Source organism: Citrus clementina, unplaced genomic scaffold (assembly GCF_000493195.1).
Source record: "Citrus clementina cultivar Clemenules unplaced genomic scaffold, Citrus_clementina_v1.0 scaffold_3, whole genome shotgun sequence".
In the NCBI taxonomy this organism is placed as follows: domain Eukaryota; kingdom Viridiplantae; phylum Streptophyta; class Magnoliopsida; order Sapindales; family Rutaceae; genus Citrus; species Citrus x clementina.
In genome coordinates, this window is record NW_006262339.1 from 29364349 (window position 1) to 29433182 (window position 68834).

Below are 68834 nucleotides of genomic sequence, written 5' to 3' on the forward strand. Positions count from 1 at the left end.
ATCTCAGTGGACCAAAGTCAACTGTTTTCCATCAAATTGTTGCTTGGAAAATGCAGAGATTTATCCTGATGCCAAATAGACCCAAAAGACTAAAGGAAACATCAAACTTTTTTAATAATTTCTCTTCTTGTTTTTCTTCCTCAGAAAGGTAGTAAGTATTAATGATGCAAGGATGTTAGGTAGCTAGGGTAAAAGAATATCACATTTTTCACCATATGAATTTAGAATAGAACAGTTATGCACAAATAATGTAATGAGAATATCCCATGGATGCCAATCCAATCAGAGAAACATAGGGACGCCTGGCAATTTCTGCTCACGACCACTTACTCTCCCCCCCCCCCCCCTTCCTCCTCTTAAGAACTCCTGATGCTGCTTGCTTCTTTTGATCATGTTTTTGTGGGGCATGCTTTGTTTATTGGTTGAATTGTGCAAAAGTTGGTAAGGATTCCTCTTTGCTCAAATGTGTTATTGATTCAATGAACTTCTTTTTGTGAGTAGTTCTACGTAGAATGTGCAAGAAGATAGGTTCGGTTAGTATAACCCATTTGTGTGTTTAATTAAATTTTGAGATCAACCCAAAAAAAAAAAAAAACACTCCCAATCTTATTCTTTTATTAGCATGTGTGGCGTCTGGAAATTTTAGTGTCACTATCGTCTCTTTACTAGCTGTTTCATCTGATATTGAGTCCATCATATATATATATTTCGACCAATTTTACATTGTATAAATGAAAAGTAAACTCAATCTTATATCCTACTCTAATAAATTTACACATATTCCAACAGTTTGTACTAATCTAAAAGATTTTATTTCTTTTTATTGCCAATGTGAAAACTTTACCTAATATCAACAAGATTATATGTTGACCGATTATTGACATAGCATGGGCAAAAGAGATATGAACAAGTAGACATGCATTTGGATTTGAAAAACGTGTGACCACGCCATTGGTAGCTTGACTAGATCTTTGGCTCGTACAAATATATATGTTTGTATATATCCTAAGATTACATTATCATCCTATACACATGATTAACATGTTCAACATAACATTCCTACAATTCTACAAATTACAATAAATTGTCGGTCGTCAAGCATCATTTCCTTTTTTTTTCAAAAAAAAAAAAATTAAAACATAAATTCCAACCACCAAATCTTACTTTAATTATACTCTTTTAATCTTTTTAACTAAATTTGCGTTGACTCATTAGCCTTTCATGTTGATATTGCTTTCTCTAGAATCCTATCTTAAGTTCTTGTTTAATTTATATAATTTTATTCCCAAAAAAAAAAGAAAGGATCATGGTATGTACGCGCAAACTTTAGTCACCATATAATTGTCGGTTCATTCACAAACAAATAATTTCTAATTCCTTTTCCAAAAAAAAAAATATCGAATTCAACATTCTATACATTGAATTAAAAGATGAAAACCCAATAAATAATTTTATATACAGCGCACGAAAATCACAAGCTATTGGATTATATTGATTAATCAAGGTGATCTAAGATGTTACCTAAGCACAAGGATTAAATAAAAGTACCATACCTAACGCTAACGACTACATCACGATATACACCAACACGAACTAACATTTTTTAAATTAGTTTAATTATTTAAGCTTAGCTTATTACTTTAGAAATGGATTAAGATAAAGAAGAAATGGTTTATGACTATAAAAGAAATGGAATATGATATAAACTAAGACCGATAAAGTCGATAAAAAGTATCCTCAAGCTGAAACTTTAGGCGCAATCGAATAATGGAGCCCATTTTGTGTAAAAAATTCAAGTTTTGTGCTCTTTGAGTCTTTCGTACAATTAAAAAATTACACGCAGTAGAACGTGATAATAGCTTCGAGAAACAGAGGCAGGTATTGCCGTGTGGCTATTTCCTTAATTAACTACCGGCACCAACCTCCCATTAATTTTTTGTGGGAGCCTCTTTATGTATGTACAAGCTAATAAAGTAACAATTGTAAGCGGGGAATCAGGATTTTGATTTGACGGAAATCATAACCTAAAAATTTTAAATTTGATTGGATTATAGCATAGAACTCATAAACTAAAGAGGCCAATAGTGGAATCTATAATAGATAAACCATAAAATTTAATTAGCTATAATAAAATTGTGTAAAAGATTAAGCAGAGGGGGTCAAACATACAGTCAACACATAAAAATGGTAAATTTTTAATTCAATTTTTTAAAATTTTTGGGACTTTCTTTTATCTCAGGGTGCCCAATGTAGTTCCCTCATGATAATCAAAAGTGAATAAGATAATAATTTTTTGTACAACTGACTTTCAAGGGGCGTTTCTTGTTTGACTGTATGATATTTAACTTAATTAACCTACTTTATTATTTGTTTTCCATATCTACCAACTAATATAAATTCTTCTTTTTTTTTTTTTTTTTTGCCTACTGACATCCCTCCTCATTTTGCTAAGTTGAATTTTAATTTTAAGTTTTAATTTGTGATTTTGGGAGTTTAGACCTTAATTTAAGTTAAACCTGAGCCTACTAGGCAACACTTGTGCTCTCAAGATGGGTTCAAGTTCAAGCAATTGTTAAGAAGGACTATAACTGTACTGATTCGAGTCTCCATAGGCTCAACCTCTCTCAATTAAACAAAAAAATATGTAAAGTTAATTTGTAAATTTTTCTCTCTTGCGAAATATGAGTGGAGTAGAAACATTCCTTATCTGTGAGGGTCATATGTCTGGGCATGTGTTTCATAGAATTAATGTAATAATATAAGTTTCAAGTTATATATTTGATTGTAAATATCAATATAATATCTGTTCTAATAACAATTATAAATATGTGTATAATACAGTAATCTGATGTGTAATCAGTATTAAAAAAAATCCAAGCAATTGTTGAACTCATTTTCTTTTCCAATTTAATCAGAGAATGGTACACATCTCCCCTACTAATATAGATGGATAGAATGTCTATCTAATATTAAGTGATCCTAGAATTTAGATTGTATTATAATAAAACTCGATCTAATTAAGTAGTCCTAGTAAATTTTTCTTATTGTAAAAAAACACACTAAACCATGCATAAAGAGAATAAAAAGCCCAGTATATATAATATATAATCATCACATTCTTAAGGATAATTAAAATTTATTCTTAGGCCTCCTCTTAGCGCTGCTGATTTTGATCGATGACAATTCTTAATGTATTTTTTAATATAAAAGTATGTTCAATCAATTTCTCGTTTGTTTAAAGCACAAGAAAAAGAAAGAACATGGTCAGTATGGCTGTCAATTTCATTGCTTCATGATTGATTGGATTGGATAGGATAATGAGATTAGCACGATCTGATTTAGGTAATAATAATAGTATTAGCGACCAATAATAATCAACAAAAGGACGAATTAAGATTTCTCCTTTCCAACGCATGCAACGGCTAAAAACTGCCGCCAAAACGATTAGGCCTTTAATTTCACGACACGATTATCGTTACGTGCGGATTCCCCGACAACTGAATTTACGTGTCTCCGCCGCCCACCCGTCTCTCGACGCGTGTAAAACGAGACCACGTAAGTAACTAACTTTTGAAATTATTATAACAGTCAAAAAAGCAAACCGACCCACGATCGCTTCAGTCTCGGCTTTGTTGTATCCTCTACGTTTTTGAGATTTGAGATGCTGACATTTCAACACGAAGAACAAATTTATTGGTGCAGATTTGTTTTTTTTTTTTTTTTTTGTCTATTTGGGTGCTTACCTACCTTGACCAATTTGATTTTGAGTTCTTTGTTTAAGAGGGACAAATTTTTTGCGGAAAGTTCTAAGAACCATCGTAAGAAGAAGAAAGAAGTGTAGGATTGTTATTCAGGTTGCAAAAACAAAGAAGAACAATGAAATGTTTTTTTTTTTTTTAATTTTAGAAAAAGAGAAAACTCTCCATTCCTTAAAATTAGGAGAGAAAAAAAAAAAAAAGAAACCAAAGTCAAAAATCATATCATTCTAAAGCACTTGATGTAAACTTAACGTGTGGAAAAACTTATCTTAGAACGTTCGATGAGGAGTTGAATTTTTAGAGTAACCAAATATTTGCTTGACTATTTTCATTTATTGGAGATTAATTAATTGACTTCCCACCCCTTTACTTCGATCGTTCAATGAATGTTACTTATTTGATAAAGAATTAGAATTGTGATATATACGACACTTTTAACTTCTTTTTTTTCTTTTTTGCGTGTTGTTTGGGTGCTTACCTAACTTGACCAATTTGATTTTTTTTTCTTTATTTGTGAGATATTATAAATGCTATCATAAAAAGAAAAAAAAAAAAACTTAGGGTCCATTTGGAATTGCATTTGGGAAAGTCAAAAGTGATTTTAAAAAGCTAAAAGCCAATTTTAGTGTTTAATAATTTTTTTTTAGAAATGACTTGTGGCAAAATAACTCCATCTTACAGTAGATTCTGAAAAGTATGGAAGAAATATCTTTTCAAAATCTTATTTTGAGAATCAGTTTTATATTTAATACAATTTTATATATATTATAAAAATTCAAAATTATTCTTGTTAATTGGGAAATAAAATAATTAACTTTAAAAATATTATTATTATTATTATTTCCAATTCTATTGAGCTAACAAAATAAAAAATAAAATTAATCATATAAAATATTATTTTAGTTATTAATTATTATATATGCACAATTAAACAAAATTTTATATACATGTTTACAAATGTGTAAATAAATTTCATTTAACATTATGTCTAATTCAATCATTTAAATTCTTATAGTAATTTAATAGTATAATTTACTAAACACATATAATTATTTTTAAAACTCACAGTACTTTTAAAATAAATTTTACCAAACATTTAACTGATTCATTTCATATCTAATTACTTTTACAAATAAGCTAACAATAATTATTTTAAAAGTTACAGTATTACTAAATTGGCCCATAGTCATTAATTGATTTCGAATACTATTTGATTGTTTTCATTTATTAGAGATTGATTGATTTTGAACAATTTACTTCAATTTTTCAATGAACTATTTAGTAAGGGACTAGAGTCTTGCCATACTGGATGTTAACTTATGTTATATACAATATTAAAATTTTATAAATCAATTAGATTACTAACATAGAACTTCTTAATATTCGAGTAGGTAAATGTTTATCTAACATTCTGCTTGTTTTATATTAATCATTTTTTATCTTTGGTATATTTCACCTTTCAGTTTCTTTTTTTCCTTTTTATCCAATTTTCTTCTCTTTGCATATTGTATGATCAGAAAGTCTTTGGATGTTATTTTTTACCATTCAATTTCGAAGAATTACCTTGGAAATATCAAAAGATAAATAAAGGGTTTTGTCTATTATGTCCGAAACAAGAGGGGAACGGGCATTTGTTTGAGTTGGCTTCCTACACACACACCAATCATAGCAAAATTTTGCTCGCTAACATTTGTGAAAAGCTTGCTGGAAAAAATATATATATATATATATATATCTTTATGTATAGTTGGTTAATGGTTACTTATCTAAGGTCCATATTTGTCATTTGTCAATATGCAATTGCTAGGGTAGCACACAGATTTTGCTAATTGTTGTCACATAATCGATGTGTAAAGGGTTTGAGCCTTGCTCCCCCAACATGGGCCTAAGCCCAATTTCAACATTATGGTCTCTAAAGAAGATAGAGTTTTGGGTTATTAAAATGGTGGTTCTAAGTACAAACCAACTTATTGCTAGTACTCTCTTTCAGTAACCAGTTGAAGTTTCAGAAATTTCAAAATTTTAAATTTACTTCTACTTGAAATTTAACTAACGACATATTTCGAGTAGCAGTTCGGTTTTTATTCAAATAATATTCTAAGAAAATTATAATTGTTTATAATATGTACATTGTGAATCTAATTGAGAAGTATCTAAATTATGCATACAAATAACAAAAAGAATTGAAAGTTAAGGGAATAGAATAATAATAAGCAAGTCAATAAGAGAATTGGCAGCAAAGCTCTTTTCTATTCAAATATGGCAGCAAAACTCTTTTGTATTCAATTATCTATCTCTAAATTCTCATATTTCATTTGCAAGCAGCTATTGAGCGGTGGAAGAGTTTATATGTGTGTGCTACACTATACAAATCTCAAGAGGCGAATAGACATAATCCGATAATGTTATTGAGAAAATATGCTCTTTAAAAGCATATATGTTTATTTAATTGTAATAAATAATTTTTTTGATTAATAAAATAAATGAGGTATTTTATTCAAATATTTTAATTGCATTAATATTTTGATTAAAGTCCATTTAATCATATTATATGTATTTATGTGATCACCATGTAGATTCATAAAAGACATAAATACAAGTTATCTTATGATTAAATAAATTTAGTTCGCAGTTGATAAATAAAGTTAGACACTTTATTTAGGTATAGGTTGTAATGAATTCATTGAATGGTTTGTCTTAATTATGTATGAATTTATTGATGTAGTACGACAACATTGAACATGATCACATATGAGATTTAATTAACTTTGTAATAATTGTCAGATTTATTAAATCTCATAGGCATTGATTTTACTGTAATCTTAATCTTGAGTTAATTATGATTTCATGATTATAATTGTTATTCCAATTGAGTTACCAATGTGCACGACACATACTTATAGTCAAGATTACTCGGTATCTTGGTGGGAGCAATTATGAGTATTGGAGTTATAGATTAACAATATAGAATTTGTACAACACATCTCTTGATAGGTTTTCGGCACATTATAGAATTCTCTGGCCAGAGTGTGTCAACATATTTATTATGTTGAAAATGATCATTAGAGAAAACCATTAAGTATCAATGAATAAGATGTAATTAAATTGATTTGACAGTTGATATATCGATTTAATTAATGATGTGGCACAAAAGATTGTGCAGTAAAGAAATCAATATGGCTTGGGACGAATTATTATTCGAGCATACAATTATAGAGGTCAGTTCCAATCTTTGAGTAGAGTTGATTTGGAATTAAATAATTGAGTTAATTTAATTACATGCCTAATTATTATTAGAGCTGGCAAAATTTGACACGACCCGATTACCCGACACGAATACGACACCAATAAATGGGTATGGGTCGTCGAATTTAACACGATTATTAAATGGGTCGGGTCCGGGTCAACACGATTTTTTTCCGTGTCGGGTTAGGGTTAAAATTCTTGACTCATTTACCCGATTAATGACCCGATTATATTTTCTATTTTAAAATAATTTATAGATTCTTGTCATCAAAACTCAAATATTAGGATGATTTTTTTATTCTTTAAAAGGATGAATATAGACATATATTTTATTTATAAAATTTTAAATACATTTAGAGTTTTAATAGTATAAATGTATAAAATATTGGTAGACATGTATATTTTATAATATTGATATATAATATTATTTACATATATATAATTAAAACCTCAATAGTGTGTGTAATATTTTAGTAGATATGTATATTTTATAATATTGATAAATTATGTATGTATGTATGGATGTATGTATGTATGTGCATACATATGTATGACAAACTGTAAATATTTGATGTAACTTTTGTTTAATATATAGATATTAAGCGGGTTATTGGGTAACCCGATTATTTTTCCGTGTCGGGTTTGGGTCTCAATATTTTGACACAATTATTAAATGGGTCGGGTTTGGGTCGACCTAAATTTGACACGACACGAACACGACCTGATGACCCGTTTTGCTAGCTCTAATTATTATAGCCACTATTGTATGTTCCCAAATGATCACCGGGTTAGCTCATTTAATTGACTGCGCCACTACTGGATTAATAAGCAAGATAACTAGCTATTTGGGTTAAAAGCCTAAATATATTATTTAGTGGGAAGCTCTATATAATGTACTTGTGTCTAAGGGATTTTATGTTATTTTACAAGGTGAGCCCTTATGACAAGAACAAAGTAAGTTACTTTTGGTTTAGTATTTTTAATTTAACTCAAACTTGATTTAATAGAATTAAATAATATAAAAAAAATGGAGCTTATGGTTTCCACTAAATAGAGATATAAAAGGACTTATTTTCTCTCAAAAGAAAGGAGCAGTCACTTTATACAGATTAGAGAAAAATATTTTTCTCTCTAATTTTGAGAGAAAATTTTTCTCGTGCTAGTTACTTTAGCAGTGATAAAGGCGCCCACACGTCAAATGCAGATCAAACCTAAGTCATAACATGAAAGATCATTGGTGACAATTCGTGATCTAACAAACGTAGTGGTGACAGATCGTGATCTAACAGGCGTGATGGTGACGAATCGTGATCTGGAAGCTTAGTTTCATTTCTATGGAAAAGCCAAATTAGATTATCAAGGTACGATTTCTATATTACAAATTTTTATATATTGTATGAGAGCGATCATAATAATTTTTTATAAAAATTTGAAAACTAATTTTTTTCCAACAAATGCCCCCTCCTAGATATTCACCACTTGATGATAATTGTATTCATCTTTTACTTGGAAAAAAAAAATCCATGCGATAAAAAAACCCAAGCAAAAGAAATACAATTCAACAAATCATAAAGTGATAGTGGACATACTGTAAATCTGTCCCGCTAAAAGCTTTTGCCATTAAAACTTAGTGAGACCAAAACTTGGTCAAGGGAAAAAGAGTACAACACTTATTTGTCCAGATTATTCACATAATTTCTTTTGAGAAAGATTATGCTCTCCCTGATCAGTGCTCTTGTTGAGTGCTCGGTGCTTCCTTGATAATATTATGTACCAAATTGATAATCTGTTCAATTGGTATGTCAATACCATATATTATCACATTTGTTAATAGTCCTGCAAAACTATTAACGAAATATATCTCATCCACACATGAATTGTATATGATTCATAAAATAACTTATATATGTATCATCAACAAAATCTGAAATTTTTGTTAGTTCACGAGATAAAATAATCATAATAACAAACTATATTTTAACAGTTACTTGTGAACACAAAAATCATCAATGATTGCATTCTTTATGATTCCACACTTTCATGTCTAAGCGAAGATATTTCATCATTTTCAGCATGGCCTTGCTCTCATCAAAGACAAAAAGACCTTTCAAAAAATTACCCAGAGTCAATAGAAATGTCATTTTTCTAGACGCATGTGCCTTATTAATACTTTGTACTTCATAAGAGATATTATTCCATCAAGGCATCTAGTATTTTATCAAAGACTGTTTGCTCTTTTGGAGCCTCATTTTAGTAAAACCTAGACTAAGAACCTTCTTCTTTCAAAGACCCCTCGAACCAAGTAGTCTATCAAGCTTCAAGTGTTCGTGGATAATTCCTCAATTACTCAGAAATTGTCTGTAAAGAAAGACCAGGTACATAACAATTGACTTGATTACATTTACTGCATATGTAGATGCATTTTCCATTTGCTGCAAGTGAATTACCTTTCACACTTTACACTTATAGAGATGCAAAGATATAGATGAGACATGGTTGACACTTTCTCTCAAAAAAGTCACGCCTTACCCCAAGAGGTGTTTTTCTATTCTCCTAATGGAGGAAAAGTTGTCTCGTCGAAATGATAGTATGCAAAACATACGGTGAACATATCACTTGTTAGGGGTCTAAGATACTTCATAATTGTTGGTGAGATAAAACCAAAGACAATCGTCATTGTTCTTTTCAGAATTAATACAATTTATGCTTAAACTTCATGTATCTATAAATGAAAAAAATAAAATTAAATAGGTATCATTTAATTGATGAAGACACTTCCAATTTCAATTTGATAATTGATCCTCTATTCATCTTTAATTTTTTGTCTTCAAATTTTGCTGGCAATGTTAGTAGAAAATAAACACAGAAATATTTTGGTTGTCTTCATTTTTTGATGTGGAAGGTCTAATTTAATGGCAACCACAGAGCATACTTGTGAGGATAGTTTTATTAAATAAATAGATAAAATAAAGAGCGTAACGGAATAGGATACTTCCTATAATAGAGCATTGTCATGTTGATAATGTATTGTAAAATTAATTGGGAAGTATCCAGATTATTCATACAAATAATATAAAAGAATTGCGAAGTTAAAGGAGTAGAGTGATAATAAGCAAGTCAATAAGAGAATGGCTAGCAAAGCTCTTTTGTATTCAATTATCCGTCTCCATATTCTCGTTTCACTTACAAGCATATATAGGGATGGGTAAAATTGAATTCGGATTGCTAAAATAGTCACAGAATGCAATCTAAACTTAAATTCAACCTGAATACGTTCAGATCATATTCAAATTAGATGAATAATTCGGATTACATTTAGATTCAAATCGATAATATATGAATATATGTTCGAATAAATAAGATGAATCCATATCACTTTCAAGTTGCAATATAAAATTGAAATCACACAAATAAAAAAAAAAATACAGCAAGCCAGCAAATGGAAAAAAGAAAAAAAGAAGATTCATTTTAACATCAATTATTTAGTTGAGATCTTCAGTAACAATTGCATCCCAAAAGCAAGAAAACTAAATCAAACAATTTAACTTTACGATTACCAAAAAGACTAGGAGAATGATATACTGGCAAATCGAAAACAGATTGATAAGTAATTCAAAAGACCTAAATTTATGCAAGTTTTTCAAAGTCAAAGTATTCATTCTTATAACCTCTGCACCTCACAAGCTTTTTGGATCTGACTCCATTCGAACTTGCAATAAACAAATAAATGCAACGGTTGGGTTTAGGACTTCAGTTTGCATGCGGCTTTGACCGGTAACGTGGCAACGGGCAGTTCAAAGGCTCAGCAGCTGCTGGTTGCAACGTCGTAGGCGTGGAGCTAGGGAGTCGACGCTTGATAGCTAGTCGGATTTTTCCCAAAGAGATTGGCTAGGTTCATTGATATCTGTATGATGCTGCTGCTTCTTTCATTCTTTGTATCTGATTTGGAATTTTAAGGATTTAAGGGTTTCTTTTAATCTATATTTATATTTTTTTTAATTAATTTTTTTAATAACAAGTGCAATTCGATTGGATTTGTCGGATTGATCCGGATCTGATCTGATCCGATCCGAATTAATTCCAATCAATTCAATTCGAATAAGAATAAATCAATTCTGATCAGATTGGATTGATCCAAATCTGATCTGATGCCCACCCAATACAAGCAATATTGGCTGCTATTCATAGCTTTTTAATCAAGCATCTATTGAGCGGTGGGAACAGTTCGCCGCATGTACCACACTTTCTAAATTTGATTGTGTGAAGTACAAAACACAAAGACAGATGTTTATTTTACAACTTAGGGTGCTGTAGGTAACACACCTTCTAATTTACAAAACACCTTCTAATTGGCTGCTCCCACGTGCCCCTAGCATAAGGAGTTCAAGTGCTCCAAAGTGACGAGGGCAAAGACTCGAAGCGCTTTAGTTCTCAAAGTGCAAACACTAGTCAGGACCTTACTAAGTTACATAATAGTATAACTTATATTAGTTTCAAGTGTTGTATCAAACAAGTATAGTTTACTTGTCAATTTTAATTTTTTTATTAACCTTTTGCCATCGAGATTAATGGAGCAATAGTATCCACAAGAGGCTGTGATGAAGAAATGATTTTCTTATTCGTGGAGCTGAATGCACTTTACTTAAAGAGTCGTGTGTTCTTCCCTCATTGCCTATCATACGAGGTGTTCCTAATTTAGGAATCAATTTACACTAATTGGTTCGTGCTGATCAATAAGGGATGATTATTACATCGTCAATTGATTTGGATATCTTTTAAGGAAAAAAAATTATTCATTTTTGGTGAGTACTTGGAAGACGCATTTGGAAATCTTTTTGAAATGAGCATGTAACCTTTCCCTTGTGCCGACCAATAAATATAAAGTTCGATGATTGTCAAAGGGACTTTGGCGAAAAATCAGCAACGAAGGAGGACTTTATTGATTGGTTATCTACAAACTATTAGTTCCTTCCCAATTTTAAATAAAAATGAGGAGTTATCTGTAAATTAGCACAAAACAGCAAAGTTAAAATAGTAAGGAAAAAGTACTCAGACCAAAGTAAAAGCAGATAAGAATCAGTTGTCTTGTTTTCAAAACAAAATGATCTCACGAGTCGGCAGCTCGCACCGTCTTTTAATCAATAATCATTTCTGATCTCCCCTAAATTCATGAAACATCACTACTCCTGGGGTCCCACTTCAAACAAACTTCGATTCAACGGTGATCTCATGAGTTGTGACCAGACAAAAGTCACAGCTGCGTGATGTGCAAAAGCCGCCTGTTATTTCAAGTTCCTACTGAAGCAGCGAACTTAACCTCACATTGAAGGATTAAAAAGGATGAAAATAGACCCTCGAATTGTAAAGCAGATCGTCAAAGTGGTTCTCATGAATTACTCACGGGCCTAAGAAGGGGGGAAAAATTAAAAAAAATCTAACGCCATCTTCATTTTTCAAAGCTAATTACATTTTTAAGCAAAAGGTAATTACTTTCATTTGATTCTGCTTCTTCTGCTGCTTTTTTTGTTTTATAATTTTTGTGTAGAAAGTTTCAATTTTGGTAAGAAATTGGAGTCCTTTGACTTGAGTCCTCAAATGGGTTCATCTTTTTTTTTTTTTTTTTCTGGCTACTTGATGTATAATTTTTAATTTTATTGACTTCTGGGTTTCTTATAATTTTATTTCTATATTTTTTGTCATGTTGCAGCTGAAAAAATTTAGTACTGTTATATGTGCTGATTTGCCGGAGATGATGGCTGTAAAAGCGCAACAGTTATCTGATTTATTTGTTATGGTTGATTAAAGGGGGTTAAAAAAAGGATAGAAGGTAGAAGATAGGATCAGAGTATCGAATAAATTTATTAGTTTTTTGTGTTTTCTCATTCCAATTTAGTATATCTTTACTTTTTTGTATGTTGGTTTCCAAAAGAGGAATTACACACACACACACACACACACATAATATTGTCGTGTTGATTTGTTTTAGAAGCAGAATTGTACCTTGCTCGAGGTTCTTCTTTTGCTCCAATCGTTTAATCTTCTTATGTAAGATTTTTGAATCATTTCAGCAGAGCTAGCATGAGTCTTCTTGTTCTTTATCTTTTGTGGTTTGGTTCCTTTTCCTTTCGGTTGTTATAGTACCAGCCTCTCAATTTTACCAATTAAAGCTATTTGAAACAGTAGATTAGGGTAAATGCGATTACTGTTTCAGTTTTTACTTTTCCAGTAGTTGTTCTTGATTGACGTTGAGCTTCCGCTATCTCAGTAGAGTTATCATTTACACACACATTCATACATATATTTTAGTTACCTTGCACCTCACTCCTCCATGGCCCCAAATTAAACATATCTCATTGGACTCCAACCCATGAAAAAGTTATCATTTTGACAATATGACCCATTTAAAGTTGGAATTTTGGTTCCAGTTTATGGTCAGGCAGTGTGATTCATTTCATCTGTCAGATGCTTGCGTGATCAATAAATGTGATTGTTTAATTGCACTATGTTCTGTTGCAGGTATGTAAAGGAGGGAGAATTGGCTAAGGTGGTTCAATCAAAATGGAGTCTTGCAATTGCATTGAGCCACAATGGCCAGCTGATGAACTGTTGATGAAATATCAATATATTTCAGATTTCTTCATTGCACTTGCTTATTTTTCCATTCCTCTAGAACTGATCTACTTTGTTAAGAAATCTGCCGTGTTTCCATATAGATGGGTCCTTGTGCAGTTTGGTGCTTTCATTGTTCTGTGTGGGGCAACGCATCTGATTAATTTGTGGACGTTTAACATGCATTCAAGGACTGTGGCTATCGTAATGACCACTGCAAAGGTTTTGACTGCTGTGGTCTCATGTGCAACTGCCCTAATGCTCGTGCATATTATACCTGACTTGTTGAGTGTTAAAACTAGAGAACTGTTTTTGAAGAACAAGGCTGCTGAGCTCGATAGAGAAATGGGGCTGATCCGTACACAAGAAGAAACAGGTAGACACGTTAGGATGTTGACTCATGAGATCAGAAGCACTCTTGATAGGCACACCATATTGAAGACTACTCTCGTTGAATTGGGTAGAACTTTGGCACTGGAAGAGTGTGCTTTGTGGATGCCAACTCGTACTGGTTTGGAACTTCAACTATCGTATACACTTCGTCAGCAGAATCCTGTTGGATATACTGTACCCATCCAGCTTCCTGTTATCAATCAAGTATTCAGTTCCAATCATGCGGTAAAAATATCACCAAATTGTCCAGTAGCAAGATTAAGGCCTCTTGCAGGAAAATACATGCCAGGGGAGGTGGTTGCTGTTCGTGTCCCTTTGCTGCATCTCTCAAATTTTCAAATTAATGACTGGCCAGAGCTTTCAACGAAACGCTATGCTTTGATGGTTTTGATGCTTCCCTCTGATAGTGCAAGGCAGTGGCATGTCCACGAGTTGGAGCTTGTTGAAGTGGTCGCTGATCAGGTTTGAGACTTGTTTCCCTTCTTGATTTGATCCTTGTATTACCAATTTCTTCTAGTTCGATCTGAGATGTTGTTGAAGACTTCACGAAATGTTTCCTCCTGAGCCATTAGCAATCCCATTTCTTTCTCTATGTCAGTAGTGGGCATTATATTTTCTTGAATTCTGTAGCATATTCTATTCTGTAAAAATTATATGTTTATAAATTTCTGTAGATAATTCATGTTTAGTGATATAAAAACACACATACATCAATTCTTCCCCATGCCTTGTTGTCCTGTCAAAAGCTTATATTCTCCATACCCCATACTTTTCTGACATCCTGGAGGTATGTATGTTCAGATACATATTGTTTCCAAGCATGGTTATGTTTTCAAATATCATATTTGTGAGTGCATTTTATGATATGGGACCAAAATCTGAAGTGATTCCCATTTATTATAATGTTGTTTTGTGTGATTTTCATCTAGAACTACATTGAAACATTGCCATTTGATGCATCGATGTGTATCCTATCTTAGTTATACCTGAAGTAGTTTGAATATTTCAATGCAGTTAACATCATTTGTTTTTATTTCAGCAAATAGTGTAATGTTTGATGCTACTTTATTAAAAACTATATATTGTTTTCATCATTTTGTTCATTGTTTTATGTTCTAATAGTATTGAATTGTATGATTATAGAACATTTGTACACTTTTCTTTTTCCTTTTTGAGGAGGAAGTCTATAATGATTGTTGTATGAGCTGCAAAATGGGCAAGGAATGCATAGATCTAATGAAATGGATTGATCATGTCGATCTGCACACTAGTCCAGCTTGCGTTGTTTTATAAATTTAATTAGTCGGATGGTAGGAATTGATCACAAGACCTTCTAGTCAACCTTGCTTTGATATCCATGTTCAGTGACCATTTATCCCAAAAGCTCAAACTTACAGAAAAGGACCTAAAATAGCATACGAGTTATAGCAATGAATATAAACAGAGGATTTGCATTGCCGTAGAAATACTAACATCTTACTGTGGCTTGAGAATGCTAAGTTTAGAGACATTGGTCATGTAGATAGCTATTTTGGTTTTCTTTTTTCTGGATTCTGATTAACAATGGGAGCATTATGTCTTAGATTGATTTTGAAAAATTGATCTTTGAGTTTTAGTCTTTGGAAAATTGCTGTTCATTGCTTGGTCTACCCAAGTTAAATTTCAAAAGAAACGTGGAATTTTAAGTCTGAGAATATGTCTAACAAAAGAGAGTTAATGTCTGCTTGGAGGGTCTGTTGATTATTTGATGTCTAATGTCTCACGTTGCCTAGCGTGAATGCCAGGTTTGAGTCTTGAGATTGGTGTTGGCTTGCTTTGTGTATGGATGGGTGAAAATATTTTCAGTGTTTCAGTTGCAAGAGACTATTCTTTTTTATTTTTGCTTTGGGATTGATCCTTGATTGTAATGTATGATAGTTTTAAGGGTAACTTATTTGTTGAACTTCATGGTTGATACAGGTGGCTGTTGCTCTGTCACATGCTGCAATCTTAGAAGAGTCAATGAGGGCGAGAGATCTTCTCATGCAGCAGAATATTGCACTTGACTCGGCCAGGAGAGAAGCGGAAACAGCCATTCGTGCTCGTAATGATTTCCTGGCTGTTATGAATCATGAGATGAGAACTCCGATGCATGCAATTATTGCCCTTTCTTCTTTGCTGCAAGAGACTGAATTGACACCCGAGCAGCGACTCATGGTCGAAACAATTCTAAAGAGCAGCAATCTCTTAGCTACTTTAATAAATGATGTACTAGATCTGTCAAGGCTTGAAGATGGTAGCCTGCAGCTTCAAATTGGAACTTTTAACCTCCATGCTGTATTCAGGGAGGTAGGTTCATCCATTCTTGCTGCTTACATATTGTCTATGATTGCGTTGTGGATACAAGGTATTTTGTAGAATTTCTTAACTTCAGACGGATGTTTGTTGCAATGGTAATTTGATCACTTGTCATTGCAGGTCCTTAACCTAATCAAGCCTATCGCATCAGTTAAGAAGTTGCTCGTCGCGTTGAATTTGGCTCCAGATCTGCCGGAGTATGCAGTTGGTGATGAGAAGCGCCTTATGCAAACTCTTTTAAATGTTGTTGGTAATGCTGTGAAGTTTACCAAAGAAGGCAACATCTCAATCACTGGTTTTGTAGCAAAATCAGAATCTTTACGAGACTCTCGAGCTCCTGAGTTTTTTCCGGTACCGAGTGAAAATCATTTTTATTTACGTGTACAGGTTCGTTTCTGTTAAATTGGATCCTTCTTAGTGTTGCTTAATCTCTTAGAGCTTGAAGTTAATAGTGGATAACTTTCTTTTCTGGTGTAGGTCAAAGATTCTGGATCTGGTATTAGCCCTCAAGATATTCCAAATTTATTTACAAAATTTGCACAAAATCAAGCAATTGCACTAAGAAATTCTAGTGGCAGTGGACTTGGCCTGGCAATTTGTAAGAGGTATTATATTTATTATCTCAGGTCTCATGGCAGTAAATCAGCTTAATAGCTGTTACGGTTGAAGAGTTGATTTACGTTGATTTACTGGTTAACATATGCATCTGAGCTTTTTCCCAACTTTGTATCATGTGACCAGGTTTGTGAATCTTAGGGAGGGACATATCTGGATTGAAAGTGAAGGTCTTGGAAAGGGTTGTACTGCCATCTTCATTGTAAAACTTGGGATTCCGGAGCACTCAAATGATTCTAACCTCTCCTTTATTCCAAAAATGCCGGTACACGGACAGACCAATTTTCCAGGGCTTAAAGTACTTGTCATGGATGAAAATGGGTCAGTTATATGGCAATTCTTTTATAGGTTGTTTCATTTTAGAGTTTATTATCAGTCTGTCGGGTTTTATTCCATAATATTGTGGGACTGAAAGACCTGGTAGTCATGAATCAGGATGTGGAAACCTCTAGAAATGACCTGCCCACAGGGGCTTGACCGAGTGGTTTTCAAGCAACTTTCTATAGCCACCCAACTGAGTTAGGCGGCTAAAAAATTGATTTGGTCTTTGCCCACCCCCACCTTTTGAAACGTTTTTTAAAAATAGATATCTCTAAAAATGGCCTTCGCGTGATACTTACAGATAAATAAACGATTTAGTGATTGTAGAGTTTTATGAGGCCTTGGAGATGCTTCCAATGCATCTCTGAGACATTTTAATGTGGCACAACTCTCTATTTTCCTCCTGTTTTCACCTTTTGTTTTTCAACCTGCCATTGAGGGCCTGACCTTGGAATGCTCGGTCGTTTTACAGAAAAGTTTAAAAATATCTCTTTTTCTCATATGATGATCATTCTTCTAACAGTTTTATTACAATTCTGTTTTAAGTAGTTTCAAGTTTTTATATGTTGGGATTTTCATAGGCTTGAGCTTTACTTGAGTTTCTTATTCTAACAAAATTTGACTTTGCTTGCATACTTATGTAACTTGATTGTTCTGATATCATTTTATTGAGAGTTGAGCAAATTTTAGTTTTGTTAATGACTGATCTGTTGCATATCATGTGATTGATTGTTGAACCCATTTTGTGATACAGTGTTAGCAGGTCAGTGACTAAGGGACTTCTGTTGCACCTGGGATGTGATGTAATGATGGTGAGCTCTGTTGAGGAGTGCTTCCGAGTTGTTTCTCACGAACACCAGGTGGTCTTCATGGACGTTTGCGTGCCTGGAATTGATGGTTATGAAGTCGCTGTCCATATACATGAAAAATTTACGAGGCGTCATGAAAGGCCATTAATAGTAGCCCTTACTGGAAGTACTGACAATTTGACCAAGGATAATTGCATGAGGGTTGGAATGGATGGAGTTATCCTAAAACCTGTTTCACTTGAAAAAATGAGGAGTGTTTTGTCAGATCTTTTGGAACACCGGGTTCTCTTTGAGTCCATATAAAAACGGAGAATGCTTCTACACCTTTTAAGTGGGGGGAAAAATATTTAAGGTAACGTGAGAGCTTTCTCTACAGCATTTGGTTTTTGGTAGATATCACTTTGTGATAGAGCTTTTCAATAGAGTGGTCCAAATAACAAATGTACACAAAGCGCAGGTTTGTTCATTAAACTTGCATTTTTTTGCAAATTGTTATGAACGCAGTGGCAAAGAAATACTAACAGATTTGTGAAATTTCTGCCTGTGGTTTCTGATTTCTTGTTTTGTAAGCTTTGGGAAACAGAATTATAATATAGTAACTTGTGAACACTTCTTGAATGATACCGTTTCTTCACTAAAAGAAGAAGAGCTGAAAGATTATCCTGATTAATTTGATTGAGCAAGACAACATACTGATGTATATTAAATTATTAATATTACAATAAAATCTCATTAAACTCATAAATTTGTATCTTTTTTATTTTTGGGTCAATTCCAACTTGAGGCCAACGCACTAAATTATGATTAAATAAGTAAATATTTATTTAAGTAATATATTTTTCTGGGTATCAAATGTATTAATTAATTGAGGTTTTACTGTAAATATTTAAATAATTCTTGACAAATAAGGGAGTTGATTGATATATGGTTTGGATACCTTGGACTAATAACGCCTTACGCATTTCAGTTTTTTTTTTTAGTTTTCAAATTTAAAATGCTTAGGAGTTATATTTTGAATAATAATTGTTGAAAGAGATAGACTATTTGCACCAAGGTATCTATATTTTATAGTTGCTCTACATACTGATTTTGAAAAGAAGTTGCTCCAAAGGGCACGATTAAGTGACTTACAATTCTTTTTGTTAGCTAAAGTCACTTGATTTCGACTTTTGAGAAAGATAGGAGTGAAAATTTCATTTTGAACTCTGTCCACCATTATCTTTTGAATTAACCTTAAAAAAAATGGTCTTTCCATGATCAAAGGGTCACTTTGATCATGGAAAGACCATTATGGATATATGTAATTTGTAGTTTTACCTTGTTCACTTTCCAAAATTAGCCTTCAAAATTTAATGTTAATGCCATATAAGATGTGGGATTCTTTACATATTCATGCTAAACCTTTTGTTCCTTTTTTTCACTCTCTCTTTATCTTTTTAAAAAATATTATATTAGTGATACATTAAAAAATTTAGATTAGCGCATCAAAAATTTACTGGAACCCACATTAATATATCATAACATAAGTGCAATATAAAATACTTGTTACTCCAAAAGAATGAGAAAATTTTACTCCCATGACTACTCTTTGATTTAAGAATAAACACCTTCTCCTCGTATTATTGAGGTAAAATGATTTTTGAATAAAGGGGAAAAAAATACACGTACAACAATTATTTTGTATATTTAGATTGTATTGTTTTGGTATAATTAGACTACATTACAAATGTTTTATTAGATTGATTCAAATTAAAATGAGTTGGACTGAAATTATATGGATTAGATTTAATTTTTTTTTTAATTATAATTATTTTTTATTTTCTGCTGAGAAACCTAGGGTTGTATCTTTTTTCTTGTAACTACACAGACGCACCGAAAATATAAGGAAGTTTTTGTAACTCAATAGTTTACTGTTTGTAGTTTGTAATTGGCATTTCCTTTAATAACATCATATATTATAAACACTCCCTTTTAAGTAAAAATTATCCATAATATTAATTAAGAAAATAAATTTACAAAACCCTATATTAATTTTAAGAGAAGGAATATGGAACCTGATGCCAACAGTATCAAAATAAATGTTTCTTTAATAACTCAACCACTGACAGGAATAAACAAAAGTTATGCTCAAATTAAAAATGGATTGATTGAATGTGATTTGCTGAATATTAAATAAAAGGGAAACAGCAACCTCAAGGACACATGTTGAAATCCCACTTTGATAAAGTCAAGAAAAAAAAAAAAAGTTTCAAATAGAAAAAGATGTTTAAAAGCGACATGCTAGTAGAATATAAATCCTGTCATGTTTTTTTATTTTTTTTTTCCTTCATTCAATTCCAACCATCCGTTCTTTACTTTCGTGGAATAAATAAATGAGGGAAAAAAAAATTCTTTTGATTCAATAACTCAATTATGCCCCGAATGAAAATATGATTGAAGAAAAAATAAATTTGAAAATTGTTTAATCAGCAAAAGTTATTTTTCTTTTCGGGTTATTATGTGTTAATTTCGTCAACAATAAAGTAATTAAAGTAGAAAATGGTTAAATGAAAATTAATTAAAAAAAATTAACCATATTAAATTTAGGCCCTATTGGATTATTGCTGAAACGTCGAAAGCACAAATTATTTCATTATTTTTTACCAAAAAAAATGTTTGGTAATTTTTTTAATCTATTATTTCATAGTTTTCATTAATAGACAGCAGGCTTTCAAAGCCGCAATGGGATTCACTTTTAGAGTAGTTTATAAAATAATCCACCTGATGATTAGCAACATTTCTAGAATTTGTTATAGTTTTTTTATTTTAATAAAATGATAATTATATCTTCTTCTTTTTTTGTCTTAAACTTTACTTTATAAATCGTAAGCCTTGTGCCATTTATAATATCACGGTCACAATTACTATCAATGACTTATTTACTATTATTGAATTTTTTTGTCTTCTAAACTCATCAATTTTTATATTTTTATCTTCAAAAATCAAAATGTCTATTATTGACTTTTAGACAACTTAAACTTATATGTATAATAAAATAAAATTCTATTAATAGAATTTACAAAACACATACATCTTGCTTATGAAACTTTCAACAATTTAAATAACACAAACTTAACTACTTTTTTCATCCAGTCAATTATTTCATCAACAACAGAGAATTAGAAGAAATGATAAGACATTTTAAAATTTTTATTCTAAGTTTCATCCTAAATAATGTGTTATCATTAAATGGTTGATTTTTTTTATATAAATTTTAAGTAAATTAATTATATTATCTTATCAATCAATAAATGAATGTCACGTTATTTAGGATGAAATTTTGAGATAAAATTTAGAGATGTATAGAACTATTCTTTATAAGCCATGACACCCCAAACTGTGCTTAATCCGTAGAAAGTGATAAATACATGTTTGTGGTTAATGTCTATCACTTATCTGTAAAAGGAATAAATTCTACACATACAAAAAGTTTTAATATGATGCTCTTGAAAAAAAAAAAGATTTTCACTTGCCTCCCCTAAACTTTGATTATATTTCACTTAATTAGATTGCCAGAATTGTAAAATAGAGACGTCCCCTCTTAAAACCTCAATGATAAAGACAACACTTAAAATATTGAAGGTAATTCTGTAATTTGTTTTTGATATACTGATATATTATAATCAAAGTTCTACTGATATTTACAATTATAAATCAATCATGACTCTTTTGAATAATCATATTACAATACAGCCTGAATGTTAACCCTTACTTAAAGCTGAAGAGTGATATACCCTCACTGTAACTTTAATGGAAGAGAAATTGTCAATTAACCACTACACTTAGGTAGTGTTTACTTTCTGGAGTGGAAGTGTGGAGTGTGGATTCCTCCCACTCCAGTGTTTACTTACTTTAAAAAAGGGGGAATGGGAGTGGGAATCCGTGGGTCCCACTCAATTTTGGAATGGGGAGTGGGATTCCCACTCCCATGGGGGGAGGTGGGAGTGGGAATCCACTCCCCCCTCTTCCCATTTTATCCTTATAAAAATAAATAAATAAATAATATCATATTTAATAAAATAAATAATATCATATTTATTAAAAATAATAATTATATCATATTTATTTTATTAAATTTAATAAAATAAAATAAATATTATATTTAAATTAATAATATTAAACATTAATTTTAATAAATATTAATTATTTATGTAATTAATAATAATAAATATTTTATTCTAAAAAAATATTAATTTTGTACTATACTATCAATAATAATATTTCATTTGTGTTGCTATTATTAATAATTTTTATTCACATAATTTAAATTTAAATTAATAAAAAATTATGATTTACATAATTAAGAATATTAGTAATTATTATTAATTTATAAATATAATAAAATATTTATTTTATTTTCCAAATATATTTTTTATTAATTTTTTAATTACAAATTATAATTCTGTACATAAGGATAAAATTATAATTTAAAATAATTTACTCCCAATCCAAGACAAAGTAAACAAATAATTAGGATCCTGATTGACAATCCATGCTTTCATTTAGTCTAAGCAAACACCCTACTCTCACTCACACTCCACACTCCTGATCCAAGGATTCACACTCTTCAGGATTCCCACTCCAATCCAAAAAATAAACGCAGCATTATATTGAAAGTTCTTATAACCACCAAGAAATTATGGTAATGGGTCTACACTACCTAACTTTTCAAATTGCATCATCTGACTATTTTTCCGTGAAGTTGTTAAAAATGTACTGACATGACAAGAATAATAGATATTTTCTTTTTTCCCCAACCACGTATAATAAAAAAACCATTGAATGCTACATATACTTGTAAATTGCAAACAAAAGGGTACTTAGGTCCAAATCTTATTTTGATTTTTTATTTATTTGAATTTAATCCTGATTAAAAAATAAGCACCAGAAATATTGATTTGAAAACATATAAAATTACAGTTACATTCGTTAATTTTTTTTTCCAATATGAGTATAAATTTGGTATTTTTTTATTCCATACAAATTAATGTTGTAAAATTTTAAAATTTAAATAATTCTCAATGATTTTTCAGAAAATGAAAATTTTCTTTATGTTTACTCGATTTGAATTCGGTGTAAATTAGAAAACTTCAATTGGGTCAACTCGAAATTTTTTAACTTGGTCCAAATGTAAAACCCATAAGGGTAAAACTATCAAATTGTTTCAAGAAAGAAAGAAAGAAATTAAGAAGTACGATGTTTTGGGATATTTTACAATTATGGGGACGCAATAGGACATTAGAGTAAACTATAGGGATGAAAATGGAGTTTACAAGGATAAACGAGTCTTCTAACGCCAGGGAGGTGTGTGCCCATTTTGTATTTCTAGTTGTCTATGTGATAAATTATCAAACCTCATGGAGGTGAGTGATAACATCCCTTCTAGCGATAGAAGAAGAAAAAATAAAATAACCTTTCAAATTTTTAAGTCTCTATCTATAGTATCCCCGTGAGCTTTTAGCCATCCAGCTTGCACCAGAAATTATTAAGAAAAAATTCCGGGTAACCTTAAATATTTTTTGTGTTTTTGTTATTGTCTTTGTGTTTCAATAAATATAATAATGTTTTCACTTTCTCCTAAGAAAAAAATTATTTGGTAACAATAACCAATCTCATGTCTATCCAAATAGACAATGTGTGTGACGTACAAAATAAGATAGGGTATTAATATATGCAAAAGAATTTTGGTATCATTATAAATGTCGTACCCATAAGACATAAAATTTATATAATATTAAGAGCCAATTTGGTAGTGTTATAATTTTTAAAATAATTATTGTTAACTATACTGTAAAAATAATCAGTTGGAAAGATAATCGGTTAAACTTTTAGAAAAGTTTATTTTTAAGTGCTATAAATTTTAAAAATAGTTATATATATTTGATAAATCTTACTATTAAAATGTTATAAGAATACAAATGACTGAATTGAACATAAGGTTAAATAAAATTTAGTTACACATTTATAAACATGTATATAAAAATATTTTATTACGTGTATATATAATAATTAATAACTAAAATAAATATTTTATATTATTAATTTTTTATTTTTTATCTCAACATAATTAGTAATAACAATAATATCTTTAAAGTTAATGATTTCATTTCCCAAATAATAAGGATAATTTTGAGTTTTTATAATATGCATATAAGGATACATATGAAGTTGTATTAATTTGATTCTCAAAATCAAATTTTAACAAAAGGCTCATTTCCCACTTTTTTAAATTTACTGTAGGATGAGGTAATTTTTCCAAAATGATTTTAAAAAAATTACCAAATACTAAGATTAATTTGTATCTTTTCAAAATCATTTTTGAGCATTCTAATGAACAGGCTCTAAATGTCTATTTGATATGGCTAACTAATGGTCATAAGTGTATTTTATCTCATAAACTCTTTTCAAAATTTTTACTATTCTTAGATTATTTCTTAGTAGAGCTTTTGATACTTAAATAAACTATTTTACTTTTACTAGTAAAAACCTAAATTTTAAACTTTTAAGAGTAGAGGTTAGAGAGTTTTTTTAAAAGAATAGTTGTCTAAAATGCTTATTATTTATTTTACATTCTTATTTCATTTTTTATAACATAACTTTAAGAAACTTATCAATTAAAATAATTCTATAATTCTGAATAAAAAATTCTTATTAACAACTAAACAATTTTTTTTTTAGTAAAATGTCTATTAATAAAAGCTCCACTTAAATAAGTTCTATTTAAAAAAAAGTTATACCAAATCGAGCCTAAACATAAAATTATAGCTTGAACTATAAAACTTACAATTTTACTTGTTAATTTTTTAAATTATAATACGAATTTTATATTTTCAAAGCTATAAGTTTTACATTGCATATTGCAGAAAAAGCACATTTTTATCAATATTATGTATGCTATGTATAGAATAGCAAAAACCTGTTTAAAAAGTAAAAAATGGAAGGAAAGTTCAAGTGAGAACGACAGGTGATTCTGAATGTCAGCAATTATATTGATTATTGAATTCATCACCTAAAAAAGTCTAAGCTTTCATAATCGCAACAAAAAATATTGCTTGCACTTTTGCATTTATTTTTATTAATAAATGAAAACTTTTGTTTTGTTTTACATGCATTGTGGGATGTTGATGATGCATTGAAGCCGTGAATTGTGAGGGTTTGGTGGGTGCCTCCAACTCATGGGTCTTGGACCCACTCATTCATCAACCATTAAGAAAATTCTACTTGTTTAAGTTTAATATTAAATTTATAGTAAATTATATAAGAATAGTATCAATTAAGTAGCATATTTTTTTTTTTAAAGGAGTGGGCGCAATACAAGATTTAAAATTAAATAATCTATTAAATAAAATTACTTAAAAATCACTCGTTACATTCTTGGGAGCAATTAAATAGTATGCTTAATATTATTTTTTTAATACTATCTAGTTTTGTAGATAAAATCTACTAAGAAAGTAAGAATATGAAACAAAAGATCTAAAGTTCCACATTCAAATGGGTAGGAAAAGACTTTGGTTGCCATTAGAATAATTAAAACAAAATATGATTGTTTTTGTAATATATAAATAGAAAATAGAAATTCAATAATTGAATTTTCTTATTAAAAAATGTGGCCTAAAATACCATTAATTGTTATCTATTTAAGTAAAATAAAATATTCATTTTTAACATTTCAATATACACCAAACTTTTATGAGTAATTTACTAAACATATCTAGAAAATTATTTATTTAATAAGTGATTATTTAATAACTTAAATTTACCAAACTCATAATAAAATTATTTTCAAATCTGATTTTGAGAATCCAATGTAATCCCAAGCATACCCTTAATTTCAACATTTTTATTTACTTACCATAAGCATTCTGTGTAACAAGATATCAGTTTTCTTTTCTTTTCTTTTTTTTTAACATAACCATAATTATTCATTACTCTAATTTCACCATATGAAATAATTCTTGGATAAGAAAGTTAAAGTATAGCAAGTATCTCTTAACATTGACCAATCTGATTTTCAAAATTTTGATAATGCCTATTTGAAAATCAAAATTTGTGCCTCATTTAGTATTTAAATATTTTCAGTTAGGGTAAATCTTATTTACATTCCTTGTGTTTTTTATTCAATTAAAAAAAAAACTCTAATTGAAAAAGAACCAGATTTTTAAAAGTCCCTTGAGGGAATGAAGGCTATAAATTAAATCATTTATTCATGCCTGCTGCCATCAATTAAAATATGGCCCTCAGTCCATTGGTTAGGTTAGAGGAACCAAAAGTTGACTTATCACATAGATTTTTTTGTCCACACAAATACATATTCCCCCCCACTTTGAAAGAAATATTTCGCTGTAAAGAAATTGATCCTCTACTTATTTTGCAACATTTATATTATTGGTCATTTATGATTTAGATGTATTTATTGTAAAACTTCTTCATAATTATAATATTAGAACTAAACTAATTATTATTATGAGAAAGTTATAACTTAATAAATGTGTAATTATGAAAATTATTATTTCAATTTCGTTATCCTTAGGGCAAGGATATAAAGGTAAAGTATGTAATATATTAATAATTTATTAATAGAACATGTCAAATATTTATTAACAAAATATGTCAAATTCAATATATTAAAAAACTGGCACATATGCATCTATGTGCCATTATTACGAATATGCAAAGTTATCTTAAAAATCTTTAAATGTTTGGATTCTCGTTAATGATTTTCTCTCATTGTCTAATTGTATTATATGAAGACAAGTTCATTTCATCTAACGTGATATATATTTTTATAGTATTCAGATAATTGTTATTGTGTAGAGATAAGTTCTTTAAATCTCTTAATGCAAGGATGTAGAGGTAAATTCTTTAAAAGGGGATCTAGAAAAAATAAAACTTATTACAATATGGAGTATCTTTATGACTAAATAGAGGTTATTTTTATCTAGAGCATCACTATAGAAAAATCTTACTATATCTATTAAAAATAAAATTTGAATGACAATCCAAAAATTTATTTAAAAAAAAAAAAACTCTCATCATGAGGCCAAAGGTTGATTATTAAGCCACAACACTTAATTACAACCGATTTTGTCAACACAACAAACATTAAAATTAAAGAATCTTCTCATTCATTGCATATTCGCATTGCACGCTAAAATCAATTTATAATTAAAATGACAATTAAAAGAACAACTAAAAATTAAAACGACGAACTCACAAGCAAGTGTGAACACTCTTAAAATTGCAATGCATCAATGTGTCCATAAACTTTGAGGCATCAAATCAAATCTATTTAATTATGGTCTATTCCTATAATTTTGAGATGATAGATTTTATATCATTGTCTTTCAAAAAATATCATATTTCAACATTTAACATTACAAAGTTATGTAAAAGTCTATTACAATAATAATAATAATAATAATAAAAACAATGATAAATTTCCTAAATTTTTTTATTTCAAATAATATGTTATTAATTGAGTAATTATTAATTCTTTATATGATCTAAATAAATTAATTATATTACTTTTTCAACTAGTTAACGAATGTTACATCATTTCTATTTTTATTTTTATTTTTTGAGGATAAACAATTTAGAAGTACACCATCACTCCAATAAGGCAAGAACAAATATTGCCCATTCAATTCATGTTCGTTCACTCAATAATCAATATCACACTCTGACACTTCATGTCGTAAGTGTAAACGCTCCATATTATCATTGCCATCATTTTGAATCCCAATAACATAACGAAATTCTGTTTTTATAAAAACTATACAATAAATTCGGGAAAAAATTACAAAAATGAAAGGATAAATGGATGTGGAAGATAGGAAGGAAATGTATACAAGTCCCAACAAACCGAAATAGCAGTTATGGCATAAAACAAAAATTGACATATCTTATTTTAATTTAATTTTTTTTGGGGGTAATTTTTTAAATAAATAAAATAAAAACTATAAAAAAATTTCAGAAAAAATATTAAATTAGAATTTAGAAACACACACGCACACAAACAAAAACAAAAACAAAAACAAAAACATTATGCTTTTGCTCAAGTCATCTTACGTTAGCTGTCGTTCTTCCCCATTTTTAACGTCTTCACTTTATTACACTTTCATCTCTCTCTCTCTCTACAAGCCCATTGACAAAAACCAAACAGTTCTGCTCTTCTCTCTTTGATAATTTTGATCATTTTATCAAAAGCCCTGATTTTAAATTTCTTTTTTTTTTTAATCTGAATTCTCACTAAAATTTCTGTCTTTGTAGAATTTTTCCATTTCTAGCCAACATTTGCAAATGGGTATCTACTGATAGGACTTTGTTGATCAGAACAAGATAGTTTTGTGTTGTTTGTTTGTTTTGCTGTTAGATTTTAGTGAGAGTTTACAAAATCAAAGAAGAAAAATCAAAACTTTATAATTTAGCTTGAACAGTTCTTTTAGTTTTTTGTTGAATTTATATCATAGTTTTAAACTTTTGTGCCTTTGTGTGTTGTGGGGTTGAGTGATTCTGAGATTTTGATCCAATGGCTGCGGTTGCTGACATGCCCGGTGATGCAGCGGCTGCCAACAACACCAACAATAGCAAAAACAATAACTTGGAAACAAAAAAATCAGAATCAGAATTCACTGTGCAAAAGCTGGTTGATATGTTCACAAAGTTGAATCCTTTGGCCAAGGAATTTTTCCCTTCTTATTATCACCAGCACACTGATCATCACTTTTCTGTCATCAACAACAATTTTGCTGATGATAATAAACAATCGGCCATTGACAATTTCAACAATAACCGCAGGGTAGTACACTCTTACTGATCATGTTCATTTTTATTTTCACGACATTGTTCTTGTCAAAAGCTTTGTCCTTTTTGTTTGTTTTTGTCTAGTTCTTTTATTATTTGATGATGGGTTTTGCTTAATTTTTGTTTATGTTCTCTGGATTGTGTGATTTTTTTTTTTGGGTCTTTTGGGGAAAAATGGGGTTTCGGGGTGTCTAGGATACTTCATTTCTCTGTTGGTTTGTGATCAACATGAGAATCCATGCGTTATTTTATTTTATTTTTCTTGTGCCATTGTTGATTTAGACTTCATTGAATTTTTTTTTTTAAGTTTTGACTTTTATTATGCCATTAATTATGTACCCTTCATTGATGAATTTTTGGGTTCAATTGTCTTAAGAGTTTGATTAATATGGTTTGACTCATGTATATAAAGTTTATTTTGGAGTTAAGTTGGAGTTCTTGGGATTTTCTTTAATAATTTGTACCTGTGGCTATGGCGGTTCATCTGTTAGCTGATCTTGGGTTTGCTCATGGAGTTTGTCAGTGTTTTGTCTTTGGGTTAATTGATATATATTTAATCTTCCTTGCTTTACACATTTGTAATCATTGTGGAGTCTTTGTATTAGTCAAATTTATTGGCTGATATTTTAATTTTGTGTCGGTTGAATCGGCAGTTCATTGATATTCAAGTGTCATTTCCGCTCTTTTATCTATTTGTTTTCTACTTAACTATGGTTGTTGAAATTTTGAATTTTTATATTTCTCTTTTTAGAGAAGAAACAATTTTAACCAGGGGAGGAAGAGGTTGAGTGGGAGAGCTTTTAGAGCTCAACGAGAAGATAGTGTTAGACGTACGGTATATGTGTCTGATATTGATCAGAATGTAAGTTGCTACTATAACATTTTGTTGCTACTTCAATGCCTTAAATATAATTAGATTTATCTTGTTTGACATTTTGATTCCAATGGGGGATCACCACTGCCTTTTTTCTTTGTCAGATAACTGAAGAGAGGCTTGCTGGATTATTCAGTAGTTGCGGACAAGTAAGGTTTACTATTTATAGTATTATCACTTAGTCTTTTCTATTAGTTGTTTTGTGGATGGTTATGTCCATGCTTGATGGAATTCAAATCTGGAATATCCATTTTTTATTTTTTAAACTGGTCTATCTCTGAAAATGTATAGACAGTGTTTGACTTTGCTGATGTGTTTTTGTTATTTGTATTCATTTGTTTCTAAAGAATGGGAACTCAGATATGTAACTGCTTAGTTGTCGAATAATGGTCAAAAGCGTTTTGGTCCATCTGTTTATTCTTGCTTTGGCGTTTTTCGTATTTGAGTCTCTTTTAACTTGTTTTTTGTTAAAATATCTCGAAAATCAATAGCACTTCAGGTTTTAGAGTGTATCGATGCGTAACGTCAATGTACTTTCTTCAACATGAGGCTTTCTTCTAGACCGTCTCAAGCTTGTCAGCTTTAATTTGGGAATATTCCTCTGGCCTCTGGGGACATTGCTGTGCCTGGAAAACGACACTGCAAACTGAAGGGTTCAGGACAATTTTAATATTAGAGGCTCTCATGTTATCTACTGGTGGGCCTAGGCTTATTTACTGGAGTAACATTGAATAGCAAGATTAAGATTTAAGGTCTGAATCGATTGAGCATTAACACATTTTTGGTTTTGAATTAATGGAACATGCTTGCTGGGTTTCCGAAAGGATTGTAGCTGAGAACAGTAACAGGTTTGGATTTTGGATACTAGTTTTATGATAGATATTGGATGGTTAGGTTGTAGGATCAGAATTTGTTAATTTACTACAACAAGGATTTTTAACATTAGTTGATGGGAAGAAGAATTAACCTTAGAAATCTCTTTCATATAATTGTCATAGTTGATGTGATAATGGGGTATATAATAAGAAGGGATTTGATTACTAGTTGATGCAAGGAAGTTTGAGTTTCTAGTACTACAATTTAAAGATTAACAAAGATTCAAATAAGGAAAGTTTAATTTGCGGCTAGATGATGGATTAAAGTTAGCTTTAAATTTTACATGTCATATATTGTGATGCTCTGGCAAAAATGGTGCACCTAAACTACATGCATTGAACCGGTACACAATCTATTGCTTTGCATTATATCTCTTTTTGCTGTTTCTGCAACTATGCTTATGCAAATGCACTTCATGAAGAGTGTAATGCTTGTACTTGTGCTGCAGTTGCCTTAAAAACAATGCTTATTTCCTTGTTTAAATATGTTTTTGTATCCAAATGCCCGGTACAGTTGCTTTTATGATGTAATAATCGAATATTTAATTTGCCATTATTGAAGTGTTTTTCGGATTTTGTATTTTAAGGTTGTTGATTGCCGAGTATGTGGTGATCCACATTCAGTTCTTCGTTTTGCATTCGTGGAATTTGCTGATGAGCGTAAGTCAATTTTGCCTGAAAATATGTTATTGATTTTTCTGGAAACTCCAATTCATATCTTACCTTTTGCATGAAATTTATGTCCTCAGATGGGGCAAGGGCAGCTTTAAACCTGGGAGGGACAATGCTGGGATACTATCCAGTTAGGGTCTTACCTTCAAAAACTGCAATTCTTCCTGTGAATCCGACATTTCTTCCTAGGGTATGAATGATATATTCTTTTTCCATTCTTATGATACATTAATTTGTATTATACTTTCGACTGCTTGTTTGCTCTGTTTTTACCATTATTATGAGATTTTAATCTAGGTTGGTTTTCCCTCTATGATTGTTTTTTTCCCTTTTTCTTTTTAATATTTGTAACTAAATGCAGTCTGAAGATGAAAGGGAAATGTGTAGCCGAACTGTCTATTGTACAAATATCGACAAGAAGGTAATACTACTTTTCCTCGTTTATAATGTTGATTGTTGACCCCTTTTTGTGTTTCATCTGTTGCCTGCATAACTGGTCACTATGCGTAATCTGCTCTGCCTTTTTGGTGGAATAACTTCTGAGTACCCCATATTTTCTCTGAAATGTTTTGTTTTAATTGCAGGTTCCTCAAGCTGAAGTCAAACAGTTCTTTGAAGCAGCCTGTGGCGGCGAGGTCAGAACATTGCCATGCATGATCATTCTTTTTCATTTTCTTTTGTTTATTTAATTATTTTTTAGTCGTATGAGAAAGAAGATGGATGTAAGGAGCTCTTTAATTAGTATGTTATCTTTTTCATTTACAGGTTACTCGTCTGAGACTTTTAGGAGATCATGTGCACTCAACTCGTATAGCTTTTGTTGAGTTTGCTGTGGTAGGTATTAGTGAATAGTTGCATTATGTTTGAATATTTTTATGATGTCTTATGCATTGTTTTGGCTCTTGCTTTAATCTTTTTATTTGTGTATTCAGTAGTGTTTGCATTATTATCAATAATGCGCTGTGTCAACTGCATATCTGCATAATGTGGTTTTACATTGGAATGTGCAAACTAACCGAACTGAAATGAAACCGAAAAGCAGAACTGAAATAGTAGGTTTAATTCGGTTATGAAATTTGTTTTCAAATTGGAAAACTGAACACTTCAGTTCTAGTTCTAATTTTGCTTTTTCAAAACCGAACTGCACTGGTATTATTTTCTTTTACCAATTTCAACACCTAGCATTTATTTATTGGCAATTTATGTTATTTACTCTCACGTATACCTCATTGCAGCCTACCTATTTAAAACAAAAAATTCCATAAAAATCCTAATTTCATCTCCTCCAAAGACAACCCTCATACTGCTTTAAAGGGCAGTTGGAGAGCTTAGTGTTGCCCTTTAATGGTGAAGTTGCGTCATTATTGCTTATGGCAAATTGATGTTTCCATTAAATCTATTTGACAACTTATAAAAATGTTTGATTATCAGACTGCGCTTTTTTATTCAAGTGGTTGGGTAACTGGCATTAAATCTAATGTAAGATCTTTTGGAGTTGGCTTGCTCTATTAAGTTGTTTTATGTGATAAGATATTTATTTGATGTCCTCAGTAATGTTTGTTATTTAAGGCGGGCAATTAGTCATTATTTCCTGGCTATGGTTTTTGGTGATTTCCTTCTTTTTGGAGTTTTATTGGCATGTACAGTTTTGTAAATACCTAGTCTGGTTAGTGTAATTGGATTAGTGATTAATTCTTTAGTCAACTTATTCACACATGCTTTAGTATATGAGATTTTTGGCTAAGGATGATAAAATTCAACATATTGGGTTTGACTTAGGCGCTAGCATGAATGAATGGCCAGTTTTTCTGGCAGGAAGGTTCTTAGAGAATTGTGGAAGTTGCTGGAGAATTTAAAGATTGCCAATCTCAGTGGAAGAGTAAATATAATATAAAGAATTGAGCAAAATGATGATTTTACTTCACTCTTAACAATTGTGGCCATATATAGAGAACTCAGAGAAACTAAGGATGGGGAAAAACTCATTCTGGAGCTGAAATAAAATCAGTGGTTCTTTTATGACAGCAAATATATGATCAATTAGGAATTGTTCATATCTTCTCAGATGAAGTTCATGGACGACTTTTAGAATTTGTAAGTATCTGTTTCCTGTCATTAGACTTCAGAATGATGTAGGGATTTAGCATAAACTGCAACTGCTTCAGTTTGATTCATGCAACATGAGTCTCTTTCTGTATTTTTAAAACTGAAACGATAATATTTGGCCAAGATCTTAGAAATTCTATGTTCTTTGGCGAACTTATTCTGGATGCTCATTAGGAAAGTAAAGGGACAAGAGGTCTAGAGAATAGAAATTATTTAGTTTAGATTCTCATAGGAGTTCAAGCGGGTTTACAGATTTGATCAAGTAAAGTGTTCCGTGATTACTTTTACACTGTAGTGGGTAATAAAGCAGATAGGGCTTTGCAATTGAGATTGAATAGAATCTGTGACAACATTGCAAATTTTTCTGTAGAAGATTATTTCTAATTCCATGGAACGCCAATTATATGGCTGAAGTCATGCTACCAATTGCTGCCTTATTTTCTTTATCTTGTTATTGCTTGCACGTTTTTAGATTCCTGGTCTTTATTTTCCGAAGCGTACTCGTCATTGATTTGTCACTTATGGTGCGTTTACTTCATGAGATGTGAATGGGGTGGAATGGGAATGGACTGGGAATGAGAATTAGCTGGAATGGGAATGAGGAATGGGAATGAGATTCCAATGTTTACTTGGCAAAAATAAATGGGAATGGGAATGTGCTGAAATGCCATTGATGTATTTACTTGGCAAAATAAATGAGAATGAGGAATAAGAATGAGAATCAATTTACCAAAATATTCATAGTATTAAATAATGTAATTTTCATTAACTAGATATATGTATAAATATTATTATAAAAATGATATTAATTTTTTTTTTGCTAAGAAACAAAGATTAAATATAACTTATAAAAAAAATTAATATAACTTATTAATTTTATTTTTTTTCATTAATATCATTTTTTTATAAAAATGATATTAATGAAAAAATTAAAATTAATAATAATAATAATAAATGTTAATAATGATAATAATAATAACAATAATTAATAATAACTAAAATAATAAAGTTAATAAAATTTAATAATAATAATAATAATAATAATAATGACATTTAAAATAATAAAATTAATTGTGATTTGATTCAGGAAATATAAAAAAATTAAAGGGATATAAAAGTCAGTTCAGGAAATAGGAATCCCCATTTCCAACCCCCCGGGAGTGTGATTCCCATTAGTTATTCCTAAATTGTATGGGACCCACACATTTTATTCTTATTCCTAGATTACATTTTGTCAAGTAAACATGAGTTTCATTCTCATTCCTTCATTCCCATTTCCTAAACCCTCAAGTAAATACACCATTAGTCTTTTAAAAGACTAATGGTGAGTTTTGCCAAGTAAACATGAGTTTCATTCTCATTCTTTCATTCTCATTTCCTAAACCCTCAAGTAAACACACCATTAGTCTTTTGAAAGAAATCTGGTAGTTATTAAGAAGAAGAAGGAATATTCTAGATGTAAAAAGGAAACTATCCTACTTTTAAGTCCTTCTATTTGTCTAATTAATGCCAAGGTTCATGCTATGATGTTTGCTTGTCAATGTACCCAAATATTTGCAGAAACATTTGTGCACATGGTAAATAATCCAGTAGCTTAATAATAAGTTGATGAGGATAGGATGCCTTTTTGCATAATGCTCCTGATCATGCTGTCTGATTATATTTTGTATCATGACAATGAAACATTCTCCTGCAGTACCCAGCTGATACTTGTGTTTGCATGAACAGGCCGAAAGTGCAATCCTTGCGCTGAACTGTAGTGGAATGGTCCTGGGATCTCAGCCCATCAGGTGTGGTTTCCTTTAACACTTGCCATTAATAGGATGCATCTGTATATAAATGATCCCATCAGATTCTGATGCTACCATATTCTACACCTTGAATTTACCAGGGTCAGTCCATCAAAGACACCTGTGAGGCCTCGAGTTACTCGTCCGGCAATGCATTAGCTGATCATCAGAGCCTTAAGTACCATGGATGGCATTGGGCACTTTCTCAGTCGAGACAATTCCTTGTGTTCACAGGGGGCAGTGAAACTTCCCTTTGTTTCCTTATTTCCATCTTTTCCGTCGCAATGTTAACTTTTTTCTGTGACTGAAACTATGGAGACCCGCTTCAAACTGAAGTTTTTTTACAAGACTGTCTCAGTTTTTGACAACCTTTTTTCTTTATCCTTATTCTATCCTTTTTGTTTTGACAATATCACTAGTTTTAACTTCAAAATTTCTGCTACTTCAGTTTCTTTTGTTGTGGTTGTGGTTGTGGTTATATAGCCTCTGCACTGCATTACACCAAAGGCTACACATCCCAGGTGACTTAAATTTTTGAGAAAGTCTTTAGGCGAGATTGTTCCCATCACATTGTTATGCGATCATTATGTCACATTTTGTCACATATATGCTAATAAATTTATAATGATTTTGAAATCCTTATAAATATCTAAAAGGTGGATGGTTGTATGATGACGTGGTTGGGATGATTTCACATCTAGACTTTCTCGAAAAGCTGTAAAATCTTATTTTTATATAGGATTAATTAAAATATATTTTGAACACTATTACTTTATGCACCTAGTAAGTGAAAATCCGAAATATCACACCCCTTTTAATTTTTCATAAATTATCCTCAACTAAACTCTAATACTTTTTTTTTCCCACTCATACACTCATAATTATAATCATGAACCAATGTCTATTTTTTCCATGTACAAGTTTAATATTTCCTTTAGTATTATTTGTCACAAGTCATACACAACTAGTGGGTTATTGAAAATTTTCCAAGTTCTTTCACAGTGACATGTAGGTCCAACTTGAAAGCTTCTTGTTTCTTGTTCCTTCTTCATTTTCAGGCAAAATTGCTTACAAGCATTCTTTTTTCTTGTTCATCGATACTTCTTCATCACTATTCTTCTTCTTCATCCATTCTTTTTTATCCCATACTTTCAAAGCAAAAGACCTACGGAAGCATCTTAACATATTTGTAGAACTTGCCCACAAACATTTCTATTGTCTAATCGTAAGTAATTTTATGTTAAATTAAATTTATAGATGAAGGGGGAGGAAAAAAAAAAAAGGATTTGCTTATATGAAATTGAATTCTTGGTGATCTTTTCATTTTAAATTTTTTGCCTAGAAGGATCATTGAATTTCAACCTATTTACCTCAATTTCCCTGAATTCATGGCTGTTCGAATGTTTACCTTTCAAATATTTAGGTCATTTATACATTTGTAATAATACGTGTTTAATAAGTATTCTTATTCAATAATAACCAATTATAGTTTTGTATTTTGATCAATACAATGTCAAATCAACAAAGTATAATTACTACGGATTTATAATTATTATCAAACTCACAATAGTACTCAAAATTCAAGTAATAATGTCAAAAAAGGAAATTCGATCAAACCTTAAAATATAAAATAAAAGCAAGCTACAAATTTATATGTACTGTAATATTAACCTAGTTTAAAAATTCACATAAAATAATCAATTCTAATTTTAATCGATGCAAATTAATGAAAAATTAAAGCACCAAAATCAATCCAACATAACTCAAATTACGTACATGAATTACACAAGTCCATCACAAGTACTCTTAACGAAATAATAAAAATAATAAGTTAATGTCGGGCCTCTAAGACAGCCGCAAGTAACTGATCAATACTTACATTTATTTAATCAAGAATTATACATCTAAAAATTCCCAACAACACTCATGAATTACAGGATTGAGCCACCAATTACCATTACAACTACAAACAAGAGGGCGGTTTTTGATTGCCATAAGAATCTCCATCGACAAAATTGCAAGAAGAAGTTGCCGCCCCATCACGTCCATTATGCACCAAATAGATATCTTGTAACACAATATTTTCGCATGGAAACGTTTTGCTGCATTGAAAATTTACGGCCACTTTTGTACTTGAAGTACCCCATATGTTCCTGTACGTCACATCTTTGATCTGCACATTCGATGTAATCTTTTGATTGCATGAGCCATGTGGGCAGTACATTTGATCAATGACTATAGGATTTTCGACATTGCTCATGAAAATATTTTCGAATGTAAAGCCCGAAGCCACGTTAGCCTGCGGAGACGCCCATGTTTTTATCCTCACACCATTTGTTGTGCCCCTAAACGTGCAATTTCTCACAGCCAAGCCATGCACGTTTCTCTCATTCGCATACCTGCCTAGGCTGCCTACGCTGATGCCGTGGCCGGGGCCGCAACTCACGTCGGTGACGTTGATGTTCGTGCTGCCGGAGAGTAGGGCTATGCAGTCGTCGCCGGTGCCGATGGAAGAGTGGGTGATTTTGATGCCTTTTGAGTCTCCAATTTTAATGCCATCAGTGTTAGGGCTTTGGTATGGGGCAGTTATTTTAATGTTGTCGATGCTAACCTTGTGGCATCCGTATAACGAGATATGTGCGTTCTTGCTGTTCACTGAGGTAATGCCACTAATTCTTGAATTGGTCACAAAATTGAATACCATAGACTGAAAAGGGAACATGTATACAAAAATGTTAATTAAGAAGATTTTTAGGTTCAAGGTATGAAAAATAATAAAATATATATTCCAAATATTCCAAATAATAATTTAATTAACCATACGAGTAAATGTAATTAAAATTGGGAAGAATATAAAGACACATTTTTTTTTTTGGATTTTAGGTTCTATCATTTTAATGTTAGAGTCACGTCATGTCAAAACTTTCATAAATCTCTTCTAAAATTAAAGAAAATCCCTGGTACCGGCTACCGGCCCATTGAAGAAAAATTATTGATCTTTTTATTTTAATTTAAAACTTTCTTTTATTGGCCACCCAAGTTTAAATTTTACTAGAGGTAGGATTTGATTTAGCATTTAAGTATCAACTTACAATGGGAAGGCTAGGGCAGTTGGGATCCTCAGCACATGAGTTGAAAGACCAAGCGGAGGCTCCTTGGCCGTCTACGGTGCCACGGCCATTCACCAGCAGCCGATCGACGTATCGGAAGCCGATCCATTGATCAGGATTACTCATTCTTTTGAGATCACTAGGAGCCCTGATAACCCCTTTGATTTGGAATGCCGTTGATTTCTTGCATGGTCCTGTAAATGTGACTGTGCCCAACAAAAATGTTCCTCTTGGGATCAAAACCCCACTGTTTCCATCCCACTTACATGCATCATTCCATGCTCTCAAAAATGCCTAACAAAAACATACATTATATATTATATGAATAGTTAAAAGTGCTTTTTCAGGAAGTGCTTTTGATCCACCAAAAAAAAATGAACTTACCTTGGTATTATCAATGCGGCCATCTCCAATTGCACCATATTTTGTTACATCAAAAATCTTGATTCCACCTTGAACTTTTGTAACCACTGCAAAGCCTAAGAACATGAGAAATAATAAAACCCTAGAAGAAGGCATTATCAAATGATAATTAATCAAAACTTTACTTTGTCAATCTTCTTTTATATACCGATGATTCTAGGATTTTAACTGATATTTTACGATTATTTGTTTCTGTATTTGCGCGCACAACAATTTTTTTTGGTATGTTTTGATTTCCCGAAAATCGACGAGTCCAATATCACACGTTTGAATTAATTCATAATCCGTAATTTATCCAAAGTTTCCACAATTAGGTTGATTTAGAATGGAAATTAAAAGGAAAAAAATTGAACCTGTGAGATTTTGGTTGTATTATTTTATGTGCTGAATTCTAATTTTCTTACTAAAATCATATTGGAAATGAGTCAAAACATGTTGTGGCTGGCTGACCAAAAATTCGTCAATGATTATATATTTTAGTTAAGTCTAAACGTGGATTAGATTAAATTCTTTGATTTAGATGCACTGTTGAGCTAACCTTCTTGCTAATTTTTTAAAAATATACAATTAATAGCTATTAGATAAGAATGTAAAACTAATTTAACCGAATATTACTATATATGCACATGTGGCAAAAGATTGTGAAGAGTTTAGCACATGTCAGCTCAGCACTGGATCCAAACCCTAAATTCTTAATGTGGCAGTCACGTTCCTCTTTGTAATGACAAATTATGTAGAGATGATAACTCAAAAAAGTCCAATTAAAAAACCAAAATCATAATTTTTTTCCTGAAATTTATGAAGATGCATGATAATATGTTTCCTTTGTATTTTTTTCTTTTATAATTTTGTTCTAGAAATTAACTATTTTCATATTCTTATAAAAAATAATGCTAAGCATATATTATTGATGCGTTTCTAGAGACAATTAAAATCGCGTGTCATAAATAACATATATATGATTATTATCGATTAGTTTATCAAATCATGGATGTATAGGGCAAGTTTAAGTGGCCTTTTTTTTTTTTGGGAAAATGTCCACCGTCTATCTGTTTTTTACACCTTTTTCAAAAATACACAATTCCTTCATTTTTTGGCTAGAATCCACCTAAAGTTACATTTTTTTTTTCACTTTTCCACTTCCGTTTGGAATCCGTTAAGAAAACTAACAGAAACTTAAAAAAATGACTATTTTACCCCTAAAACGAAAATTACAATTTCACCTTAAAAAATACCAAAAATAATAAGATTTAATGATGAATATCATTATTGGTACTTTAATGAAGTACAAAAAAATCTTAACTACTAGAGATTATAACTCAATTAATAATAAAACTCTACTTATCTTAAATTCAATTGATGATTTGTGAGATTTGGCTATTTTTAATACTACTGTTATAATTTAGCATTCTAATTACAGACATATTTAAAAAAAAAACCTGCATTTGATGGTTGTGGAATTAATTTATTTATTGACCGATGGGGAAAATAATTAGATTTAATCTAATTATTTTTTGTAATTTTTAAGGTGAAATTGTAATTTTCGTTTTGGGGGTAAAATGATAATTTTTTTAAGTTTCCGTTAGTTTTCTTAATGGACTCCAAACGGAAGTGGAAAAGTGAAAAAAAAGTAACTTTTGGTGGATTCCAGCCAAAAAATGAAGGAATTGTGTATTTTTGAAAAAAGGTGTAAAAAATGGGTGGACGGTGGATATTTTCCTTTTTTTTTTAACTTAATGACTTAATTTTAATCATTTAAGTTAGTAAGTTTATTTATTTTTTTCAACTTAATGAAAATTTTCACCTATTAAGGGACAGTTTGGGAATGTTGTAGCTTTTGAAATAATTGTTGTTAGTTGTGCTGTAGAAATAATTAGCTGCAAAGAGAATCAGTTAAGTGTTTTGTTTTCAAAAGTACTGTGAGTTTTAAAAGCAATTATGGACATTTGGTAAATCTTACTATTAAACTACTGAGAGAAAATAAATGACTAAAATGTACATAATGTAAGATGAAATTTACTTAACCTATACATATAAAAACATGTACATACAATATTTTTAATTATGTATTATAATAATTTATAATTTTAACTAAAAATAAAATTTATAATATATTGATTTTATATTTTTATTTTTATCTTAAATAAATTGATAATAAAATTTATAATATCTTGAAACAAATTTAATAATAATTCGACTAAAAAATTGATATTAATAAATTTATATTGATGAATTATAATATTGATTTTGTTTCCAATTTAAATAAGGATAATTTTGGGTTTAGGTAATAATTTTAAGGATATTTATGGAATTGTATTGAAGAATAAAATTGATTCTCAAAATCATAATTTAAAAGCTAATTTTGGGAAGGAGCCTTCCTTACTTTTCGAAATCACTTTTAAGCCTCCAAAAGCAATTCCAAACAAGCCTAAGTCATTAAGTTATTAAGTTAATATTTTTAGATTTTTACTTAATCTAAAAAGTTTGAATGATATCATTAAATGGTATTCTTCAAAATATCCATATCTAATTAATTAATTTTCATATTTACTTAAATAAAATTTAATAATTAGTATTATTACTCATCTCTGTATAACTTGTGATAATATATTGTGGTAGACTATTATTATTTTTTATCGTTTTATTTTCTTCAAATTAGCATTATTTATCTTCATATTTTTTATGAATATTTTTCATATAAAAACGTCATAAACTATAATAAAATTGATTAACATATATAATATAGACTATTAAAGAGTTGTTTTCAATTGAATATGATTTATATTATGATAATATATTATCTTATTTATATTATTTGAGATATTTATTATTTGTTTAACATTTATAATTTGTAAGGAATATTAGTTTTCAGATTTTTTAAAATAAAAAAGTCAAGCAACTTAATATTTATTTTTAGCGATTCAGACCAAAAAAGAAAAACAAACATCAATTCAGATTCAGATATTCAACTCTATACAGAATTCAAATTAATTTAGATTTATTTAAATTTTAAATAATAAAAAAAGACCCAACTAAGACTGGGCATAGATTGTTTAATTATCAATGTACTTATATATTGGTTTTCAAAGAATACAAGAATACATTTGGTAAGAATCATTTGACAACTGGTACATAAATGGGGGTAAATTGTTGAATAGTGAATGTTGACTTAGTCTGTTATCATTAATGGATTGTTCCACACCACCTATCACAAAAGGACACGTAAAATTTCACATTTTGTTTATATTATCTCCATATAATGATATAATGCTACATTGACTTGCTTAACAACGAATGAAATGGCCAAATGTTCATTTTTTTTTTTCAATTGAAGCTTCCTCAGTCATTGTCTAAAAGGAAGTCTAGCTTTTCCTTGATTTTTAAGCCATTGACCTATCAATCAATTTTAATGTATAAATACATTTAATAATGTATGGACTTTTGAGTCGGTTGTTAACGTTTTAAATTAAACTAATAAGGGAAAAAAAAGGAAGGGAAAACGATGTAGTTATCCTTCCACCAATCATTTACATTGGCTTGTCAATTCCAAATATTGAATATTCAACATTGACAAACGAGTACGTGCTTCCATATTTGATTGTTTGTCACCATGACCATCAATCCTTTTTTTTTTTCATATAACTCAATAGTTTGGCTGGCATGATAAACTAATGTGTTTATTCGTTCTAGGAAAAAAAATGATGGAGAAATTAATGTTGTCCGTTAATCATACAGATACCGCTGGGTGTTATTTGATATTATTTCTTTTCTTCGGTTAATCATGTAAACAAAGAATTATATTTCTATCTTGATCTAGCTCTCGTAAATTTTTAAAGAACCTATAATATATTATTTTTTGAGTAATAATATAGTGATAAATTCTTGTACAAATTTATTTTGTGCAAACTGATGTGACGTTAATTCATTGGTTGAATTAAATATCTCTTGGCTCACATGATTTATTTATATTATTTTATAATTCATTCAACCAATGAATTAATGCCACATTAATTTGTATAAGATAAGTTTGTACAAGAGTTTGTGACTGTATCATCACTCTTATTTTTTTAAGGTAGTATATAGTTATAATTTAACTACTAATTACTCATCTGAATTTTGTTAGCATGCATGTATCCATAATGTTGATTTTAATGATAACAAACAAGATTAAGAATGATTAAGTTTTTAAAAGCTCAAATTATTTTAAATAAATCGTTATTTTCATAATATAAAGGTTTTATACTTAATGGAAAAATGATTTTATGAAATTGATTGTTTTCAGTTAATGGTTTAAATTGAAAAAGTTTTGAAACTCTGAAAATGGACTTATTTGTAAAGTTTTATGACGATTTGAGCCATAGTATAATTATAGAAAGTTTTGGGTAGAACTATAATTTTAGAAAATAATTTCACTGTAGCAAACGACTAACCGTTTACTGAAAACGGCTAACCGATAATTTTCAGAAAGCATGTTCTGCAAAGTATTGTTAAAATGATGATTCTGGAAAATAACGGTTAACTGTTTACTGAAAACGGTGAATCGATTATTTCCAGATTGCTAACCTTGAACCGTTTAGTGAGAATGGTTAAGCCAAATTTATTTTACAGGTCTCTGAAAATTAACGGTGAACCGATAGTGATAAACGGTCAACCGTTTATTTGAAATTCAGCTCAACGGTAACTTTGACCAGAATAAACGGTTAACCGTTTACAGTTAACGACGATCCGTTTATGGGCAAACAGTCAATAACGGCTAGTTTTTCGGCTCTAACTATAAATAAGCTCAATCCAATTCAAACAAGAAGAATTCGAACGATCATCATTGAGCAAAATATTGAGAATACAACTTTCATTGAGCTTTAAATCCTTGTATTCATCTCATTCATTCACACATTGAGCTTTCATTTGTGATCAAACACATTGTGTGAGAGAAATTCATTTGTAATCCTTTTTGTAAAATCAAGTTAAAAGATTGTAAGTGTTGTGATACACTTGGGTTAAGAGATTGTGGATAATCTCTTGTTGTGAAGGTCCATTGATACATTGAAAGTCAATTGTAAGCATTTAAAGTATTGGAGGCTTGCTTAGTGAAATCCTCAAGCCTAGTAAGCTTAGAGGCGTGGACGTAGGCGGAGATTGCCGAACCACGTAAAAATCATTGTGTTTGCTCTCTCTTCCCTTATTTTTTTATATTGTGATTGACTTAATTATTTTTGCTTTAAATTCGTTTTAGATTTGCATGATATTTTGTTTTAGAATTGAATAATTTTTAAAATCCCAATTCACCCCCCCTCTTGGGTTGCATAACTAGAATTTCAAATTTTACTAAAGAGAATCTCAAATCACAAGAAATCCTGATCCATAAAAAATAGTCTTACTCTATACTTGGCATGGTGAATCATTAATTTTACATTGATATATATTCTATGCGTTAATAGCCTATCATGTGGGCCTCCCGCTAAGGGTGCACTGTGACAAAAGTGAAAAAAATCTCATCTGTTTCTTTCCTTTTTACGCCTCTTAGTCTCTCTCGTGTGACACATGGGGGCGTAAAAGAGGGATCGTACCAACTTATTCTGACCTAAGATGATAAGCTCACGGGCTTAGTCTTAGAATATCGTAAAAAGACTCTTCTAATTTTTCTCTTCAAGTATTTATTTCTTTACTTATGTGACAAATAAAAGTGTAGAAAAAGTAAGTCACCTCCCAAAAAACTTTTCAAATAAAAATAAGTTTATATTATTTCAATCAAAATTTTCCTCCACTAGAATAATAAGAATTATTATATTTCTCTCCCTTCAAGAATGATAATATTAAAAAACAATATAATAGTAAATTAAAAGCTCTAAAAGACTCTTTAAATGAGAAAATGTTTCTTTCTCTTAAATACTGAAGAGAGAGAAAAACTATCTCATTTGAAAAATCTTGTTTGAAGAGCTTTTTAGAACTTTTTATGCTTATGTAGCTTTTCAAATAAAAAATAAAATCTCATTTGATCAGTCTTAATAATGCTCTTACTTGATCATTGAGAAATGAAAGAACACTTCCACCTGCAAGTTTAACTCACGCGTGGACAATTGATTAATCCTTACTAACTTATTCATATATAAGGGTTCCTCTATGATGCTGTAAAGTTTTTTACAGCATCAATAATGTATTAATTGTGAACTATTAGATCTAATCAATGGTATACAATATTTGTACTAAAAAAATAATGGTAACCGTTCAAGTGGGTAGAAATTTTTGTAAAATAATTGTGACCACCCTTAGAGTTTAAAATAATTTCACTTAAATAGTATATTTATTTAAAATTACTTTTCAACCCTCCTTTAAATTTGTAATATGATAATCTCTTTTAAATAAATCTTCCGAAATCAGTTACCATTAAGTATAAAATATAATATCAAGTAGGTTATTTAACACAAAGTCTTGTAATAATTTGTATTGTATGAATTTAATTACAAACCATTAATACCTAAACAATAATGATAATAGAAAGCATTACAATAAACTATTTTATATGTGTTTTATTAATAATACTATATACGTCACAACAAATGAGAAATATTTTATTCACCAATTATTATTGAAAAATATATGTCTATATAACTATAGAGTGAGAAATATTTTGATTTAAATTTTTATCAAAAAATTAAACTATTTATTTCATGCAATTCAATGGTGGAGGATATAACATTATGAAATATTGCTTTGACTTTCAATATCAACCATTAGACTATGAGATATTAGTGGCTCAAATATTGTGCCAAAATTTTAAGTTAAAGTATCCCAAACCATATCTTTATAATGGAAATATAAAAACATACAATGATTTTTTTCCTCATTTTGTCCATTAAATATTATTTGATGTAATATTTTATTTATTGTCACTATTCATTATCATAATAAAAGTAATGACTTTTCGTAGCATAAAAATTTTATAATTACTATCAAAGAATAACAATAAAATTATCTTTCATGATTCATAAACTAAAGTTAATTAGGAATATGTGTTAGATTTAACTTTTATGAAATTAACAAAGTGACATTTGAAAATAAAATGAAAACAAACTTGTGAAAGTTAAATTTTATAAGGCTGAGATAATTTCCTACCATGTCAATAAAAACCTAAAAATATAAATGATTTTCTTTCACTTTTTTTCCCACGTAAATATTATTAGAGGTAATATTTTATTTATTGTCACTATTAATTATCATAACAAAAGTAGTGATTCTTAATAATATAAAATTTTATAATTACAATCAAAGGATATCAATAAAATAATCTTTCACGGTTCATAAACTAAAGCTCATTAGGAATATATATTAGATTTAACTTTTGTGAAATTAACAAAGTGATATTTGAAATTAAAATGAAAATGTATGGGCTTATAAAACTTAAAATTCCTATCATGTAAGGATATTAATTGTAAGATAAATATAAAGTTAAGAGAATAAGTATGTTAAATGGGTGTTAAAAATAATACATACTTCATGATCAATTATACAATGACCCTTAATATTATATAAAATAATGAGTATTTTAATATACGATATTAAATTTTATTAAAACATGTGTGATCAAGTAATTTTTATGTTACAAACAATCTCAACAATGAGTTTATTGATGTAACTATGATATTTACTTAAGTATATGTACTTAGTTGTGTTATTTATTACTATTATATCATATATAAATTTTGCAATTACAACTTATTTATTTGATTTATGTTTAATAACCTACCATTATATTTTATACTTAATAGTAATAAATTTTGGAAGATTTATTTAAAAAAAATTATCACATTTCAAATTTAAAGGAGGATTGAAAAATAATTTTAAATAAAATATACTATTTAAGTAAAATTGTTTTAAATTCTAAGAATGATTATAGTTATTTTACAAAATTCTCCACCCCTCACGTTTGTTTGTGGAAGGTGCTGTTGAAAATTTAAGTGAAATCCGCGTGTGACGTGGCCATTTCAAAACCTAGTATCAGGTGACGTGCGTGGGAGGAGCTGTTGATGATGATCATTGATTTTGATTCATCTCCTCGGATCAAATGCATTGCGTGCTCTTGACCTAATCAAAAAAAAAAAAAAAAAAGGTGAAACCAAATGTACGTAAAAAGTTTCATCGTCCTTGTTCTAGACTAAAAGGTTAACGGTCAAACTGTCTTAACCCACCTCCTTTCTCAACTGTCAAACCCCTCCGTACAACCTTTTTCCTCGTAATGCTGTACCCATTAATTTCCTTTGATACTTTCTCCTCCATCTCCCTTTCTCTCCACAACTTTAAATCATATATATATATAGATATCAAGAAAGCACCAGCTAGATAGGGCAACATATAATAAACTTAGCAAAAATCATCCCCAAACAAAACAATATTATCGTAAGTGTTTCATTCCATGTCGGGCGTTTGCAGTGGCGGCGGCGGCAGAGAGCCGGTGAAGATTGTGTTGATCAAGACGCAGTACATTGAAACAGATGCAAGGAGCTTCAAGTCTGTCGTGCAGGAACTGACTGGTAAAGACTCTGGGGCACGCGGCAGCAATCTCTCACCCGCGTCGAAGTCGAGAAAAGTTAGAAACAATTTGGGCACGAAGATTATGGAAGGGGGAATGAATATCAATGGATTTGCAGGTGAAAGCATTAATAATAATAATAATAATAATAATAATTCAGTTCTGATCAGAGATTTGTCACTCAAGGAATTTGATAGATTGCTTCAGGAGATGCCCCTAGTCGATGAGTTTTATCATGATTATTCCTTGAGGTCAAATTGATATGTTGACTCTACTGCATTTATATTTGTATATGCTTCTTTCCCTTCTTTTATTTTTATTTTTATTTTTTGGGGCTAGGTTTTATTCTTCATTATGATTTATGAATGCCGACCTTTGATACCTGTTATTGGCTTCACTTCACATCATATCTCCCAATTTTCTCCTCCTTAATTAGCTTGATATATTTTAATTTTTACTTAAATTTTAATGTTTGAATCATGAAATTTCATTTTCTAGCTTTCCATTAATTCAAAAGAAATGAGAATATAACTGAATATAGCCACTTAATTTTTAGGAGAAGAATAGAAAGATATAGTCTAAAAATTAACTGTTATATATATTTTGAGCAGTAGCCAACGTCCCTCCTATCTATGCATGGTTAATTAGTTCTTAATCCTTTACCAGAGACCAATTAAAGAACAAAATCCAAGGAAAAATTAGTATATATAAATTTATAATATAGTTCACTTTTTAGCTGCAATGTGTATGTGACAAAAACTTGTTATATGTAAAGAATGTTCAACCCCTTAAAGGCAAATATCTTTATTTATTATTTATTTTGAACTCAATTAAGAAATTTATCAAATATTTGCAAATGCATAATTTTTTCAAAAAAAAAAGAACTATTTTTTCGGTTATTCTTATATTTTATGGAAATCCTGGTTGCAACTTTAGGAGAAAACCCTAAAATGCCCTTCCTAATAAAATTTTCAGGTGGGAGTGGGCACGGTTAACAACATTAACTTGTATCTAAACAATATTTTATACATTTTGTCTATGCAATGACGCAGCAAGTTGATTGAATTCAATTAATTAATATTTAAATTACAACTAATCCATGTGAAATTCTGCACTACAATTGTAAATGCCAAAACCTATGAACTTTTTTCCATTACGAAAGACGAGCTTTATTTGAATCGAGCAGAATCATTCAGAATTTTACTCAATTTCGTAATTAGAATTGCAAAAAATTATGAATCACATTGCAATTTATATTTTTCATACTAAAAAAAAAAAAAAAACACATCTTAATAAAAATATATATAAACTCAATGAGGTCACTTTTGACTAAAATTCATTTCTAAAAGTTAATAAAATGTTAGGTAGCTGGGGAAGCGAATAAGCCACGGGAGTTAAACCCAACATAGACCCACTGCTCACCCTCCATATCCAATTGGGTCAACCAAATCCGAGCCATCTTCAACAGTTAGCTTATATAATTACAAGATGGAGATAATTTTATTACACTTCTCTAGAGTATGTATTCAACTATCATATATAATCAATATTGGTTAAGGGATTCAACCGAGTGAGTTTTAGCAATTTATTTATTTAGTTGGTAATCCGAGTATTAGTGCATTTGAGATTGAGGTTAGCAACTGTATCTTAAAAGTTACAATACTAAAGTATTTGATAAACATTAGCTGTTGTAACTTAAAAGTTATATTGATATGATTTTTCACTTATATAATAAAAAATTTATTATATCGTTAATAATTTTGTCAAAATTATTATTTAAAATATTTATTTACTATATATTATTAACTTTTATTTCATAGTTACAGTTTTTTTTCCACAGCAACTGTAGCTTAAAAGTTACAGCCCCTCAATCCCAAACAGGACTTATAAGTGTATGTTTGGTATGACTTATTTGATAACTAAAAGTGCTTATTTAATTAAATATAAGCTCTTTTTAAAATTTTTAGTATTGTTTGGTTGTATTATAAGTAAAATTTTGGATATTAAATTAGCTATTTTCCCTCTACTTAAACTCCAATTTTAGACTTTTGAGAGTAAGTTTTGAAGAGCTCTTTCAAAAACTTAAATTATCTAAAATACTCTTCATTTATTTTATAATTTTATTTCATTCATTTTACAAGAGAAATTTAAAAAATTGTCTATTAAAAATATTTTTATAATTTTTTAATACAAACTCTTATTGACAATCAAATAACTTAAATATTTTTTTTTATAAAAACGCTATTTATAAAAACTTTATTTATATAAATTTTATTTGAAAAACTGTGCCAATCAAAGCCTAAATATATAAAAGAGAAAGAATTATAAAATTAATTTATACTTTATTCGCAACTACTTTAAAAAAAATATAATAAAAAAATGGTATCTTAATATTATTATATAATATATAAACTACTTACGATGATGCTACAAGTGATATACGTATATAGAGAGAGAGAGATAATACAAAGAATCCTACATGTTGCCAAAAATATAAAAAGCTGAGACACGAGTCAAAGATGGTGGATTTTGGTCAACTAATCTTACGGTTTAAATATTATATCGGGACTTGACTAGCTTACAGAATCTGTAAGCTACAGACTGCAGCATCAGCCGTTGGATGTTGTTAGATGTGGAGTGAGAAACTAAACAATAGAAAATCGGATGGTGGGATGACGGGAGATGTTTGTTACATAATGTGTACCACAGACAGGTCCATTATATCGTACAAGCTAGTGTCATACAAATCTCGACAGGATTGCCCATTAAATGGGCCATGCTTTTTACTTTATATATGTAAATAAGGAAATAAATAAAATCACCACTCTATTTCCATAAGCGTGACACTCAGTTTCTTGATTATTACAAAGTACAAATTTATATGCCAAAATTTTCTACTAGGAAATTATACGTTATTTTTTTTCTTTTAATTACTTTTATTTAATTGTCATTTTAATCTCTACATCCTTTTTATGCCATATCAATTTATATAAGTGTTTCGAAAATAAAAATTTATATCTAACTTTAATCTCCTTATTAGATTATCTAATCGTCAACTTTCATAAATATGTTTATATTATATTGTGATAACAAAGTAAGTGATAGTAATTATTTTATAAAACATTTGAATTTTAATAGATTTCTCTCAAAAGTCAGGGGAAAATTAGTATTCTCCTGATAAATTGTTAAATATCATATAAAATGTTTTTAAACAATTGAAAATTCACAAATTACTCCTTAATCAAGTGGTGGACACTTCTTCATCTTAGTTGATGAGGTGTTGCTTGACCTTTTTACATATATTTGGATTGTTGGGGGAGGGAGTAAGAGACGTAAGATTCTAACTCCGCGCACGTCGATGGAAATGAAATGAAGTTAGCATTAGGATAATTAATGCTTTTGAAAAGGAAAATATTTACAACCTTATGACAATGTTTTTCACAATGAAAAATCATACCGTAATTTAGTGTTTTGTATTTCAAATTTTATGTTGCATTAAGGAATTTTGCACTTGGAATGTATTATCAAATAAATTTATTTATTTTTAATAAATCAATATAAAAGGTCAAATCGAGTAGTAAAATGAAGTTTTTATTATGAGTGCCAAAAATAAGGTGAGTCTCTTCCAAGGCAAAATTAAAAGAAAAATAAAATAAAATCTTTCTTGCACAATTGCTTTTAAGATGTTTCTAACTATAAGCCAATAATTTACAATTGAGTTGGTTAAGTGTCTCCTCATCTCTTCTGTGCAGTCGAAAAATTCAAATATTCTCGTAAGTATGTGAATATATTTATTTATTATTTTACGTTACCGTGCTATGCTTCAATTTGGTTACACTCTGGGATGCATTAGGCTAGGCTTTGTATTTTGGTAGACAAATAGGGCTGTGCTTATTCACATTTGTATTTTACTATCTTAGAGTAATATTAAATATAAATGTTTCTAATAAATTAATGAAAAAGAAAATCAAATTCAATGAATGTTTTGATTTGTTTTATTTTTTATTCATTGTACATCCGAATTCGTTATCATAAGAAAGAATTATTCTATAATACCGTGATTAATTTACTCTTTTATTATCCAAGCATTTATTCTTTATGAAAATTTGTAAAAAAAAATTAAAAATTGCAATTTTATAGAGAAAAAAAATTGATTTTTTGATGATTTGATCCTATCAATTAATTATACACTCAAACAATGAACTGAAAAGAAAAGAAAGAAAAAGAAGTAGAAATGGAATGGTTAGTTAAAAACGGAAGCAAATAAAGCGCAATTCCTTATTTCCATAAATAGCCGTACGCCTCTTCCCGTTTTCTTGCAATTGCCACGCGTCTCTCTACGAGCTTGGATATCATAATAATGATAAATAAATAAATAAATAATTCTTATAAACAATAAATAAATAATTAATTAAATAGTCCCTATGCGCTTGCAATTCTACAGTTCCACACCTCCACTCCGCTTTTGTCTTTTGATTGATGCTGACGATGGATTCTTTCCTCCTCCAGTACTCCACCGTTTCGTGCCTTGCCTTGCTTCGCATCCAAAGGTTTCCGTCCAAGTGAGAGAAAACAAAATGCCCAAACACGCACAAAATGGTAATTTCACAATTTTTTTGGGAAACAAATGAAATTGCCATATTTTAGATACGGATGTGGTGCGTGTAAGAATGTTAGTACTTACTACTTAGTAGGCAAAAGACAAATAAGGAAATATTATGATAATTAATTAATTATTATAATTTTCGGATAAAAATAACCGAAAAAATAAATAAAGGAGAGAGAGAGAGAGGCCAAGGCTTTGAGGCTCAGGAGGCATTGGGGTTTGGCTCTCTCTTTGTCTTCATTATAACAGAGAAAGTTCTGATTGTGTTTCAGTTGTTGTTAGCAAATCTCTCGATCTCTCCATTCTCTCTCGTTCTCTCTCTTTCACTTCACCGATTCCAAGGTTTGTTCCTTTTTTAACTATCACTCGATTGATTCTTATTGTTCTTCATTCTCCCTTCGGTCATTATTAATTTTCATGCTTTAATTTTCTTTTTTTTTTTGGAATTATTTATTTATTTATTTGTTGTTGTTGTTGTTGTTGTTTATGTCTCTATGTTGGCAGTGTTTGTGGGAAGAAAATTTGTGAGAAGCAAGTTCTAGCCAATTCGGCTGCGGATAAAACGATTCGTTTTGTCAGGTTTTTTTTTTTATTTTAAATATTGAATGTGGAAGTTAACGGGAGTTAGGGTTTTTTCACGTGGTGAATTTGTGTCATCAAGTTTTTTTTTTTTTTTGGTTGAGTTCTGTGAGTTCTGAATGTTTTTTGGCTTGCTTAATTGCTTTCCAATTTTTGTTGCTTGCAGGATGTCAAAAATGCTTTTCCTGCGATCCAATTATTGTTGTCAATTTAGCTGAATTTGTGTCGTGGAACATGGACTAGGGTTTAAGATGTTTGTGCAACTGTTTCTCGAAGATGTTACCAATTCAATTTTGGATATAAGGAAATGATTGGATTGCAACGGAATGTTTAGTTGTCGGTCTTGTTATTGTAATTGATTTGGTTTTTTGGATAATTCGAATAGTAAAGGAAAGAGGAGAGAAAGAGAGAAGGGATTTATATTGGATGGGTAATAAGTTGGGAAGGAGAAGACAAGTGGTAGATGAGAAGTACACGAGGCCGCAGGGGTTGTATGTTCATAAAGATGTGGATATTAAAAAGCTTAGGAAGCTAATTCTCGAATCGAAGCTTTCACCTTGCTATCCTGGGGATGAAGATTGCTGTTGTGATCTTGAAGAGTGTCCTATTTGCTTCTTGGTTTGTGTTTTTCTATCATTGTCTTTCTTATTAGTTGTTGGTTGTTTGGTTATTTGATATTGGCCTTTGTCGACCTCCTCTGCTTGTTGGAAAATTGAGGATGAAATTATGATTTAGGTCTGTCAACAAATAAAAATTTTCAATTTCACCAAGTGGGCATGAAGTGCAATCTTGACCCTGTTTTCTGCTAGGGGTCTGTTCTAGGAAAAAAATATGAAGAATTTTTTTATTTTTGATTTGATGTCTGTTCCTCAATGTACCAACCAGAGGAGAATATCAGAGCCAATTGATATAGATTATTTTGATGGCCTTTAAGTTTTTAATCTAACTAAACCAATTTGGCCTTTCTTGCTTCTTTCTGTAGTATTATCCAAGTCTCAACAGATCAAGATGCTGCATGAAAGGAATTTGTACAGGTAATTACACAGTGATTGGATGTGTACCTTTTGGATTAGAATGTTAAAGATATAAATGTAGCTATTAACATTTGTGTGCAATTTGATCTGTCTTTTCTGCATCAGAGTGTTTTTTACAGATGAAGAATCCTAACACAACTCGCCCTACTCAGTATCCTTTAGTTTTAATGCAATGTGTTCAAATTTGAAACATACCGTAAACCTTTATGTCTTTTTTTTCTTGTTTCCATTTTTTATTCGTAATTTTCTATTCCTGTATTCCTTAATGTTATGAGATGTCCTTTTTGCAAAACTGCAAATTATGCAGTGGAGTACCGAGGTGTGAAAACAAAGGAGGAAAAAGGCATGGAGCAAATTGTAAGATTTGGTTACTCATGGTCATTGTCAACTTGATTCGTTATTGAAATTGTGGAATGCTTGGCTAACGTATATTCGCTTTTAATGTGAATGTAATTTACCTGTTTTCCAATTCTTTAGGAAGAACAGCGTGTTATAGAAGCAAAGATTAGGATTAGGCAGCAGGAACTTCAGGATGAAGAAGAGAGAATGCTGAAAAGACAAGAATCTTCAAGCATGGGCATAGCACTGGGGGAGGTTGAGTCATCAGGTAACATTTCTTTGTAATTTGGTTCCTAACTCTATATCAGTATTCCATCTACTCTTAGAATGGTAAATATTATAGTTTTTTTTTTTTCCTTTGTTTACAGTTTCATCTTCTAGATCTGTGGAAGGTGAGGGAAATGTCTCTTTTCAGGACTTATGTGCTACTCCTATGATTAGACAACCTTCACATCGCAGGGCGAATGGGTATGGAGCATTCTCAACTGTTGCCATGCCATTCTTGTTTGAAGCTGCATTATAGTTACTGCTGTTTCCATTATTGTCTTTAGTTAATGAATAAATGAGCAAATTTCCAAACCAATGAAAATTGCTGAATTAAAGCATGGAGCTCTATTTTTTTGGATCTGTTATTTAGTTCTTTGTTTTAGATTTTAGATTGCTTATTTTTATCCTACAAAAATTTTCTAATCTTGTATCTGTGAAAAATATTGACTTTTGTTCCAATTTAGATAGGGCCGTTTTTGTGGAAAATTAGACATCATAGACAGTATGTTCATCTAGTTTAATTGACAGAGTGAAGGTTGAGCTCTGCTAGCTAGGTTGGTATTTGATTCTAAACTGGGATCTATTTAATTATACATAAGCTATTGATGCAGAACTGGAAAGGATGCAAAGAAATAGATATAATAGAGGGAGAAAAAGATAAAAGAGCAGATAAGATAGGGGAATGAATGTTGTCTGTGTTTGTGCTGTTCCAAAAGTACAAGCAAAATAAGAAATTAGAGAATGTCTATTTGAAAGGCTAGGTCAGAAGAGGAAAGAGGAAACAAAATCTGAGAAACAAAATCTAAGTTCAAATAAATAAATCAAATAATAAAAGATAGGCACCTGAACTTGAGGCATTTTGCATTGGCTGTTATGGCGAAGAAGATTTAATCTTTTCAAATTGTGATTTGATAACAAAATTAAGGGACTGGATTACGGGCTCACGTGTGCCTCTCATTTCACCTTTTTTTTTTTTGGGTGAAAGTGTATGAAGGCACAAAGATGGAGAGTAGAACAGGTGGCATTTTATATGAGTAGGTCCCCTAAGTGGTTATTCCTCATCAGATTGCTGTCACTTTCCAATGGGCCAGCTATCTGATGCATGACAGGGTATTGACTTAATGACTGAGAAAGCCTTGGCCTCTTTCCAGAATTCTCTTCCTTCCATTTTTAGAATGAGGATCTGATAAATGATATGCATTTAATGGAGTATATGAATATGTTGTGAATTGTGGTGATTATAGAATATGCTGAAACTGATAACATGGAAAATTTGAGTGTGTTTGTCATTGGGCTTGAGTGCTTTTAGGAAAATAAGCTCCGTGTCACAGACAAAATAAAGCTATGCGTGAACTGGCCAATAGATTTTAGTAGTTGTGGGAAGAGTAATGTCTTTACAGGAGATTATTACTGCTGATTTTTCCTTTTCATTTCTCATCTCTTTCTTTTGGTATGAGAAATGGTGCTCAATGATTTTTGGTAACAAATAGTAATGTGTACAGCTTGTGAATATTTAATGCTTGAAAGTTTAGAGACTAATATAAGAAGAGAAGACATAGTTGCAAAGACAGTACTCTCACTTGAGGATTGGTTAGATTTGCTTAATTATAATCATTGGTACTAAAAGTTCTGCCCTTTAAATTATAACCTAACGCAGTCGCAACAGGCCCTATTTTTATCCTCGGTGAATCTGTTTAATCGTTCTTGTGCCTGACATAAGCATTGAGTGAATCTCAACCTATGATGTCATCTGTAGAATTTGAAATCTGTATCTGATAATGCAAGGTCGATTTGATGTTTTAAAAGGTGAATTATGCTGTCACAATTATTTATGTATCATGCACTTTAATTTACAGGGATGATGAGTTTGACCTGGATTTGGAAGATATAATGGTCATGGAGGCAATCTGGCTTTCCATTCAGGTATATGCAACTTAGACGCATTTTTAAAATTAGCTACAAATTTCTTAGAACTGAAACTTCAAAGCAAATGACTTAGATTGTTACGCATCTGCAAAGAGTTTTTTTTTTAAAAAAAAATTTTAAGAATCACATTGTAGTTGTAAAGAATAGAAATGCTTAATTCTGAGATAACGATTCTCCTGATTCAAGGGTTTATCCAAGTAAAAATTAGGCTTGTGATTGGTAATCAGTAAAATATATAGAAAAGGGAACAACAAACGTTGAGAAATCCTTCGAATCTGAACTGATCCCTAATCGAGAGGATCAAAGTTCTTGATCTTCTCTTCTTCTTCTTGTCCTATTTCCCCATATGAGATTAAGATATTGATAAACATGAGGACTCTGTTTTGGATAGGAACATCTACAATTAGCTGCTGGTTGGTTAAAATAATTGATTGAAGAGGGTAATAAACCTTTATGTGCTCTATATGCAGAAAGTCCTTTTTATTATCACACTAACTTCAGGATTGAGATCTTTTTGAGAAATATATGAAAAAAAGAAAGAAAAGGCAAATAGTTGTGGTGTTAGTGTTATTGGGCTTAAAAGCAAGATTGAACTTTTTTAGGGTGGTTGTGGGAATCACCTCAATTATAGATTTTAGTGTTAAGAGATTAGTCATCATTCTCACAACATAGCTGTGCATTTACCATAATCTCTTGGCAGTTAATCATTTTGGTGTATATACTTCAACTTGATGTGTTGAATTGGTTTTGATTGTTGTCGTCAAGATTGCCTATACAAGATGATGCTCTGGCTTAAGAATTGGAATGAGGTATCATTCTATGGGCCTCTTTTGGGATTTGTGGTTGCCAGAAATTGTGCAAAATCTCCTATTAGAGAAGGGATGTGCGTGCTTGTTCGTATCAAGAAACATTTAGATGGTTCCTAGATAACTACCTTGTATTATTGAAATATCATAAAAGGGGCACAAGGATGAGCTTACAATGTAGCACTTTCTACTTTCTTTTTGGTTGTAAATGAAGTTCTAACATATGCATATACAAAAGTGGCAATTCATGTCTGATTATTTGCTTTTTATCAATTTGGTAAATTTGTTGGGAAAATGTCAAATCTGATTTCGAATGGGTAGAATATATTGGCTGACATTCTAGAAGAGTTGGTAGTGCATCATAATCATCTTTATGAAGATCTTGATTTTCAGAGCATTGGATTTACATTGGCATGAACACCAATATTGACATACACTTAATATGTATATGTATGTATACATGTATACATACATATTAGTATAGGGAAACTTAATATGTATATGTATGTACACATGTATACATACATATTAGTATAAGGACATGTATGTATATTTATATATAACTCTTCTCGTTGTGGACCTCTGGAACCTTCTGAAATTCGGAACATGAATTTACAGTAAACAAGTTTTTATAAGGACAAAAATAACAAAACTGTGACCTGAGAATTACAGATATATATTTGGTTTCCTAGATTTTGACTTTTAATGTTTCAGGCTTTCCTGGTATTGCGTATTCAATCTACTGGTTGGTTCATGACATGTCCCTACAGTTTCTTTCTGCCTTTTGTTTCTTCCTCAGTCCGTTTTTGTTTCTTTTCCAAAGCAGTTGCAATAATTTACTCTTGAGGCAGATCATATAAAAAGTCTCTTAATATGAAGCTACTTTGTTGGCCTTTGACCGTAAGTTTTTTCTATGATTGGAGATGATTCATAGATTGTCGTGATTGATTTGCATGGCTGGAATTTTAAAACCATTCTGGAATGCCAAATCATTTATTGGGTGCAAGATCCCTTGGAGCACGTACCATTGGGGCGGTTCAATAGGACCTTGATATATCATAGCTCAGTTTCTTAATCAGATGAAGTTTCTGGAGGAGTTTATATTTTTGTACCTTTATTTTCTTGTAAAAGGAATTTTTGCTTAGAGAAAATGGCCTTATTTCAGTAGAGATTTTCATCTGAGCTGAATAGTATGTGATGCCTTTGACTTGAGGGGGCATCATTCTGGAATTGTAGAAATGATCTTTTGTGTAAATTTATGGTACGAACTGAGAAGAGACACTAAAACAGCACCATGAAATCTGAAATTTTACAATTTTAATTATTGTTGAACGAATTGAAAGCTGTAATTGGCCTAGATGTTCTGACTTCTATTTTGTTTTCCTCATTATCCAAGTTGCTTTGATACTTTGTAATTTCTGAAACATAAACTTTTGCAGGAGAATGGTAGACAGAGGAACCCAACTTATGAGGAGGCTGCTCCTTCTGAACAGTATGTCACAGAAGATCGTTATGTCTCATCAACTATGGCTCCTATTGCTGGTTCATCATCATCCCCTTCTGGTGGTCTTGCTTGTGCCATAGCAGCTCTCGCTGAGCGTCAGCAAGTCAGTGGAGAATCCTCTATAAATCATGGTGGAAATATGTCATCATTCAACATGTTTCCAGGCAGTAGTAGACTGTACAATCGGATGGATCATGATGTAGAAAATTATGCTCCTGCAGAGAGCTTGATTAACACATCACCAGATGGCAGGATGACGGTGGCAAGGGATGAAGGAGAATGGGGGATTGATCGTGGATCAGAGCTGGCTGAAGCAGGAACTAGCTACGCGAGCTCTGATATGGCAGAAGATGGAGGTGGAATTTCTTCATTGCCAGAAGATGGAGGTGGAATTTCATCATTGTCGCCAACAGAAGAAATTGGAGGCAACTTTCAAAATGTCCCAGGTCCCATTGTTCCTGAGAGTTTTGAGGAGCAGATGATGTTGGCCATGGCTGCTTCTCTAGCCGAGGCTAGACCTATGTCAAATGGACCAGAAGTTTCGTGGCAATAGTTCTAAGAGGTCATATTCTCGAACAGATGATGCTGGCAGTATCTCTTTCATATGGCTAGCTGAGTCTCTAGCAAAGGACAAGTGCACTGCCCTGTGCCTTACAACTAGTTCCAAGTTTAAGGTAGCTATGATTCTCTCTCTAGCTTCCGGTCAATTTCTCCATATATAATTGTAAAAGGAAAAAAAAGATTATTTGATTCTCTGAATGGAAGGTTGTTTGGTTGCTATATAATGATCATGATCATTTATTTCTTGGTCATAATTATCAGCTTGTTCATACTTCCCATTGAAACAAATCATTTATCATGTCAGCCTTGATATTTAGCCATATTATGAAATGCTGTATGCTTTTGGTGTTGAATAGCAATTTTCAAAACATTTCTTTTTCATGCAAAATTAGTTGTTCCAGTTGTCATTTCTTTGGAAAAAAAAAATGCTTGTAGAACAACAATTAGGTAGTAGTACCATTTTCTTGAAAGTGATGTATTTAGCTGTAATGTAATCCGTGTTGTTCTTATTGATTCCTTTTATTGTATTTACCTCATCTGAAACGGAGGCCAAGCTTGATTTCTGGCTAAACCTGCTTTTACGAGTTTGTCTCGAGTTATGATATAAGTAGAGCCTTTTTTTTTTTTTTTAATTGTGTGCAAATTTTTTACATATATTTTACAACATGATATCTATTGGGATACTAGATACGCACATTGGTTTTATAGTCTTAAAATCTTTCAGGGTACTAGCTTGGAAATCTGATTCCACTAATACTGGGAGCTATATACTCTATCCAAATATTTAGAAAGAAAATTAGCCCTTGGCGGCTGATAGGATCGTACTCACACCCTCGATGACCCGTCACGCCCTCGATGTTGTGACTCTGAGTTCTACTATTGAGCCAAAGTCCTCGTTGATTTCTTGTACTTTTTAAATTCTATTCAAGAGATCAAATCAATTAGTGGGATATTGATTTCGTAATTGTTCAATTATAACCATCCACAAGGTTGTTAGTTGAAACATACCACTTGGGATGTTCATACGGAAATTTCAACTGCATAAAATCCGGGCCAAACATTATCAAAGTGAACAAGCTCGTAATAACATAGATGAATTGGGCATGATGTAAATGTTCGGTGATGTTAGAACCAATTGCGATATAGGAAGATCCAACATCCCCAAAAGATATTGGTGATGTTTACGATTAATGACCACTGGATGGTGGTCCCTTGATCTATAATGATCACTTCAATCTAATGTGGGGCCAGACAAGGGTCAACCTGTGATCGGGAAAGGAGAAAAAGTGACTTAATGAAATTTGGGGCATCAACCATGGGAGTAGTTGAAGAAATGTTTAAACTTCACATGCTGTGTCTCTTAATAAATATGTAATGTAAAAGGATTCAGGATTGGGTTTTCAGCAACTTCTTTTGGTTTCACATGCTTTGTCATGGTCACATAAAGTTCTAAACTTTCCATATTGCATTGGTGAAGGACCCCTTGGTCCTACTCCCCTTTTTTGTTTTAAGCACAATAGGTGAAAGGATTTTATGCATCATTATGTAATCTTAAAAAAAAAGGAAAAAAAAAAAAGAGCATCCAAACATATTGCGTTATTATACAACAGATTAGATTTAGGGAGAATTTTAGAATACATAAAAAATAATATAACTAACTAATATATTTATGATATGTATAATTAAATTTAATATAATAAAACAAATACATTTATATCATAGCATGGTTTACTTATGGAGCTGTCATTGATTTAACTATTTTTACTCATTACTACTGAACAATTACAAAGCATATTCACGTAATCATTCTTGCACATGCAAGGTCCTGTAGAATTTCTTTCTTAATACGTGTGAGTGGCTTGTGCTAAGTACGGTACTAACTTTTTGTGGCTATGGCTATCTTAGAGTTGCTCTAAGATAGAGTATGAATCACATCCACACACGTGAAATAATAAATAATAAAAAAACTCATTATAAGAAAAAAAAGAATGAAACATTTTTCTTTTTTCTTTTTAATTATAAGAGACTATTATTGATATATTTACAATCAGATAATTATTGGGATTAGCCTTACATAAAAAAGTCTTACATTAAACACTGCTAAGATTTTATTTATTTTTATATTCAAGAGACATCTACTCCACTCTCATATTCAAAGGGAGAAGATTATTTTCACTCAATTATTATCCACAATTAGAAAGGAATTTAAACGCCCATAATACTTTGTGGGGGCTCAAACCGCTGAGCTCAGTGGTTTTACCGCATGTACAAAGTGGTTTAAAAAGAATGAAACATTAAACCCATCATGATGATATCACAACACATTATCAAACATGTCTGTGAGAACATTTTAAATAAAGTTTACAGGGAAAAACGAGATTAAAATGAGATTAAATACGTAATTGGAAGTTACCAAATCATAGTCATATGAATAGGGCATGGTTGATTTTGGCCAAATTAGGGAGCGAAAAATGATTTAATAATTGATAAGCATGTGATATTTTGGCATTATTGGAATTCTTGACATGTAGAAACAACATATAATCATGTTACCGACGTATTATCCCACAAAACTTTGGTCTGTAAAACATGAAGATTTGATTGATTCAACAAGAAAAAAATGAATAAAACAGAGGACTGACTTGGAATCTTGCTAGATCAATTTAATGATAGTTTTGACTTTGACTTTGATTTTGACTGAATAGTCGATATACTCTAAGGGCCAGCTTGTGAATACTGTAATTTTTAAAATAATCGCTGTTAGCTATGCTGTAAAGAGAATCAGTTAATTATTTGGTAAATTTTATTTTCAGAAGAGTTTTGAAAGCAATTATGGACGTTTGATATATTTTACTATTAAACTGTTAAGAGAAAACAAATGAATAAATATACATAATGTAGGATAAAATTTACTTATACATATAAAAACATGTACATATAATATTTTTAATTATGTATTATAATAATTTTTACTAAAAATAAAATTTATAATATATTGATTTTATTTTTCTATTTTTTATCTTAAAACAATTGATAATTAAATTTAAAATATAGTGAAACAAATTTAATAATAATTCGACTAACAAATTGATATTAATAAATTTATATTGATAAATTATAATAAAAATTTATTAAAATATTGATTTTATTTTCAATTTGAATAAGGATAATTTTGGGTTTAGGTAATTATTTTAAGGATATTTATGGAATTATATTAAAGGATAAAATTGATTTTCTAAATTAGAATCTAAAAACTACTCATTCCTTGCTTTTCAAAATCAGTTGTAGAAGGGGTTGATTTTGATAAAGAATATATAAGGCTTTTAAAGCTCCCAAAAACAATCCAAAACAGGCCCTAAATTACCGAAAAAAGCAAAAACGTCTGTTTGTTAAAATCATTATAAATTTCGACAGTTAGGAGAGTTTTTATGTGTTTTAAAACAGTTGAGAATTTTCAATTAATTTAGTGGATTTCGCTCTTTTTCCCCCTCTAAATGACATTAATAATAATTCATGCTACAATAACAATAGTTTATATCATATTTGTTAAAATCTATTTAGATAGTTATGTTACAACTTAGTTTTTTTTTAAATTTTTTAAATGGGTATGTTATGACATAGTTGAAAGTCTTATTTTAAACATTACAAATTTTTCATTTCAGGTTAAATAGTATCCCTTAGTATGATTTTATTGGTATTCACTAATCATACATTCCCTAAGTTAGGAAAACATCAAAATATTGGTTCTACTTCATAGGGGTTATCAAACATGTAAATTTTGCATCCTGCAATTTCCTTAAACTGTAGTTCAAGCTTTACAAATTGGTGACATATAACTGAGAGACTTAAATGCGTGAGTACTTGAACCTTCGTTGTGTTTCCACTGGCTTCAACAAAATGCGGGTTTCTTATGTTATATAATTGGTTTGGGAATATTCCACATGAATTTAATAAATATAGTGTGCAAATAATATAAATTTAGTCTCACACTACATTAAACATGGTTACATTTAAATTTTATGAATAAGATTGTACTAAAAATTAAATATAATATCATGTTTGATGTAGTATGAAACTAAATTCATATTATTGTTTAAATCAAATTTATTTTTATTTTATTGAATATCTAGAAAGTTAAAATACTCAAACCTGATAACTTCAAAATACTCAAACCTTATACCTTCAAACACCACAATAATAACAAGTTATGCAGCCACAATTAAATTAATTATCAATTAGGAACACGACAATATAGCAATAGAACGAAAGAAAGCAAATAAGAGATACAATGTCTAGAGAAAAATTTTATTCAATCTCAAATGTATGCAAAGAAGGAGACGAGCCCCTCCTTTTATAGTCTTATAATCATACAAATGAAATAAATGATTAGTAAATGGATCCATTATTAGTCATAACTTCTATGAGATAGTGGGAGTTATAGGAGATAAAGAGTTGTTTGGTAGAGAGAGGAAAAATTATTTTGATGAATATCCACATAATTATAATTATTTCATAATACTCTCTTTTGGATGTTCATCCTACAAAGAATATGTTTCATTAAAACAATTGCTAGTAAAAATACTACGGGAAAAAAAAATAGTGATATTCCTTTGTATTTTAAAGAGGTGCAAACACCTTACCAAGAAAAACCTAATGGGATAGAAGCCTAGTGAACGGAAAAGAGTACAGTGCATGTAGTCCTCTATATTAATAACTCTTCTTGTTAAATATGATCCCCCTCAAAATGACATGGATGCTTCAAAGGTCAATCATGATTTATTGTAACTAACAATTCTTTAGTGAAACAATTTGTAGGATCAACATCGTCATTTGAAAGCTTAAAAACATATAATAACTTGTAGATACCATCATCTTGAATTTGAAGAATATCTATATATATGCATATATTTTCATAATTTTGTTGGATCTTTTTAAGTAAAACCAAGCTTTATCATCCATATCAAGGAAATAGTGTGATATATTTTTCACATTATTTGATATTTTCAAGTTTATACTGAACATAATTTAATTTATAATTATGAAAATTTCCCAATGTCTTTATAGGCACAAGTTGGAATAAAATATGGTACTTCAAGACCAAGATATATGTGTTATATTTTAAAATAAAACAATTTTAAATATGGAATACTTCTAGTATTTTTGTAGTATCATCATTTCACTTGATAAATTGAAAGAAATTCTTCATTTCAAGAACTTTCTTTTTAAATTTATTCTTAAAAGAAATAAATTCATAAGCTCTTTTGGAGTTTTTTCATGATGAAATCATTAACACATTTTACAAAGATTGCAAATTTAATTTTTAGTTTTTAATAAAATCACATAACAAAGTGGATAATGACATATTCCACTTGTAATAATTCACTCAATTGATTATACTGTTATAAATCTAGATTGCCATAATATATACAACTATGATTATAGCTTTATCAAAAACATATAAGGTGGAAGCTTTTTGATTTAGCACTTCAATTACTTGTTTCAAGTATTTCATCCTTCAAGGATAAGTACATAGTGAAAGGAGTTTATATCTATTGCAAATAGATATAGGCCGTTAAAACCTTATAATTAACAACTCAATTAATTTTTGAAAATATTTTTCATTGTTACTGTTCATCCGCATAAAAAATATTAATTTTTCAAAACAAAATAAATTATAGAAATTAAATGACACGACAATTTTTACAAGACCACGCCCAGATGAAAAACAATTCATTGAGTTGAAATGTTACGACTTATGGATTTACCAAACTTAAGACTTTCACTTACAATTTATTGCCATACAGCTTACTCAACCTTAAACTTAATCTGGTTCTCTTGAATAATTGCTACCCCTTTTGATCCACGATTCTCAAAGCACTTCACAAAGTGATAAATGTCAATTCTTCAAATCTTTAATATCTAGTGATCCAAAATCTACATGGACTCTTCACAGAGATGAAAAGAAATAGTCTTGTTACAAGACTTTGGATGAAGAAGATAAGAAAATAAATCAACACAACATTATGCGCCAAATTCGAATTCTCGAGGAAGGAGGCCAAATTTTGCTTCTCTAAGTTATGCTCTGGGTTGTGCTCCTTTAATTATAAAATACCTCTCTTTTTATAGGTGCTAGGATTTCACAAAAATTGCAAGTCTTAAAATACTTAGATTCTTTCCAAATATGAGTTTTTTTTCTCTTCTAATTCCTATGAATCTGAATAAAAATAAAATCTGATGTTCTTACCTTACTTATCTCCCAAGAAATATTTAGAGCATTTAATAAACTTCTTGTTTGAACCGACTTCTTGCTCTAAATAAATCTTACGAACCAATTATAGAATCTCGTCATTAATTGACTTGCTAAATTTGACATCCAATAAAATTAGGAAACAAATAATCCTAATAAATTGGAATATCACTAAATTAGGGAATTAATATAATTAATCCTTATTACAAGATATGCAATAAATAAAATTCTAATTTAATTAGACTTGCCATAAGATGCCAACTCCATAAATAATAGACTTAACACATAGATTCTTCAATTTAATTTTTGACACACTATAGTTTATATTAATATTTTATTAAAAAATTTTACGACTTCAGGCATATGAACTACAAGTCCAAATTTTTTTTATATCTTGTTAATTAATTATACATCTTCTAGCATATGGACTACATGTCCAAATTTTGGTCAATCATATAAATCAATATTTTTTTAACTTTTTGTGAATCAGAATCCTGGATATTTTATCATAATAACTACATTTTTATTAACAACAATCTTATGTCAGTTTCAATTTTTCTCTTGCACTATGTATCAACATACTATTGATCAATTTTTGAATATAGATGCCCAATGAGCTCTTTCAAAGTTTCTAATACATATAACTTTGCAAGAGCTAAAAGTCTCTCCCTCTTAAATTGCACGTGTGTCTTTTATAGGGCAATTTGCATCTCTTTTTATTTCTCACAATTTACCACTTCATGGGTGTTTGAGGTTCATTTTCTAGTTGATACATTATACCTCTCCGAAGGCAATGTATTTAATAAATTTAATATAGATAAAATATTTCGCTATAAATGCAAACTTGATCTCTTCAATAGCACCGGATTATTTCACTTCAATTTCCCAAGAATTAAAATTTTCCACTAATTGATCTATTGTATGCTTCAGCCATTCATATATTTTTGTCTTATCATTTATTCCTTCAAAGATATCATATCAACCAACAATCATATTTTGTTTGTGATTTTTCATTTGCACATATTAATAAGTTCATTCAATAACTGATCAATAATGTGCATTGTATGATAATCATGTTGAACTTCAGGTTCAAATAAATTAACTCATATAAAGGTCAAAATGGGAAAAAGGTGAAACAAATAATTTATATTGTCCACCAAATATACATCACTTTGCTCCCCTTAATTGTAGAACTTTAATAAAATATTTAAGCTTGTATAGCAAATTTATATTTGAATTTCTGATCCATCACCAATATTGATTCAATTTCATACCACTTCTGATGGTATAATATTTACATGTTGATTTTTTATGATATAACCATTATAATTTTGAAAAGTTATTTGATAATGGTTATATCCAATATTAATGCACAAGTAATCCATTTAGTCATGATTTTCTTTTAATCAAAAACTCATATTTTATCTTTAACAAAAGAAAACATAACATCAAATTTTATTGGCACTGTTGATTTGCTACTACATGAGCATTTTTATGCTATAAAATCATGTGTCCTCTAATATGTTTTCTTTTATACTATTCTCTCTACATAATTTCAAATGAGAGAATCAATCAAGCTTTTGAAATTATCATCAAACTTATATATGAACTTTTAATTCCTTCAGGGAGATGATCATAAAAGAAAATTATAATTTTTTACAATCCTTCACGGATTAATTTCTTCAGATACAAATCATCGCCTTGGTAAACTATTGCACAAGAATATTTTAGTTCTATTCATGATCTCAACCATATGAATATTAATTAGACTTTAGCAATTCAAGATAATTGTAAAAGAATCGTTCATCAAGAATTCAATAAAAACATATATATATCAATTAAAAGAGTCAAGTATATATCATTCCTATATTTTATTATATCAAACTATTCTTGAAAATTATCTATAAATAAGCATGCAAAAAATCTGTACTAAAATTCTAACAGGTTGAAAACAGAACAATGAGCCAACGAAGTCAAGAAGTTGTTCTAACAAAAAAGGAATAATTTTTTTAATGATGGTATTTATTATTCAAACATGTTTTATTGTCATATTTTGCCTTTAAATTGTTTCAAAAAAACAATTATGCCTTATTTATATATTCATTCTATAACTCCTTCTGGGAGATATGGAAAAGGAAATTCGTACATAGTCTTGCATGATATATATATGTACTCATAATATTTATATAGTCCTTCAAGGACACGTAAAATATACACTTATATAATGAATCCTTCATAAACAAGATGTTGGTGCATGACATCATAATTTTTGAATAATTTTTCAGGAACATATTTTGAAAGAAAATCTTCATTATGTGTAGTGTAATCCTTCAAGGATGCATTTTTAATTTTCTTTCATTCTCTGTTACAATATTCCCACTTCAAGGTGAAATTTAAAATAAAAAATTACCAATGATAATAAAATAAATTTAACAGGCAATTGCATAAGAATATAAGTAATGATGAATGAAGATATGAATTCATTATGCTAGAGCATCAATATGTCATAAACATATAATAGTATATACGATCGGAAAATATCTAGATAGTCAAATATATTAGGAAGAAAAAAATGCATACCTTTGTGTACGTTTAATCAAAAAGAAGGAACTTACCATAAAGTCTCTTGTGACTAGAAACTCGTGCTGATAACATGTTAAATTATCTATCAATTAGGAGCACAACAATATAACAATATAACAATATAAATAAAGAAAGCAAATAAGAGATACAATGTATAGAGAGGAATTTTATTCAATCTCAAGTGTATACAAAGAAGGAGATGAGCCCTCCTTTTATAGTTTTATAACCATACAAATGAAATATATGATTAGTAAATGGATACACCATTAGTCATAACTTTTAAGAGATAGTGGGAGTTATGGGAGATGAAGAGTTGTTTGGGGGAGAGATGAAGAATTGCTTTGATGAACATTCACATAATTATAATTATTTCATAAAAGCCACATAATTTAGTAAAGTCAAATTTAGTACCATTAAAATCCACATTTTTGATCTATGCAAGCGTACAAAGATCTCTATGTAAAAGAGTTTTATTTTGTCTGAATATGGTTGAAAACACGTTGTCCTTTACAAACTTCCATCCTTGAATAGCAGCTAACTGAGAAACACTGACATCACGATCGCTTTAAAAACATGCAATCAGGTGCAACATTATGACATTTTCACTCGATTTGCTATGAAATGGATACCTAATGGCTCGTGTTAGGATTGTGACCAAGTTAATTGATTTAGACAACTCTTTTATAATTCAATTGTTCTCTGTCACAGTTCAGCTACACTCTGTTTCAACTCAATTATGAAATAAATAAAGTCATAACTAAACAAGTCACATATAAAGAACAAAGTAATAAAGAGAAGACACAAAAGATTTAAGTGGTTCAGCCTCATTAGGCTTATACTCATCAGGACAAATATACTCTTCTTGATTTTATTAATCACCAAAGATTTTACAATGGAAAGATTCTAATTTAAGAAGGTTACAAGACCTCTCACTTTTACTAAAAACCTCCTCACCAGTTTCCCTTAAATTTTTCCGAAATCCTAGTTGTCTCAGTCGTTCCTATCTTCTCTCCCTTGAAGGTTTTAACCCTAGAAACTCATTGAAGCCCTAGAGACCCTTGAAAACCGCTAACAA

General features: G+C 30.2%; 4 protein-coding genes across 6 annotated transcripts; 3 read left to right on the forward strand and 1 right to left on the reverse strand.

Moving 5' to 3' along the window:
* The first annotated feature begins 12085 nt into the window (after nt 1–12085).
* Nucleotides 12086–18706, forward strand: LOC18046012 (ethylene receptor). Of its 2 annotated transcripts, XM_006442176.2 has the most exons (8): nt 12086–12486; nt 12712–12831; nt 13521–14468; nt 15966–16334; nt 16464–16730; nt 16821–16948; nt 17085–17279; nt 18034–18706. In XM_006442176.2, the coding sequence occupies exons 3-8, from the start codon at nt 13563–13565 to the stop codon at nt 18389–18391; spliced, it is 2223 nt and encodes a 740-aa protein (XP_006442239.1). In that variant the 5' UTR covers nt 12086–12486; nt 12712–12831; nt 13521–13562; the 3' UTR covers nt 18392–18706. The 2 variants fall into 2 exon arrangements, with proteins under 2 accessions (XP_006442239.1, XP_006442240.1); XM_006442177.2 differs by lacking the exon at nt 12712–12831.
* Nucleotides 18707–28155: 9449 nt separating this feature from the next.
* On the forward strand, nt 28156–35680 carry LOC18046013 (polyadenylate-binding protein-interacting protein 9). Of its 2 annotated transcripts, none has more exons than XM_024189880.1 (10): nt 28156–28925; nt 29682–29792; nt 29909–29953; nt 31267–31339; nt 31429–31541; nt 31713–31772; nt 31936–31986; nt 32117–32185; nt 35154–35247; nt 35349–35680. In XM_024189880.1, the coding sequence occupies exons 1-9, from the start codon at nt 28656–28658 to the stop codon at nt 35208–35210; spliced, it is 849 nt and encodes a 282-aa protein (XP_024045648.1). In that variant the 5' UTR covers nt 28156–28655; the 3' UTR covers nt 35211–35247; nt 35349–35680. The 2 variants fall into 2 exon arrangements, with proteins under 2 accessions (XP_024045648.1, XP_006442241.1); XM_006442178.2 differs by having other exon boundaries at nt 35186–35247.
* A 1530-nt stretch (nt 35681–37210) lies between these two features.
* On the reverse strand, nt 37211–47054 carry LOC18046014 (exopolygalacturonase). The gene is made up of 4 exons (XM_006442179.2): nt 46967–47054; nt 38742–38836; nt 38340–38651; nt 37211–37954 (listed from the first exon to the last, which is right to left on the reverse strand). Exons 1-4 carry the CDS (start codon nt 47052–47054, stop codon nt 37211–37213), a joined length of 1239 nt encoding a protein of 412 aa, XP_006442242.2.
* A 5020-nt stretch (nt 47055–52074) lies between these two features.
* On the forward strand, nt 52075–59317 carry LOC18050087. The gene is made up of 10 exons (XM_006442180.2): nt 52075–52255; nt 52418–52492; nt 52659–53110; nt 53475–53526; nt 53632–53677; nt 53802–53883; nt 54004–54133; nt 54234–54333; nt 55989–56055; nt 58304–59317. The coding sequence occupies exons 3-10, from the start codon at nt 52919–52921 to the stop codon at nt 58919–58921; spliced, it is 1287 nt and encodes a 428-aa protein (XP_006442243.1). The 5' UTR covers nt 52075–52255; nt 52418–52492; nt 52659–52918; the 3' UTR covers nt 58922–59317.
* The last annotated feature ends 9517 nt before the right edge of the window (nt 59318–68834 follow it).

Bases quoted from the DNA above. Each gene is read 5' to 3' on its own strand.
- LOC18046012 (XM_006442176.2), top strand. From the start codon at position 13,563: ATGGAGTCTTGCAATTGCATTGAGCCACAATGGCCAGCTGATGAACTG. The intron at 14,469-15,965 runs GTTTGAGACTTG...TGGTTGATACAG, and splicing joins TTGAAGTGGTCGCTGATCAG to GTGGCTGTTGCTCTGTCACA. The intron at 16,335-16,463 runs GTAGGTTCATCC...TTGTCATTGCAG, and splicing joins TCCATGCTGTATTCAGGGAG to GTCCTTAACCTAATCAAGCC.
- LOC18046013 (XM_006442178.2), top strand. From the start codon at position 28,656: ATGGCTGCGGTTGCTGACATGCCCGGTGATGCAGCGGCTGCCAACAAC. The intron at 31,773-31,935 runs GTAATACTACTT...TTTTAATTGCAG, and splicing joins GTACAAATATCGACAAGAAG to GTTCCTCAAGCTGAAGTCAA. The intron at 35,248-35,348 runs GTGTGGTTTCCT...TGAATTTACCAG, and splicing joins CTGGGATCTCAGCCCATCAG to GGTCAGTCCATCAAAGACAC.
- LOC18046014 (XM_006442179.2), bottom strand. From the start codon at position 47,054: ATGGAGGAGAAAGTATCAAAGGAAATTAATGGGTACAGCATTACGAGG. The intron at 38,837-46,966 runs GTGGGTTAAGAC...TCATGTTCTTAG, and splicing joins TTTGACAGTTGAGAAAGGAG to GCTTTGCAGTGGTTACAAAA. The intron at 38,652-38,741 runs GTAAGTTCATTT...TGTTTTTGTTAG, and splicing joins GCCGCATTGATAATACCAAG to GCATTTTTGAGAGCATGGAA.
- LOC18050087 (XM_006442180.2), top strand. From the start codon at position 52,919: ATGGGTAATAAGTTGGGAAGGAGAAGACAAGTGGTAGATGAGAAGTAC. The intron at 54,134-54,233 runs GTAACATTTCTT...CTTTGTTTACAG, and splicing joins GGGGGAGGTTGAGTCATCAG to TTTCATCTTCTAGATCTGTG. The intron at 54,334-55,988 runs GTATGGAGCATT...TTTAATTTACAG, and splicing joins TCACATCGCAGGGCGAATGG to GGATGATGAGTTTGACCTGG.